Consider the following 72,089-nt stretch of genomic DNA (forward strand, 5'->3'; position numbering starts at 1 on the left):
CCATCAATGTGAAGGTTGAGCACCAAAATTTCATCGTTAAGTTTGTCCTTCTCCTTCAAATGATTTGCCTTCTGGGTCCTAATGACCCCGCCTTGAGCTTCTGCAAGGTTGAGCAGTTGATTCACATCTTCTACTAGTTTGTCATAGTTTGCATCAATATTTCTTTTCTCCTCTGTGAGGTGGTGAATTTTCAGTGAATTCTCCAAATTATCATCTCTCCTAGCACTCTTGTTGTCTTCTAACATTTCCCACAGTTTTAACAATGCATTTTGCATTCTGGGAGGCCACTCTTGGTCTACCCAACCAACAAAACCACAGTTTTGAGGTGGCTGCAATACAAAATAACCAGTACTTCAGCAATACAAAATAACCGGAAAATAACAAGCCAGAATTCTGTAATAAACATGCAATGACAGTGCTGTAATAAACAAGCAATGACAGTGCTTCACAAGCCAGAATCTTTTAGCTAAACTAGCAATGACAGTGCTGTAATAAACAATGACAGTCCGAATATTTGAGCTAAACAAACAATGACAGTGATGTAGTAAACACTGACAGTCTAAATATTTTGAGCCAGATAGAAAAAAGAGAAGCAACTTCATGCATGTCTAACACTAAAGAAGATAGAACTAACCGGCTGAGCACACACTAAAATTTTTCTCCCTGTCTCAAATCCTTCGAATGCTATGCAACGCTCAGGCGGCAGCGCATGCTCCAAGCAAACATCCAGGGCAGAATTCTCGATGCCCATGTAGTCTTTGCCGTCGATGCTAGCAGGGATCTAAAGAAGAACCAAGAAACAGAGATAAATTCCCACTGTGAAGAAACTGAAACCCTAAACCTAACCCTAGCTCTACAAATTATCCGGTACATCATGCCATCCTAGGAAGAGCTGATGTCCAGGCTCGATAGGTCATTGCTACTCTCATCCTTGTAAACCATGGCACGGCGGAGGTGGTGGCGGCCGACGAGCTTCGGCGACGAGGGGGGCAGAGAGCGAGCAGAGTAGACTCGCTCGGTCGACCAGGTTCGAGCGAGACACAAAGACCGACCGAACCGGTTCGTGCCGACCAGGTTCGAGCGGGCCATTTGTTTTTTTGAAGGTGTCTATGCCATTTCTTTTTTTGTAAGATGTCCCGGACGGCACGTGGCGGACGGGACGTTGCAGGAACTGTCACATCGTATGAAGAGGGAACTGCCACTTCGTCTCCCTCGTCTCCCTCGTTGCCTCGTCTCCCTCGTCTTCCACTTCATCGCCTCGTCTCCCACTTCGTCTCCCTCGTCTCCCTTGTCACACCTTCTCCCTCGTTGCCTCGTCTCCCAATGGAGGGCGCTCGTCGCGCCGTCGCTGTTGGGGATCTGCATGAGGTGTCGAAGCAGCAGGAGGACAGGACCGCAACCGTTCTCGCCGCCGCTGCGGAACTTGAGGAGGTGCCTGTGCCGAAGCAGGAGGACACAACTGCAACCGCTGTCGCCGCTGTGGATCTTAAGGAGGTGCCGAAGCAGGAGGACACGACCTCGAGCGGTGCTACCGACGATGAGGTGGGTTTTTTAGATAGGGTTTTCTGGTTTTTTATAGTTGATTGGTGCTTGAATGCTACATAGATTTATATATTGAGACTTGGATTTCTTTAATTTCAATCTTGATTTGTGCATGTGGATGTGGTAATGCTTCCCGTTCCCCTGCTTTCATAGTTATCGTTGATAAGCAGGAGATTTAGCATATATTCAGAGAGCAGAACACACTCTGCTTTTGCATGTGTTGGCGAACTTTTGCATTTTGTTGGCTTGAATCAACGGAATCTTTCTCTTATTAGTAAAGATTTCACCTAAGTCATGTGCTTGATATATACGAACACCCATTCCTAAATTTTGCCTAGGTCTGCCCCCTCTCTTGCATTTTATTGGGATTATTAGTAAGGATTTAATAAGAGTTAGGTTTTGAATTGGATTCTTGATTGCTGCATGTGCTTAGATTTTATTACGCGTCGGATATGTTGATAGATTTGTTGTGGTTATCCCCTCATCGGGGCACGACAGGGGCTGAGCAGCCCAATAGTGCAATGTTCTTCAATATAAAATGCAGAACAGAGAGAATCGTCTTATGCAAACAGATAAGAAAAGATAATGAAGTGATACTTACAAATTGCTTGCAGACATCACATTTTGGATGGAAGCGCTCCTTGTAACAAGTTTTATGGTATGGATGGTTTCCTCACATGGAGAACTCCATGTTTTTGTTGGTAAAGTCAATACCAATGCAACTACTTAATTAGTACAGAAAACAACAAAGAGCTACCTCATAGTCATATATTGGCTGATTACAAGCATGGCAGCAAAATCACTCTGGATGCCAAACATCTCCCATGCAACTAAGAAAACGTCCATGGCCAATTTCATTGTGACATCCAGCACATGTCCTCACAAAAGAAGTGTATACATAACATATAGTTACAGAGTACAGTTTGATTTTTTGAAAGGACATTTAAATCTTTGTATGAAGGATCGAAAGATTGGATAAGTGAAATGCACAAAGGATAGACCTAGTGCAGAGAGAATAGGGTGGCTGATGCAGCAGCACTATGAATGTAATTAGAAGCACATAGTTGAATGCTTGACCTTTTGAATACTGTGTTACATAGTTTGTACTGATCGAATTACTTATATTGTAGGAAATGGAAGCTACAGGCATGAAGAGGAAGCTCGCCAAGACTGGGTTTAAGAGCCCGTATGACTCTGACTACGACGACGGTGAACCGTATGAGGTAATCCCAACTATTTTAGTTCAGCGTAAGCACTATATGAATGCATGTTGGTGCGCTTTTTAATGAAATTGATGTAGAGAATGTTTGTTTAATTAGATTACTGTACATGACTTTTTTCTTTGTTTGTTCATTAAAATTTGGTAAATGGGAATTATCTGAAGTTTGTTCATTGCATCATTCTGAATCAGAAGTGTGTGTTCTGGCTCCATAATGCCTATATGAATGCATAATGTGTGCGCAATTAATTTTTGTGTGCAGTATAACTCTGGAGATGACGTGGAGGATGGCAACAAAGAGTCATTCAGTGAGAAGGAATCCCAGAAGATCTGGGAGAAGGGGAAGGCGGCCTAATTCAGGAGGGGAATGTTCAAATGCCCATACTGCACCACAAAGCCAAAGCCGAGGGATGGGATTTATGAACACCTGATGTCGCATGCACATGGTTTATCGCGGAGTGCTGATCAAGACATCAAGACCAGGGCAGAGCATGCAGCCCTCCTGAAGGCTCTAGGTACCGTTTAGTCACCCTCCATGATCCTCGGTTTATCGATGTTGTTCTGAACTATTGTACTTTTGCCCACTGATGTTATCGGTAGGTTGTTGTGAACTGTGTTGGAATGTGTTATACTTTTGATGTTATGGCAGAATGTTATGGTTACTTCTATTTTGCTGCTTCTATTTTGCTTCACTGATGTTATGGCAGGATGTTATGGTCCACTAGTTAGCAATAGGCAACATCTCAATTCAGCTCTCTGATGTAGATAGCAACAACAACAGCAACAACTGCCAATGGGTGAGGTGGCCGTGGCGTCAGCACCACCACCGCTGGTCACCAGCCTAGTAACGACCATTCATATTGGTCATTATCACCTAGAAATAAGGCGGTGCCAGGTGTTGTCCGCTTTAGGACCTTTTCCAGTAAGCAAGTGATGACCTTTCTGTTGAAAATGGTCGTTGGTTTTTGGGGCTAGGACCCCTCCACAGAGCTTATGACCAAATGATGTCAAATTGTCATAGATTTATGACCATTGCTTCCAGCGTCATTGACAAAAGGTCGTTAGTTGACATATTTCTTGTAGCGGCGTCTCTGTGTAGGGCAATGTGGCGAGCGCCGACGTCAGCGAGGATAGCGTGCAAGTCCCCGCCATTGTTGGAGAGGAAGGAAGCATTGTCACTCGAGGGAGTTCGTCCGTGAAGGTGGCTGCATGGTGATACGTCTCCAATGTATGTATAATTTATAAAGTATTCATGCCATGTTACAATAATTTTATATGATTTTGGTATGATTTTATTAGAATTAACCCGGACTGGCGCTGTTTTCAGCAGAACTATCGTGGTGTTGTTTTTGTGCAGAAATAAAAGTTCTCGGAATGGGCTGAAAATTTATGGTGATTTTTTATGGACCAAAAGAGACCCCCGAAGCACCGGATCTAGGCCAGGAAGTGACCGAGGAGGCCACAAGCCTACAGGGCACGCTCCCCCTAGGTTGCACCCCCGTGGCTTGTGGGTCCCTCCGGCACCGTCTTGACGTGATTCTGACGCCAAAAATTCCTATAAATATAGAAACCCCCGAAAAGAAACCTAGGTCGGGAGTTCCCCCGCCACAAGCCTCAAAAGCAATGAAGAACCAATTAGGAGCCCGTTCCGGCACCCTGCCGAGGGGGAAACCATCACCGGAGGCCATCTTCATCATCACGACGGTCTCCATGATGATAAGGGAGTAGGTCACTCTCGGGGCTGAGGGTATGTAATAGTAGCTATGTGTTTGATCTCTCTCTCTCTCTCTCTCTCTCTCGTGTTCTTGAGATGCCACGATCTTGATGTATTGCAAGCTTTATTAATATAGATGAATCATATGGAGTTTTCCACTCTCTATCTTCTTGTCATGAATTGAGTTTTCCCTTTGAAGTTTATTTATCGGAATTAAGTGTTTAAGGATTTGAGAACACTTGATGTATGTCTTCCAATGGAATATATGTGGTGACAATGGGATGTTCTATTGATCTACTTGATGTATGTTTTGGTGATCAACTTGTTGGTTCCATGACCTTGGGAATCTATGCTTAGGGGTTGGCATATGTTTTTGTCTTGACTTTCTAGTAGAAACTTTGGGGCACTTTTTGAAGTTCTTTGTGTTGGATTGAACATGATGAATCTTAAATTATGTGATGCATATCGTATAATCAGGCCCGCAGGTACTCGAGGTGACATTGGGGTATCTAGGCGACATTAGGGTTTTGGTTTATGTGTATCTTAAGGTGTTACTTTAGTATGAACTCTAGGGCTGTTCGTGACACTTATAGGGATATCTCATAAGATTGATTAGAAAAGATAACTTTGAGGTGGTTTCGTACCCTACAATAATTTCTTCATTTGTTCTCCGCTATTTGTGACTTTGGAGTGAACTCTTTGTCACACGTGAGGGATTTATATAAGATTCAACTTTGTTAGTATTGTTGAGAGAATTTGCACGAGTAAAAGTATGAACCCTGGGCCTTGTTCCTAAGCATTGCAGTACCGTTTGTGCTCACTTTTACCATTTGTTACCTTGCTGTTTTTATATTTTCAGATTATAAAAACCTATATCTACCATCCATATTACACTTGTATCACCATCTTGTGCCGAACTAGTGCACCTATACAATCTACCATTGTATTGGGTGTGTTGGGGACATAAGAGACTCTTTGTTATTCGATTGCAGGTTTGCTGAGAGAATCCATCTTCATTCTATGCCTCCCACAGATTGATAAACCTTAGGTCATCCACTTGAGGGAAATTTGCTACTGTCCTACAAAACTATGTGCTTGGAGGCCCAACACGAGTCTACAAGAAGATGGTTGTATAGTAGACATCAAGCTAATTTCTTGCGTTGTTGCCGAGGAGGTTAGGTAGGCGACACTCACATCCCGTCAACAAACCTCTTTTCTGGCGCCATTGCCGGGGAGGTGAGTGCTTGAAGTTATAACTTTAGAAGTTGCAATTAAATCTTTCAGTTTCTTGTTCTTCACTAGTTTGGTTTTATAATAGAAAACTACAAAAAAAATGGAATTGAGGTTGCCTCATATGCTTCATCTTTTCAATGTCTTTCGTGAAAATGATGGAAAGGAAAATTGTGATCAAGTATTAGAAGAAGAAGTTATTAGAATGTTTAGCACTAAATGATTGTATGATGAGCATGATTGAAATGTTGTTAGTATGAATTCCTTGAATATTCATGATGCTAATGATATGCAAAGCCACAAGCTTGGGGATGCTATGTTTGATGAAGATGATACATTTAGTCCCCAAAGTTTTGATGAGCAAATTTATTATGATGAAAGCATGCCTCTTATTTATGATGATTATTGTGATGACATGTATGCTATAAAGAATAATGATTACCATGAAACTTTTCTTCATGATTTTAATTTTCAATTGGATTATGCTTCACATGATATTTATTTTGTTGCGTTTGCTCCCACTACTATTGACGAGAACAAATTTGCTTGTGTGGAGAGTAGTAAAATTTCTATGCTTGTAGATTATGAAAAGAATGCTTTATGTGCTAGTTATATTGTGAAATTCCTTCATGATGCTATAGAAAATTATTATGAGGGAGGAACATAAGCTTGTAGGAGTTGCAATAATATCAAGTCTCCTCTCTATGTGTTCAAAGTTTTGAAGTTGTGCTTATTTTGCCTCATATGCTAGTTGATTCTTGCTCCACCTGTTCTTATTCCTTCCTGTGCTTATTTTGACTTGGTGCAGGGAATTTTATTCCCCGCATACCACCCTCTTAATCGCTGTTATCGAAGATCTAACCGATCTGTTAGACTTCTCCTTAGAGGACGCCGAAGATATGGACACGACTATCAGATCACCTAGTCCTCCCTTAACTGTATGATGGTATGCCACCTACATGTACATTATATACGTGGTGGACACCCCTAGGGACGAGGGCGCCATGGGGAAAAGAGATGATGACACTCCAATAAAAAGTAGTGGCGATGAACCCGTAAAGCACCGTTTCCAGCACACAAAAAACTAAAGCTCGTAAGGGCAAGGAAAGCAATGAGGGAACCGGAGATAACCTCGGTCGTGAAGATACAGAAAATCCCATAGAATATCCAAAACCTGCAGACCCCGAATACAACCCCGACCTACCAGGTTACATGGACACAGACAAGCGTGGGGATCTTGGCGATTTCGAAGACAGCAAGTACATCCCTCCGATTGACGAGGAGGACAACTTGGTAGATGAGGATTTCATCGTACCTGAAGACCCACTAGATCAAGAAGAATTCAGGCAGTAGCTCATAGCCACTGCTCGGAGCCTTAAGCTAAAGAACAAACAACTCAAAGCCGAAAAAGACTCCATCACTAAGCGGTGGACAAAACTCTTGGCCGCCGAAGAGGGGCATGGACAGGAATGACGTGGACAAAGCCCGCACCACCTAGATTCGCACAAGACGATCATCCACACCACCCTCCTCAAGGACAGGACATGATAAAGGAACCGACTCAACCCAGAGACCCATTCGACCTATGACAGAACATTAATTCTAAAGCACGACACACAAGATCCATTTATGGATCTAGGTGTCACACTCTCGTGAGACGGGACATGTACCAAGCTTGGCCATTCAGAACGATGGAGATCGGGATCAGAAGTGCAGTAGGATCTTGTCCAATTTCCAGCATGATACAACTCGGATAAGGGGCGCCGCCCACCCATTATGCTTCACATATGAGGTGATGCAACACCAGTTCCCCGAAGGGTTTAAACCCATAAACATCGAGCAGTATGACGGGACAACAAACCCAGTCGTATGGATGGAAGATTTCCTTCTCCACATTCACATGGCTCCTGGAGATGCGACCTCCATGCCATCAAATACTTACCACTAAAGCTCAAAGGGCCAGCTAGGCACGGGTTGAACAGCCTCTTAGAAAACTCCATTGGGAGTTGGGAGGATCTCAAAGATGCCTTTCGAGACAACTTTCAGGGCACTTATGTCAGGACACCTGGGTTCGATGACTTCAGCCACGTCATCGAGCAACCCGATGAGTCATCTCAGCAATTCTCGAACAGATTCCTCACCAAGAAAAATTAGATTGTTGATTGTTCACACGTCGAGGCCCTAGCTTACTTCCGCAACAACATATGAGATGAATGGCTAGCCCAAACACTTGGATCGGAAAGGCCGAGGACAACGGCCACCCTTACCTCTCTCATGACCTGCCATTGCACGACTCAAGATACTTGGCTAGCCCGTTGGAACAACCCTCCTTCAAACCCCGTCACTTGCACAGTACAGGATAGCAATAGAAATTCATGACGCAACAAGAAAAAGCGTTGAAACCGCAGCGGTGAAGCCGTTGACATGGAAGTCAATGATGGATTCAGGAACTCCAGGCCTAGATACAAAAAGAAGCCTTTTAAAGGAAATCGGGACGACTCAACCATGCTGGACAAAATATTCGAGAGGCCATGTAGGATACACTCACTTAAAACAAACTTGCCACTCATACCAACCTTAACTGTTGGGTGATCAAGGCTGCAAGCAAGAGCGTGCCCGAAGATCAGGCCAAGAGTCCTTCGTAGCAAGGACGACGAAGAACCTCGTTGCCCGAACAACGGGGGCCAAAAGCTGTTGCCCCCTAATGTAAAAATCGTGAACATGATCTACGTCACTCACTTACCGAAAAAGAAGAGGAAGCGAGAACTTTGGGATGTATACGCATAGAGCAAGTAGCCCCTAAGTACAACCCATGGTCGGCATGTCCGATCACTTATGATCACAAGGATCACCCCACCAGTATTCGGCATGGAGATCAACGGCCTTGGTACTCGACCCTGTCCTTGATGGATATCACCTCACGCGAGTCCTCATGGATGGAGGAAGCAGCCTTAATGTAATTTATGAGGATACCGTGTGAAAAAGGGAATTGATCCATCAAGAATCAAACCCAGCAAAACCACCTTCAAAGGAGTAATTACTCGTGTCAAGGCTCGCTGTTCAGGAATGATAACCCTAGAAGTAGAGTTCTGTTCACCCGACAACTTTTTCAATGAAGATATGATCTTCGACATTGTCCCCTTCCGCAGTTGGTACCATGCACTTCTCGGCCATACAACGTTAGCTCCCTTTAATGTCGTCCCCTATTATGCATACCTCAAGTTGAAGATGCCTGGACCTAAGGGTGTCATTACAGCCAGTGGTAACATCGAGCGATCCCTTCAAAATGAGGAACACGCTACAGCTTTGGCAGCCAAACTATAGGGTGGAGATGTGGCTCTCAAGTCAAAGTTAACCATTAAGGAGCATAAACGAGCTCGCGCCCCGTCGTAGTTACCTATAACTCCAGCTAAATAGGGATACGCTCCCCATAGGAGCACCTCGCCTCCAGCAAAGTACGTGCCTCGAAGGCACAATTTTGCGCTTATAATACCTTGGGCAGCTATGGGGATTAATAATATACAACCTAGTGTTGGATAAACCAAACTATGGCCAATATAGTCTTGGGACACATATATGTACCATTAAGGACCAATTTCTGCGTCAAGCAAACCCATACATTGGCGGCTTCTTGCTACTGCAACAAAATACCTTCCAACGGCGCTTGAAACAAGCGTGTTGATGGAAGACTATTCTTGTCTTGATACTCCTCAGCAAAGGCACCAGGAATCTTTCTGCTACGGCTACGCCTTTAGGGACTTCCTAGGCAAATATGCAAAGGATTTCCCCCGTGGCCTAGGAGCCTTGCGTTGGTGTTCCCTCGAAGTGGAAAGGGTGATGTAGCACAGCGGCGGTAAGTATTTCCTTTAGTTTTGAGAACCAAGGTATCGATCCAGTGAAGGAATATCTCAAGTACCTGCACAAACACAAAGAGCTTGCTCCCAATGCTATGAAGGGGTTGTCAATCCCTTATAGATTGTTTGCCAAAGTGAGAACTGAAAGCAACAAAGAAACAAAGCAAAGTAAAAGCAAAAGTGGAAACGATAGGTGTGAATAGACCCGGGGGCCGTAGTGTTCGCTAGTGGCTTCTCTCATGAAAGCAAGTAGACGGTGGGTGAACGAATAACTGTCGAGCAATTGATAGAACCGCGCAAAGTCGTGACGTTATCTATGGCAATTATTATATCTATAGGCATCACATCCAAAACAAGTAGACCAATACTTTCTGCAAATCTAATACTATTACTCCACACATTGACCGCTATCCAGCATGCATCTAGTGTATTAAGTTCATGAGAACAGAGTAACGCCTTAAGCAAGATGACATGATGTACATGGACAATCTCATATCTACGATAAAAGCCCATCTTGTTACCCTTGATGGCAACAACATGATGCGTGCCTTGATGCCCCTTCTGTCACTTGGAAAGGTCACCACACGGTATGAACCCAAAACCAAGAACTTCTCCCATTGCAAGAATCATAGATCTAGTTGGCCAAACAAAACCTAAGACTCGGAGAGACTTACAAGGATATCAAATCATGCATAAAAGAAATCAGCAAAGATTCAAATATATATCATAGATAATCTGATCACAAATCCACAATTCATCGGATCTCGACAAAAACACCGCCAAAGAGGATTACATCGGATAGATCTCCATGAATATCATGGAGAACTTTGTATTGAAGATCCAAGAGAGAGAGAAGAAGCCATCTAGCTACTAACTATGGACCCGTAGGTCTAAAGTGAACTACTCACGAGTCATTGGAGGGGCGATGATGTTGATGAAGAAGGCCTCCAACTCCAAAGTCCCCTCCGGCAGGGCACCGAGAAGGGTCTCTAGATGAGATCTCGTGGAAACGGAAGCTTGCGGCGGCGGAAAAGTGTTTTCGTGGACGCCCTGATTTTTTCTGGATTTTTAGGGAATTTATAGGCCAAAGACCTAGGGCAGGGGAGCGCCAGGGGGGCCACAAGCTTGGTTGCCGCGGCCTCCCCCTGGCTGCGGCAACAGGGCTTGTGGGGCCCCTGTGGGCCCACTTTCTTGGCCCTCAAGCCTCCCGATCTTCTCCCGTTCTGGAAAAATTCATTTCGGGGATTTTATTCCGTTTGGACTCCGTTCCAAAATCAGATCTAAAAAGAGTCAAAAACACAGAAGAAACAAGAACTGGCGCTTGGCATTGAGTTAATAAGTTAGTCCCAAAAAAGATATAAAAGGTAAACAAAACATCCAAAGTTGACAAGATAACAGCGTGAAACCATCAAAAATTACAGATACGTTTGAGACGTATCACTTCTCAAGACCACTATTGTTTACACAACTCTTCATTGAAGTTCTACCCTACCACGGAATATTTCCCAGAGAGTGAAGGCGCACACGTGCAACACGGAGTTTAAGGAACATCAAGCCACCTATACCAAAACCTGTGTAGACCTCTAGTGTGTAAACTTTTCCTCCTTTAATATATATATATATATATATATATATATATATATATATATATATATATATATGAACAACCGCTTGCTGAGTTCGAATTGTATGATTAAAAGTTTATCGGAAATAAGGAACGCTCTTTGTGTTTCACGAGCTTTGAAATGTCTTTTGCCTCCTCTTTTTTCTAAACTCTTTTTGAACATCACCGAAAGCTATTTTCATGCACATCCTAGATATTGGCTAAATTGACACAGGGCGTGCAGTCATATCTGCCCTTTGGACCATTATAATATTATTTAGCATTCACATGTGCAAAGTCTTGGATTTGTGTTATATGCATCGGTTTTGAATTATGTCTTGGGTCAAAAGTTGGGTTACCCCGCTCATGTGCTTACCCTATTATGTTCAGCTAGTTCGGCTAAAAGGGTAAAAGGGAGAACTGCTGCCATCGTACTTTTGGCTAGTCTAGTTAAGTACCTCAGTGGAGAAAGCTAAAAATTGACTAGCATAATAAGCGACAATAGGTGTGTGATCCGAAGACAGGTGTTAAACTATAATAACCATTGGGGGTTCATCGCGTTCTACGAAAGGTTTGAAATCATTCAGACCAAGTGATTATAGGTTCGCACTCCACGGTATAAGCCAAATATCAAACTTTACAAAAGGGGGTCTAATTGGCATTCGCAGCCAAGCTCCTACGATAAATGAAAGGCGTGAACCACAAAGTATGATTGCCTGGTTTTCTCCCGCATTACCGCCTTAGGGTGCCAAGACGTTGGCTAAGGGTAACAATGCAGAGGCCGAAAACACCCCTACTAGTATCTGGCAGGGGGCTCAAGCCGATGAGTGGAAACTTTCAGTATTAAAACAACCACATAGGAGTTGTAATTAAAAAGACATGGTATGCCATGCAAAAATTAAAAGGCATTATATCATACAAAACACTTCTACAATATCAAATTTTTAATCAAAGGTCAAGTCTTTGGAACATTGCGCTTCTACAACCCGAGCACCTTCCATGGCAGTGCAGAAATGCAACTCCGCGCGTCTATGCTCCTTTCCGGGCAACGGAGGTGCGACATCCATCTTGACAGGTTCCACCTTTGACCAGTCCATCATCGTCCTTGCAAAGGCCATACGATCTCCCTCGATGCAAACATAGCACTTCCTGATATCAATCTGGGGCATAGAGGCAATTGACTTTTGCATCATGCCAAAATAGTTGTTGGGCAGCGGCTCCGTCGGCTAAAGCCTGATGCAAATATCTTTCACAGCCGACTTTGTCATCTTGTGCAGCTTCATCAGTTGTTTGAACTGATCGGAAACAATCAGGGGTTCCTCGGGGGCTTGAAATTGTGCCCAAAAAGCCTTTGCTCGCCCTCGCCCTCCTGGGATGCATAGTGCTTAACAACTTGTGCCGCACTCTTCAAGAGATCTGCAAATGCACCTGGAGAACTCCACACTTGAGTAATCCATGCAAATATTTGTCCATTGAACATACACTGTAGTAAATACCTATTACCATATGCAATTTGCTTGATCTGATGGATCTCCTTCCTATGATCATGTGCCTCCTTTCACGCTTCTTGTAGTGTGGCAATTACCAAGGTCAACTCAGTAGATATCCCTTTATTCCTCTTCTCAACGACCTCAGTCTTCATGATGGCTTCCTTGAGCTCTTGCTGGACCTCACTAACCCTGGCTTCCGACTTATCGCTAGCAGACTTGGCATGTTTGCCCACTGCTCTTTGTTCGGCAACCTCTTGCTTGGCCTTGTCCAGTTTGGCTTTAAGCCGCTCGACATTAGCACCAATAGGTATGGCGATCATTCAAACAAATATGTAACGACCAAGATGCGGTCCTTTCCGATCTGGGGGTCGAGACCCCCGAATAGGAAAGAAGCGCATCTAAGCGTTTCGCAAGCAAGTAACATAGCACAAATGATAATACAAGAAGACAATTCGGGATTCAACTATCTTCTTATTAATAACTCAGAGTACAACAAAGATACAAACAAGGTAGTTCCGCTACGGACTACAAAACATGGAAAATGCTATGCTACCCTGGTGCAGGCCCACGATCACGACCACGCCTCTGTCCTCTGGATAGTTCACGTAGAGGCGGTCTATCTCCTCGTCGGACTGCCACGCCAGCTAGGTGCCGTCGGGATCATATGTCTCTAGGGTACCTGTACCTGCTGGGAGTTTCGAAGGAATCCGTGAGCCACGGGGACTCAGCAATCTAAGACCTTGGTGCCAGAACTAGTCATGTTATTGGGTAGCGTAAGGGAGAAGTGTATCAGGCTGCAACAACCTATGTTTGATTAAGTGGCTAACTTACGCAAGGTAGAAGGGAACGTGGTCTACGTTAACGGACGGATTTACTTGATCAGTAAGTGATCCTGAACACCTACCTATGACATTCATAACCCCACCGTGTTCCCGATCAAAGAGAGATCTTTGAAGGGACAGTCACGGTTACACACACAGTTGGCAATTTTATTAGCTTATGTTTAAGTTCTCTAATACCGGATGTTAACAAAATATTCCAAGTTGCCACATAACCACGGGCACGGATTTCCGAAAGATTAAACTCTGCAGGGGTGCTCCAACTAGTCCATCACAAACGAACACAGGCAGCAAACGCATCCTCTATCACGAATCTCGTGATCTCGTCGGATTCCTTAGAGGAAAACCTCAACTCTGGGGGAAACCAAAGCTTCACTGGGATTCCTATACGCAAGATATACCGCTAAGGTAAGACAAGGCTAGCAGGACCTCCCGACGTGTCGACGACCCCGATAAGAGCCGCGTATCTTAGTCTCAGGACACGCCGGATGGAACTAGCAAGAGATACCAAACCTCAAGTTTCCTTGTGGTGGCCCCGCAGGCAGACCAGTTTGGACCAACACTCATGAGGAGCACTGGCCCGGGTTTGTTGACTAAAGATCCTCGGGGTAGCTACTCCCTATGCAGATTATTATTAAGTGATTAGCAAATTAACACCAATGTTGGGTCCTATCGGACAAGCCCTAACGCTACGCGATTTATCAAGGGTGTCCCCATAACAACCCCGAACGTGTTAGGAGCGATCATTATGGAATCAAACACCGGTAACCGGTAACTAAGGCGGCAATAACGGGACAAAGCACCCGGCAAAAGGCTAGGCCTCCCGTCATTTACCAAGTATAAAGGTGCATTAATTAAATAACAGAACTTAATATAATGATATCAATCTCATGTCATCACATGAGCTTAAAACACCTGCAACTAGCAATGCTAACATTAGTAGCTGAGCACGCCTACTTAGCCACACAAGTTTGCTAGGAAGGAGAACGGTGTTTGGGCTCATGGAAATTCAAGAGGCAATTTAATTCAGTGGTAGGCAGCGAGCAATATGACATGGAATCGAAACTAACATAACAAGTCTAGAGATGGAATCAAGGTCATATCATCTTGCCTGTGATATCCTCAGCTTGGAATGGTTCTGGTTCGTCCTGCACGTACTCTCTTGACTCCACGTATTCGTTCTCCGATCCCGGCGCTACCCAACATAAGAATAACAGCCAATGAACAGCAGCACCACAAGATGCAACAATCACATGATGCATGAGAAGAAAATTGAGCATGCACCACTATTTCTATCACTAGTACAAGCAAAATAAACTACTGCAAGTTTCTGGATAGAACTGAACACTAAGCTATTTTGACATGTATGAGAATGACATGAACAGATGAGGCTCGTGAAAGCGGTGCAAAACCATATAAAGAACATTGCAAACGGAGATACGGATCAACGGGAATCAACGTAACAAGATATGAAGCTATACGTGGAAGATTCAACACCACACTCATATTTGGCACAAATCTGGCATTCCCAGGTTGCCAAGACAAGTAACAACCCAACATGAATGGATTGGAGCAAGTGAGAACACCACAACACCAACTAAGCACACACAAAGATCAAAATGACAACACTACATAATTCTGCCATAATCTGCATCCTAGCTCTTTGGGAGCTGCATGCAACATAGCTACAGGTCTTCAAACATGACATATAATATATGTGGCTGTTGCCAACCAAGAACACTACAAGCACCAGCAAGAATCACAGCAAAAGGAATTAAACTCTAGAAGATACAAGGCCACAAACTTTCTCAAAACCATCAGATCTCAGGGACTTAGTGAAAATTCCTGCACCTGAGTTACTGTCTCTATTCTGAAGCTTTTTTTACAGCAATCAAAACACAACCTACTGGACTCCAAATGATTTGAAATTTGACAGGAAGCTTCATAAACATATCAGGTTCAAAATCCTAACACATGAACTAAGGCCAGTTTTCAACAGAATGACCAGCACATCCTCATCTATAAGAGAAGAAAATGTTTCCAGGATCCCAGACTTAGTGAAATATCAGGTTTAACTAATCTGGAATTTTTCAGCCACATGCCCACTTTGTCTAGGCATAGTTTGCACACACATAACACCAAGTGATAAATGACACCACTATGGTGTAGAGCAAAACCCCTACTACTATCACACCAAAACTAATGCCCTTGGGCTCCACCTATTCCATGGAATCAAGGCTCAAACTTGCAACAAAATTGAATATGTCAACTCCATAAGGTATCCTACCAAGACAACAACTACAAAGGTTGGGTTCATGTGCACAATGACAAAGTGACATGGGGGTTTGAACCCCATGTTTGTTTCATGCACATCAACAACACCAATACTTATCACTAGCCAACCCCACACACAACATGCTCTCTCTCATATTAAACATGAGGAGGTGCACAACTTGCAAAGGTGGGAAGGTCCACACACACACACATGTCAAGCATAACATATAGCTAGTCCTACCCATGCTAGTTAGAACATAAACTAACTACACTCACATCATGATTCCAACACCTACACACCCTAGCTTGCTCATGTGCACATCAAGGCACATCATGCCTTGGCATGTGTGAGGCTCACACACACAGAACCATCACACTAGCCCCACATGGTGCAAGAACCCAACTCCAAGCACAAGGGAAACACACTCACATGTCAAGACTACTACCACCAAAGCTTAAACTCAAGGGCTTGTGCAATTGCACAAGCATGTGTGTAGGGTCACACACACACTTGCACACACACTCACCCTCAAGCACTCACTCACACACACATAAATCTACACACCTACCCTAACGTACATGAACACTACCTACATGCTCTCAAGCCTACACCATCATCTATTCACATCACTGACGAAAATAATATGAACTACATGTTGTTTGAGGGAAGGAAAAAAGAAATACCACAAGGTGCAAGCCTACCACATGCAAGTAAGGAAATGATTAAAACAAAACAACACAGGAAAAGACAGAAAAAAAAGGTTTGGGGGGAGGATCGAACTCCAGATCCCCTGGACACCACCTGCAGCTCATACCACTCTGCTACTATCATTACCTCGATAGAACAGAGATGACCAAGCCAGATAGGTTACTACGTGCAACTACTTTGCTACTGGGCAAACAAAATCAACCAAAAAGGGGGCTTCCACTGGGACCGAACACTGCACCTCACGTTAGCAAACAGAACTGCCAACCACTGCGCTACGACACGGTTCCTGACACACTAGAGTAGTATTGGGAAAAATACTACTGCTGCTGCGTGCCTGAACTGCACGAAGGTGCGCCGGCAACAGGGAGGCCGCCGATGCACCACACTGCTGCTGCTGCTGCATCGCGGGGAGAACAAGACGCTACGCTGCTGCCCACGAGGAGGAAGAACTTCCTACTGCTACTGCTACTGCACACAACATGTAAACCTCCAGACTGCACCAACACCTGCTGCTACCGCACGGCAGGGACTTCCTGCAACCGACTCGTCGGATCCAACGAGGGCGAAGGGAGGAGAGGGCCGGCTCACCTGGGGGAAGAAGGAGTAGCCGCTCGGTGGAGGAGGCCGACCGGAGAGGAGGGAGGCGCGCGGGAGAAGGCCCTGCTGCCGGTTGATGACGACGGAGGTAGACAGAGAAGATCACCGGAGCCGGCGTTGTAGACGACCCTCGACCTCACCGAGGACGAAAATGGGGCGCGGGCACCGTCCCCGTGCCCCTGGACATGGCCGCCGGCGCTGCTCAACGGAGTAGACGGGGTAGACGCGGCGGCAGAACTCTCTCTCTCTTTGTTCCTACCCTACAAAGGACTTACCAGGGAGAGGGAGGAGAAAAAGGAGGGAGGTGGCGGCGGTGCTGGGGGAAGGAGAGGGAACCCTAGGGGAGGAGGAAGGTTCCCTCCACCTTATATTACCTCGGGGGAGGCGCTGGAGCCACAGGATCAAGCCATGGCAAATCGGTGGAGGAGGAGGAGTCGTACAGCATGACGTCGACGGGAGGAGGAAGAGGGACGCGGTGGGCTGCGCTGCGCGAGGGGGAGAGGAGACACTGGGCCTCTCTGAGTGGGAGGAAGCCCACCAGAGAAGAAAATAGAGAAACAGCCTTGGAGATTTATTTCTATTTAGATAAATGACATAGAAAGAAAAGAAAAACCCACAGGGCTACTACTGATTATAAAATCAAAACAAAAATGCCCCTGGGCCTAAAAATACCTAAGCCTTTTAAATAAAATGCAAAAGGAATTTTATGGGGCATTTAAATAAATACAAAACAGCAATTAATTATACTGTTTTGTGATTTATATTCACCCTCAAGACCAAAATAAAACTCCACATCATCACATCATCATCTCCACAATAACCTCTTAACACCAGACATTTTAAAACAGCTTTTGTGAAGATGGAATTTTGAACATGAGATAATAGGAGAGGAAAAGGGTTTGAAATTGCAAGGAGCTTTGAAATTACAAAGCACTCACTCCTACACTCCACACACCATCATCACATGTGCATCAACACGAAAGCGCAAGACCACAACATCACACCTAACAAGATCACATGCAATCATAACAGGACATAGAATCATAAGGTATGGCAAGGATGGTATGGCATGGATGCATGCATGCAAAAGAAGAATAGAAGGTGACACATGAATTCATACATGCATAGAAACTCTCATGACAAGGTCAAGGTGGTCCCACATGGAAGGTTACAAAAAGGGAAAGTCCTACACTTGGGGCACTACAAATTCTCCCACACTACAAAGAAGATCTCGACCTCGAGATCTAAGACTGAAAGAAATCGGGGAATTCGGAACGGAGGTGATCCTCGCGTTCCCACGTAGCCTCTTTATCGGAATGCTGTGACCACTGCACTTTGAGAAACTTGACAGTCTTGTTATGGGTCTTGCGCTCAGTCACCTCGAGAACCGCAACTGGATGTTCACGATAAGAAAGGTCAGGCTGAAGGTCGATATCTTGAAGATGCACAGTGCGCTCGGGGGTCTTGAAACACCTCCGAAGCTGAGAAACATGGAACACATCATGGACATTTGCAAAGGTTGACGGAAGCTCAAGTTGGTACGCAAGGTCGCCCCTCTTGCCAACCACTCTGAACGGACCAACGAAACGAGGCGCAAGCTTGCCTTTGATGCCAAAGCGCTGCATACCCTTCATAGGCGACACCTTGAGATAGAAAAAATCATCAAGCTCATACAACATGTCATGGTGCTTGCTATCGTAATAGCTCTTCTGACGGGACTGCGCTGCTCTGTGGTTGTCGCGAATGATCCGACACATCTCCTCAGCTTCTTCTATCATATCGTTGCCAAGGATCTGACGCTCGCCTGTCTGGGACCAGTTGAGCGGAGTACAACACTTCCTGCCATAGAGCATTTCAAACGGAGCCTTGCCAGAACTAGCTTGATAACTGTTGTTATACGAGAACTCCGCGAAAGGCAGACAATCCTCCCACTTCATGCCGAAAGAGATAACACAGGCTCTCAGCATGTCCTCAAGAACTTGACTCACTCTCTCCACTTGACCACTAGTCTGAGGATGGAACGTTGTGCTGAAGCGGATCTTTGTGCCCATAACAGACTGAAAGGAGTCCCGGAACTTGGAAGTGAAGATACTTCCGCGATCTGACGAGATCATCATAGGTACGTCGTGCAAAGAGACAATCCTAGAGGTGTACAACTCCGCCAGCTGAGCAGCTGAAATGGACTCCTTGACTGAAAGGAAATGCGCTACTTTACTCAATTTGTCGATGAAGACGAAGATAACGTCATTGCCCTTCTTGGACTTCGGAAACCCGGTGACGAAGTCCATCTCAATGTGATCGAACTTCCACTCGGGAATCGGCAAAGGCTGCAAGAGGCCTGCTGGTCTTTGATTTTCTGCTTTCACCCTTCGACATACATCACACTCGTTTACGAATTGTGCAATTTCACGTTTCATACGAGTCCTCCAGAAAGTCTTCTTCAAGTCATGGTACATTTTGGAACTTCCAGGATGAATAGAGAGCAGAGAGTTATGAGCTTCTTCCATGATCACCTTCCTGAGATCACCTTCCAGGACGACAAGGCGGTCCTCGAAAAACAATGTGTCCCTGGCATCAACAGTGAAACACTTATACTTGGGAAGACTCTTTCCCACGCCAATCTTGACCCTCTTCACCATAGCGTCAAGTAGCTGAGCTGCTCTGACCTGATCCTCCAAGGTAGGAGAGATCTGAAGGTTCGCAAGAAAACCCTGAGGAACCAGCTGAAGATTGAGCTTCCTGAAAGACTCAGAAAGACCCGACTGGAGAGGTTGCAGAATCAAACTGTTGCAATATGGCTTCCTGCTCAATGCATCTGCCACAACATTTGCCTTGCCTGGCGTGTACTCAACACTCGGATTAAAATCCTGGAGCATTTCCACCCAACGTGTTTGCCGAAGATTCAAGTTAGGCTGAGTGAAGATATACTTGAGGCTCTTGTGATCGGTGAAAACTTCAACCTTACGTTCCAACAAGAGATGTCTCCAAGTCATCAAGGCGTGCACAACAGCTGCTAGCTCGAGATCGTGCACAGGATAGTTCTCCGCAGGCTTCAGCTGCCTAGAGGTATAAACAACCACCTTCCTATCTTGCATCAAGACTGCACCGAGACCCTGGAGAGAAGCAGCGCAAAAGACCTGGTACGGCTTGGAATCATCCGGAGGAGCCAATACCGGAGTGGAGATAAGCTTCTCTTTGAGTGTATCGAAAGCCAGTTGACACTCTGGAGACCAAACATACTTGACACCCTTCTGAAGAAGACTAGAGAACGGCTTGGCGATTTTGGAGAAGTTCTCAACGAATCTTCTGCAATATCCGGCAAGACCGAGAAAGCTTCCAAGCTGCTTCACATTCTGCGGAGGTTCCCATTCAACAATGGCTTGAACCTTGGACGGGTCAACCTTAATTCCCTCGGCAGAGATAATATGCCCAAGATAAACCACTTCTTTTAGCCAGAACTCGCACTTGGAAAACGTGGCATACAACTTGTATTCTCTCAGTTTATCAAGCACCAACCTGAGATGTTTCTCATGTTCTTCCTCATCCTCAGAAAAGACCAAAATGTCGTCGAGATAGAGCAAGACAAATTCATTCTTGTATGGTGAGAAAATATAGTTCATCAATCAACAAAAAGTCGGAGGAGCATTAGCCAGACCAAAAGACATGACCGTATACTCATACGAGCCAAAACTAGTCCTGAATGCTGTCTTCGGAATGTCTTCCTCGCGAATGCGAATCTGATGATAGCCCATTGTGAGATCAAGCTTGGAGAATCCTTTAGCACCTTTCAACTGTTCGAACAACTCATTTATGTTCGGAATTGGATACTTGTTCTTGATTGTCTTCTTGTTCAATGGGCGGTAATCGACACACAGCTGGTCCGAACCATCCTTCTTCTTGAAAAATAGAACCCCACATCCCCACGGAGACGAGCTTGGTGTGATCAAACCCAAACGCTCCTGCTCATCGAGTTGCCTCTTGAGTTCCTTCAAGTCTTCTGGACCCAGCTTGTACGGCCGTTTGCACACTGACTCTGTGCCTGGCTCAAGCTCAATGATGAACTCAACTTCACGGTCCGGAGGCATGCCTGGAAGCTCTTCAGGAAACACATCTCCATATTCGCAGACCACAGGAACTTGCTCAATAGGATTGATCTCACCCTTTTCATTCAAGGAGAACAAGCGGATTGTGTCATCGCGCGCCGCGAATATAATCACATCCTCCGAAGAGTGGGTAAGTTTCACTTCTTTAGCTTCACAATCAATTGATGCCTTGTTCATGGCCAACCAGTCCATACCAAGGATCAAATCAATGTCGGACTTGCCCAAGACAATAGGAGATGCCAGAAAAGCATAATTGCCCATCTTGACAGAAACATCTGGGACGAACAACTGAGAGCTCATTCGCATACCCGGAGACACAACTTGCAATGACTTGGGAAGGAACTCGGTCGCAAAATTATTACCAAATGCAAAGGGGTATGACATGAAGGAATGCGAAGCACCAGAATCAAATAACACTTTAGCAGGAATATCATTGACGGGGAGGTTACCCATGATCACATCTGATGAATTTTCTGCCTCAGCTGCATTCACCATGTTGACTCGAGCTGATCTGGGGTTGAACTTGACAAGAGCGTTGCTTGGAGGTTTTCCTGGAGGAGGAGGCGGCAGACGGAGCTGAGAAGTGCATTTGTTGGCATAGTGAGCCTTCTGCCCACATTTGTGACAAATGACATCTGTTGGCTGTCGGAACTGAATCTGAGGAGGCCCTTGCTTCTGATACTGGTATCTCTGCTAGAAGCCAGGGTTGGGTGGGTGGGAAGAACCACGTCCACCTGAGTGCTTCGGCTGCTGCGAGTGCCGAGGAGGAGGAGGAGAAACCCAAAACCTCTGTTGCTTCTGAACCACCTGAGTCGAGGAAGAGCTGGAATCTCTCAAGCGCTTCTTGGAGTTCTCCACCCTGAGCAAGGCTGCCTCTGCTCTGAGAGCTAAGTTGTAGAACTTGTCAAACTCCTCAGGATCGTGCAAAGCAAGTGCTAACTGCGAATCCTCCTTCAAGCCACCCCTGAACTGATAAATATTGCTCTTCTGATCTGGGACATCCTGCAGCGCGTAGCGGGCCAGCTCGTGGAACTCGACATTGTACTTGTACACAGAATTGCTGCCCTGCTTCAAACGCCTGAACTTCTCACGCATCTCCTCAACAAAACTAGAAGGGATGTAGTGGGACCTGAAGTCACAACAAAACTCGTCCCAAGACATCACCCTGCCACCTCTCGAGTCCTTAAGCTGCTGCCACCAAATAGAAGCCTGCCCCTTCAACTGAAACGTTGCAAACTTGACATAGTCCTCTGGACGCACATTGCTACACTCGAAATGCTTGTTCATATCACGGATCCAATCTTCCGCATCAAACGGCTGGACGCGAGAAGTGAACGTCTTAGGCTGGTTTGACAGGAACTGACTCAGATTGGCGAAGTGATTGCCACCGTGCTGAAAATTGCCCTCCTGATGATTGGCTCTCTCCTGGATCAACTGCAACAGCATCTGAGTGTTTTGCATTAGTAGCTTCCATCATCGCCTGCCAGGCCTCTGCAGGAGGAGGCGGCGGCGGAGGCAGAGGAGGAGGAGGTGGAGGCGGCATATCCTCACGCGCTGGGGCCTGACGAGTCGGTGGAGCCATCCTGAAGACGGACAGCATATTAGTCCACACAACAATTGAAGATATTGCTGAATCAAAAGATGGAATATCTGAACGGAATTTAGCATTGCACTCGAACAACATAGCAAGAGTGCCTCCTCAAAGTAACAGACGACAAAATTCCGATAAGAACCCCTGCAAACAAGTGTGAGCTAGAATTGCTCGGGACAAACATATGACCGAGAATTCCCAATCCTCAATCAAGCGCCTGTAAGAATATAGTCCTATGAGATACTACTAGATATCCCACCAATGAATTCCCGAAATAACTGCTCATGCAATCAGGTACACGGATAAAAGGAGTATTTCACACAACTCCTAAACTAACCTGTCACCTGTATCACATCCTTCAACACACAACCAGCATCTCGGACCTTCATCTACAACAAATCCTCGTGATCACAACGATACAAAGTGTGGCAATACCCCCAAACAATCTACACCAGTACTGGGGACATCGGGGTTATCTCCCCACTACCCGTATTGAAGCAATAACGAACACCCTCTGTTCTTAGATACTCAGAAATCTGAATGATGGCAATGTGCGCGATAATCCCTGGAGCTCAACTCCCCTGATACTTAGAGCAGATAGGAGGCACCAGGACATGACTCCGTCACATCGAAATCATATAGATTTCACAAATACCCGCGTGATCCTAAAAAAATTTTGAGCGAGAAAAGGAGTAGAGTTAAAGATTTCCTAAGACGGGAACCTCACCAGAGCATAGAAGAGGAGAAAAAGAATCCTACTCTCCGATATAACTAAGACTCAAAACATTTTCTAGACTCGACTCGGCCAAATATGATCACACAAAGGCTCCTATGGTCGTATGGCTCTGATTACCAACTTCTAACGACCAAGATGCGGTCCTTTCCGATCTGGGGGTCGAGGCCCCCGAATAGGAAAGAAGCGCATCTAAGAGTTTCGCAAGCAAGTAACATAGCACAAATGTTAATACAAGTAGACAATTCGGGATTCAACTGTCTTCTTATTAATAACTCAGAGTACAATACAGATACAGACATGGTAGTTCCGCTATGGACTACAAAACATGGAAAACGCTATGCTACCCTGCTGCAGGCCCACGATCACGACCACGCGTCAGTCCTCTGGATAGTTCATGTAGAGGCGGTCTATCTCCTCGTCGGACTGCCACGCCAGCTGGGTGCCGTCGGGATCATCTGTCTCTGGGGTACCTGTACCTGCTGGGAGTTTCGGAGGAATCTGTGAGCCACGGGGACTCAGCAATCTAAGACCTTGGTGCCAGAACTAGTCATGTTATTGGGTAGCGTAAGGGAGAAGTGTATCAGGCTGTAGCAACCTATGTTTGATTAAGTGGCTAACTTACGCAAGGTAGAAGGGAAGGTGGTCTACGTTAACGGTCGGATTTACTTGATCAGTAAGTGATCCTGAACACCTACGTACGGCATTCATAACCCCACCGTGTTCCCGATCGAAGAGAGATCTTCGAAGGGACAATCACGGTTACGCACACAGTTGGCAATTTTATTAGCTCATGTTTAAGTTCTCTAATACCGGATGTTAACAAAACATTCCAAGTTGCCACATAACCGCGGCACGGCTTTCCGAAAGATTAAACCCTGCAGGGGTGCTCCAACTAGTCCATCACAAACGAACACAGGCCGCAAAGGCATCCTCTATCACGAATCTCGTGATCTTGTGGGATTCCTTAGAGGAAAACCTCAATTCTGGGGGAAACCAAACCTTCACTGGGATTCCTATACGCAAGATATACCGCTAAGGTAAGACAAGGCTAGCAGGACCTCCCGACGTGTCGACGACCCTGATAAGAGCCGCGTATCTTAGTCTCAGGACACGCCGGATGGAACTAGCTACAGGTACCAAACCTCAAGTTTCCTTGTGGTGGCCCCGCAGGCAGACCAGTTTGGACCAACACTCATGAGGAGCACTGTTCCGGGTTTGTTGATTAAAGATCCTCGGGGTAGCTACTCCCTATAAAGATTATTATTAAGTGATTAGCAAATTAACACCAATGTTGGGTCCTGCCGGACAAGCCTTAACACTATGCGATTTATATATCAAGGGGGTCCCCATAACAACCCCGAACGTGTTAGGAGCGATCATTATGGAATCAAACACCGGTAACCGGTAACTAAGGCGGCAATAATGGGACAAAGCACCCGGCAAAAGGCTAGGCCTCCCGTCATTTACCAAGTATAAAGGTGCATTAATTAAATAACAGAACTTAATATAATGATATCAAGCTCATGGCATCATATGAGCTTAAAACACCTGCAACTAGCAATGCTAACATTAGTAGCTGAGCACGCCTACTTAGCCACACAAGTTTGCTAGGAAGGAGAACGGTGTTTGGGCTCATGGAAATTCAAGAGGCAATTTAATTCAGTGGTAGGCAGCGAGCAATATGACATGGAAACGAAACTAACATAACAAGTCTAGAGATGGAATCAAGGTCATATCATCTTGCCTGTGATATCCTCAGCTTGGAATGGTTCTGGTTCATCCTGCACGTACTCTCCTGACTCCACGTATTCGTTCTCCGATCCCGGTGCTACCCAACATAAGAATAACAGCCAATGAACAGAAGCACCACAAGATGCAACAATCACATGATGCATGAGAAGAAAATTGAGCATGCACCACTATTTCTATCACTAGTACAAGCAAAATAAACTACTGCAAGTTTCTATATAGAACTGAACACTAAGCTATTTTGACATGTATGAGAATGACATGAACAGATGCGGCTCGTGAAAACGGTGCAAAACCATATAAATAACATTGCAAACGGAGCTACGGATCAACGGGAATCAACGTAACAAGATATGAAGCTATACGTGGAAGATTCAACACCACACTCATATTTGGCACAAATCTGGCATTACCAGGTTGCCAAGACAAGTAACAACCCAGCATGAATGGATTGGAGCAAGTGATAACACCACAACACCAACTAAGCACACACAAAGATCAAAATGACAACACTACATAATTCTGCCATAATCTGCATCCTAGCTCTTTGGGAGCTGCATGCAACATAGCTACAGGTCTTCAAACATGACAAATAATATATGTGGCTGTTTCCAACCAAGAACACTACAAGCACCAGAAAGAATCACAGCAAAAGGAATTAAACTCTAGAAGATACAAGGCCACAAACTTTCTCAAAACCATCAGATCTCAGGGACTTGGTGAAAATTCCTGCACCCGAGTTTTTGTCTCTGTTCTGAAGCTTTTTTGACAGCAATCAAAACACAACCTACTGGACTCCAAATGATTTGAAATTTGACAGGAAGCTTCACAAACATATCAGATTCAAAATCCTAACACTGAACTAAGTCCAGTTTTCAACAGAATGACCAGCACATGCACATCTATAAGAGAACAAAATGTTTCCAGGATGCCAGTGAAATTTCAGGTTTAACTAATCTGGAATTTTTCAGCCACATGCCCACTTTGTCTAGGCAAAGTTTGCACACACATAAAACCAAGTGATAAATGACACCACTATGGTGTAGAGAAAAACCCCTACTACTATCACACAAAAACTCATGCCCTTGGGCTCCACCTATTCCATGGAATCAAGGCTCAAACTTGCAACAAAACTGAATATGTCAACTCCATAAGGTATCCTACCAAGACAACAACTACAAAGGTTGGGTTCATGTGCACAATGACAAAGTGACATGGGGGTTTGAACCCCATGTTTGTGTCATGCACATCAACAACACCAATACTTGTCACTAGCCAATCCCACACACAACATGCTCTCTCTCATATTAAACATGAGGAGGTGCACAACTTGCAAAGGTGGGAAGGTCCACACACACACACATGTCAAGCATAACATATAGCTAGTCCTACCCATGCTAGTTAGAACATACACTAACAACACTCACATCATGATTCCAACACCTACACACATGCAAATAAGGAAATGATTAAAACAAAACAGCACAGGAAAAGACAGAAAAAAGGTTTGGGGGGAGGATCGAACCCCAGATCCCCTGCACACCACCTGCTGCTCATACCACTATGCTACTACCATTACCTCGACAAAACAGAGAGGACCAAGCCAGATAGGTTACTATGTGCAACTACTGTGTTACTGGGCAAACAAAATCAACAAAAAAAGGGGGATCCCACTAGGATTGAACACTGCACCTCACGTTAGCAAACAGAACTGCCAACCACTGCGCTACGACACGGTTCCTGACAGACTAGAGTAGTATTGGGAAAAATACTACTGCTGCTGCGTGCCTGCACTGCACGGAGGTGCGCCGGCAACAGGGAGGCCGCCGGTGCACCGCACTGCTGCTGCTGCTGCGTCGTGGGGAGAACAAGACGCTACGCTGCTGCCCACGAGGAGGAAGAACTTCCTACTGCTACTGCTACTGCACACAACATGTAAAGCTCCAGACTGCACCAACACCTGCTGCTACCGCACGGCAGGGACTTCCTGCACCCGACTCGTCGGATCCAACGAGGGCGAAGGGAGGAGAGGGCCGGCTCACCTCGGGGGAAGAAGGAGTAACCGCTCGGTGGAGGAGGCCGGCCGGAGAGGAGGGAGGCGCGCGGGAGAAGGCCCTGTTGCCGTTTGATGACGACGGAGGTAGACGAAGCAAATCACCGGAGCCGGCGCCTTGACGTGCTCCTGGCCGGCGTTGTAGACGACCCTCGACCTCACCGAGGACGAAAATGGGGCGCGGGCACCGTCCTCGTGCCCCTCGACATGGCCGCCAGCGCTGCTCAACGGAGTAGACGGGGTAGACACGGCGGTCGAACTCTCTCTCTCTCTCTGTTCCTACCCTACAGAGGACTTACCAGGGAGAGGGAGGAGAAAAACGAGGGAGGTGGCAGCGGTGCTGGGGGAAGGAGAGGGAACCCTAGGGGAGGAGGAAGGTTCCCTCGACCTTATATTACCTCGGGGGAGGCGCTGGAGCCACAGGATCAAGCCATGGCAAATCAGTGGAGGAGGAGGAGTCGTACAGCGTGACGTCGACGGGAGGAGGAAGAGGGACGCGGTGGGCTGCGATGCGCGAGGGGGAGAGGAGACACTGGGCCTCTCTGAGTGGGAGGAAGCCCACCAGAGAAGAAAATAGAGAAACAGCCCTGGAGATTTATTTCTAATTAGATAAATGACATAGAAAGAAAAGAAAAACCCACAGGGCTACTACTGATTATAAAATCAAAACAAAAATGCCCCTGGGCCTAAAAATACCTAAGCCTTTTAAATAAAATGCAAAAGGAATTTGATGGGGAATTTAAGTAAATACAAAACAGCAATTAATTATACTGTTTTGTGATTTATATTCATCCTCAAGACCAAAATAAAACTCCACATCATCACATCATCATCTCCACAATAACCTCTAAATACCAGACATTTTAAAACAACTTTTGTGAAGATGGAATTTTGAACATGAGATAATAGGAGAGGAAAAGGGTTTGAAATTGCAAGGAGCTTTGAAATTACAAAGCACTCACTCCTACACTCCACACACCATCCTCACATGTGCATCAACACAAGAAATTACAAGACCACAACATCACACCTAGCAAGATCACATGCAATCATAACAGCACATAGAATCATAAGGTATGGCAAGGATGGTATGGCATGGATGCATGCATGCAAAAGAAGAATAGAAGGTGACACATGAATTCATACATGCATAGAAACTCTCATGACAAGGTCAAGGTGGTCCCCCATGGAAGGTTACAAAAAGGGAAAGTCCTGCACTTGGGGCACTACAAAATAGCACTTAGAAACAAAATATCAAAATCCTCATTTTTATGAGGGAGCTAAGGCTGAAACACTTACCTTGTACATCCTCAAACAGCTTGTTGATGTGGTCCCGCTCCTCCTCGAAAACTATCAGTTTCTTGTTCATTTCCGCCAACTCGAGCAGATAAGCAGTTTTAAACTTTTGAAGTTCCAAGATTTTTTCGAAATCCTCTTCTAAGGTGTTTTAATCATCCTACCAGAGTCTTGGGGGCCACATGCAACTTTTTCTGAACTATTCTAACCCCAACATGAGTTTTTCTAACTCACACACGGCTCGGGGGCTACTAAGCATAAGATTGCATACAAATAATACAGATAAGACAGTCACTTTGTAAAGGAAAAAAGTGCACGGATTACCTTGACACCTGCTGGTAGCGCATCAAAATGTTCTTTCAGACCGTTATCACTGGACTGAATGCTTTTCAAAATCACACTCATATGATTGCGTCACTCTTCGGGAACTAAAGAGTAATTGAGACCTTCCTCCCTCATGGCCGACCACCCAGGTCAGAACTGCTCCGTTATGGATGGCTCCTGGTGCGCAGTAGCACTCTCCCTTCACGGAGAACTACTATTGATGTCCCTAGAGATGGAGCAGCCTCCGGAGTTGTCTTCGGAGGAGACTTGGAAGGTCTGGACCCTTCTTACTTTCGTGCCAAGAGGCATTCATCCTATGGGTCCTTTATGGCCGAGGTGTTGGCTTCGTCCATAATATCTTCGCCCCCGGCCTAGGTTTCCGGTGCAGGGGGCTTCTTGAGATACCACGTTGCCGATCTCCTCGGTGACAGGGGGAGGTGTGTTGGGCGAGCCAGTCCCTCTTTCATCCAGATTGACTGGCAAGGAATCTCCCTTCGAAATCTGGTCGGTTGGGAGGTCACGCTGCATGCTACAATACGGCAAATGCGCTTAGTTGTTAGAACCACGACATTTAAAGGAATGGAGTGTTTGGGATTTCATCCTGAGCGTCCTCCGGGGGACCGGTGCTTCATTATTGGACTCCTCCTCTCCGAGTCTGGAATATCTTCAAATAGGGTCATGGGGCCCTATGTTGCTTCTTCGGAGCAACTAGAGCTAGATCTCCCTCGATGTCTTCATACACCATCCTCTACCTCACATGGGAGGTGTCGGTCACCTCCCCCTCATCATCTACTTCCTCTCCCTAAAGGTTGGAGGGAGCCAGTGTCTCTTTGCACCTAGTGTCCAGCGGACCTTTGGACCGAAGACCGTCGCGGATATTCTTATTCCCCTTCTTCTAAAGCCCCTTCTCCCTAGGAGTCGTGTAAGGCTTCTCGACCAACATGGCTGCTAGTAGGGGCGTCATGTTGTCTTCGGAAAGGTGTGCCGGACAGTTCATCTGCTCAGACTTTTTTAGCCACGCATGCGAGAATGGGAGAAGGAATGATTGAGTACATTGTTAGAAGGAAAGGGTAATAACTAAGGATGTGATAAAAATCTTACGGGACCAGAATGGTTAAGAATGGAAAAACCTATGTCCTCCTCCTCTGTGGGCCAAGCCTTCTACGGCTTGAAAAGCGCCTTCCACAACTTCTTGTGGGTAATGCGGAAAAAGTTCCGCACTATACATGTTTCTTGGACCGGATCTTACGAATTATGATCTCACATCGGGATGGACCGATGTTGGCAGGGGAGAAGGCGGCGGTGCAACATTACCTAAATTAAATTGGTAAGCTCGATCTTCTTCTCCAATAAATTGCAGATCCCCTTTGTGACCTCCTTCACCTCCGCGGCCTCCCCCAATCTAGGGCCTTTTCCATCGAGGACACAAGGAGGGTGGGAGGGCCGGATCTAAATGTTGGTGAAGTTGCCTCACCTATGTTGTGCGGCTCCGTGATGTGGAACCACTCTTTCTGCCATGCCTTAACAGTATCTATGAATGTTCCCTTTGGCCATTTGGCCCCAACAAGATTGCTGATAATCGCCCCTCCACAGTCAGCCTGCTCGCCATTGACGACCTTGGGCTTGACATTGAGAATCTTCAGCCATAGGGTGAAGTGGGATTCGATCCGGAAAAATGTCTCGCTGACTATAATGAAGGTAGAGAGGTGGATAATGGAGTTCGGAGGGAGATTATGGAAGTCAAGACCATAGTAGAACATGAGGCCCCGAACAAAGGGGTGGATGGGAAAACCTAAACCCCGAAGAAAATGAGGAATAAAGATCTGCCATCTGTCATGATGGTTCAACCTCTTCCAGTTCCCACTCCTCGTACGAACCTACCAACTCCCCCTCGTCCCTCGATCGATTCCCCCATCGATCGTTTCCCCCATGATTTTAATCCGTAGAAGAAAACCGATGAAAACCGCTGCTCGGTCAACCCCTAGCTACAGGCCCGCACGGCCGCACCCCCACTCCCTTTGCCTTCCTCCCGAGAGCAACCTCCTTCTGCCCCGCCGCCGCCTACCTCCGTTGATCCATGCGGCCATGGCGGGCCAAAGTTGTTGGAGACGCGGACCATATGCATCACAAAATCACCCGAAGTCTACAGCAGCGATGACGCGCACAGCCACCAAACGACCACCCCCCGTGCCGCCGTCGGCCAGCGAACCCTACAACATCCTGCTAAGCCACGACCTCCATGCCGAGCACCCGGCCCTCCTCCGCCTCCCCGAGGTGCGGGCCGCCGCCGCCGCCCTCTGTTTCCTCGAGGTGCGGGCCGCTGCCGCCGCGCTCCGGGCGGTGGATGGCCTCCGCCCGCCGCCCGACTCTCCGTTGCGCACTAGCGAGGACCTGATGGACTCGCTCGGTGCCTTCTTCGGGTTCCAGAGGGACAACGTGTGGAACCACCGTGAGCACTTGCTGCTCCTGCTGGCCAACGTGCAAATGCGGGTCTCCTCCTCCTCCGCGGGCTCGCCAGGCGCGCACGACCCTCGAGTCGCGCGCTCCCTCCGCGAGAAGCTCCTCGGAAACTACACCTCGTGGTGCAGCTTCGTCGGCCGCCCGCCCAACATCTCCGCTAACGATGCCGACACTACCCGCGCCGACCTGCTTTTAACGGGGCTCAGCCTCCTCGTGTGGGGCGAGGCTGCCAATCTACGCTTCCTGCCGGAGTGCCTCTGCTACATCTACCACCACATGGCGCTGGAGCTGCATCGAATCCTCAAGGGCAGCGCCACCAGCCCCGCCTTGCCGGCGCGCTGGCGCGGCGGCAACGCTTTCCTCACCCGCGTCATCATGCCCGTTTACAACGTCATCCGCGCGGAGGCCGATTCCAGCCACAACGAGTACTTCTGGCGAGGCGACGTGTTCGACCGCCTGGGATGGCCCATGGACCAGGCGCGCTCGCAGCACTTCTTCCGCACGCCGCCGGACACAGGCCGCAGCCGCGTCTGCAAGACGGGATTCGTCGAGGTCCGGACATTCTGGAACATTTACCAGAGCTTCGACATGCTATGGGTGATGCTGGTGCTCTACCTGCACGCCGCGGTGATCGTGGCATGGGATGAGCATGCTGCGACATGGCCGTGGCAAAGTCTCAGGGCGCACCGTGGGGTGCAGGTGCACATGTTTTCCGTTTTCATCACCTGGGCCGGGCTCAACTTCCTGCAGACGCTGCTGGAGATTGGCACTCAGTTTCGCCGTGCCACCGGCTCCGGGGATAGGGACAGCCGAGTGCTTGCCGTGCGCATGGTGCTGAAGGCCATTGTGACAGCAGGGTGGGTCCTCGTATTTTCCCTGCTGTACAAGGGAATCTAGAATCAGAGGGACAGTGAACAGAGCTAATCGCCGGCGACCCATGCACGAATCATGAGGTTTCTGTATGCGGTCATGGCTGTGTTTGTGCTCCCAGCGCTCCTTTCCATGTTTCTCTTCATTTTCCCCTACGTGTGGTGTGCATTGGAGAAGATAAGCTGGAAAACCTCTTACGCTCTCAGCTGGTGGTTCCACAGCCGCGTCTATGTTGGCCGTGGGCTATGGCAGACCAACTCCTTCGACAGTGTGAAATACTCGGCCTTCTGGATACTTGTGCTTGCTGTCAAGTTCCCCTTCACTTATTTCCTCTAGATCAGGCCACTTGTGACACCCACCAAAGAGATATACAGCCTGAGCACGGCCGCATATGTTTGGCACGAGCTGTTTACCCACAAGAATCCATTTGTTGTGCTCTTATTGTGGTTACCCATGGTTCTGATCTACCTCATGGACATACAGATCTGGTATGTCATCTTCTCTTCTCTGACGGGCGCATGGATGGGGCTTTTCATGCACATGGGGGAGATCAGGGACATGAACCAACTGCGGCTTCGGTTTCAGTTCTTTGCAAGTGCCATGTCATTTAACATTATGCCGGAGGAGCAACATGAGAATGAACCCAACAACTTTCTCGGTAGGCTTCGGAGTTTCGTGCGTCGGTTGCGGCTATGATATGGGCTGTTCTTATACCGATCCATCTCCCTTGAGTCAAATAAGGTGGAGGAGAGACGGTTTGGGCTTATTTGGAACGAGATAATCGCCAAGTCCCGGGAAGTGGACATCGTAAGCGATCTTGAGGTGGAGCTTCTTCAGCTGCTACCTGCGCAACTAAATGTGCGTGTAATCCGGTGGTTGTGCTTCTTGCTATCCAACGAGTTGTCCCTTGCACTTGCACAGGCAAAGGAATTCAAAGGAGGATCTGATCGCAGGCTGTGGAGGAAGATCCGCAAGAACGATTATCGCTGTTGTGCGGTTATTGAGGTATATGACACCACAAAGCACTTGCTGCCAGAGATCATCGAGGACGGAACCGAGGATCATGGCATCGTGACATAGTTGTTCCATGTATTCGATGGATCCATGGGAAGGGAGAGGTTCACGGCCAAGTATAACATGTCGGTGCTCCAAGATGTCCATGCCGAGCTCGTAGCTTTATTCAGCCTGCTGCTCAAGCCCAACAATGATATGTACGAGATTGTCAATGTGCTTCAGACTCTCTACGATGTTGCGGTTCGTGACTTCCAGGTCGAGAAAAGGAGCAGTGAGCGGCCTACCAAAGTTCTTTTTCTGGAAAATATCCTGCTGCCCGCTGCTGCTGAGGAGGGGAATGACACCTTCTATAGGAAGGTGCGCCGGATGCACACCATCCTTACCTCAAGGGACCATATGATCCATGTTCCAAAGAACCTTGGAGCTCGCCAAAGGATTGCCTTCTTCAGCAACTCATTGTTCATGGACATGCCACGAGCAACCAAGGTAGACAGGATGATGGCCTTTAGTGTCCTGACACCATACTATGATGAAGAGGTCCTGTACACCAGAGACCAGCTCTATAAGGAGAATGAAGATGGCATCTCGTTATTATACTATCTGCAGCAGATTTACCCCGATGAGTGGAACTTCTTTGTAGAGTGCATGAAGCGTGAGGGGATGTACAGCGAGGAGCAGAGGTTAAGACATCTCCGGCAGTGGGTCTCGTACAGGGGACAAACGCTATCCCGCACCGTGTGGGGGATGATGTATTACTATGAAGCTCTCAAGATGCTCACTTTTCTTGAATCCGCATCTGAACAGCAACAGAGGCCAACGATCTCCGAATCCGCGTGTGAATATCCTACATTGATTACTCGATCGAAGAAGAATTGTTCAACACCAGATCTGACTTCTACTTCCTCTAGCAGCGCATCTTCTTCACGTGCACCAGCAGCACTGAGCAGAGCAAGCAGTGGTGCTGGTGTGAGCTCCTTGTTTCAAGGTAGCGATTATCGGACCGACTCCCTTATGAAATACAATTATGTGGTTGCATGCCAGCTTTATGGTCGGCAGAAAGCTAGAAATGACCCCCGTGCTGTTGAGATACTGGAGCTGATGAAGAAGTACGAGGCACTGCGTGTCGCTTATGTTGATGAAAAATGCTCGGACATTGCAGGTGCAAGTGAAACAGAGTACTTCTCCGTCCTTCTGAAGTACGACCAACTGGTCCACAGGGAGGTTGAGATTTATCGGGTTAAGCTTCCTGGACCGATGAAGCTTGGTGAAGGTAAACCGGAGAACCCGAACCATGTGCTCATCTTCACAAGGGCGATGCGGTTTAGACCATCGACATGAACCAAGAAAACTACTTTGAAGAAGCTCTCAAGATGAGAAACCCACTCAAGGAGTTCAATCCTTACCGCCCGTCAACTTGCAAGCCAAATATCCTTGGAGTTCGGGAGCATGTGTTCACCGGTTCTGTCTCTTCCTTGGCCTGGTTTATGTCTGCCCAAGAAACATGCTTCGTCACTCTGAGTCAGTGTATCCTTGCCAACCTACTCAAGGTTAGGATGCATTATGGCCACCCCTATGTGTTTGATCGTCTTTGGTTCTTGGGCCGAGGTGGTATTAGTAAAGCATCCAAGGTGATCAACATCAGCGAGGATATATTTGCTGGATTCAAATGTGCTCTCTGTCGAGGCAACGTGACACACCGTGAATAAATCCAGGTTGGTAAAGGAAGGGATGTGGGGCTCAAAGTTGTTGGAGATGCGCGTCGTGGAGGATCTTCCGTCATTGCACCGCCCATCACGCCACCCATCGCGTCTTTGTTCCATCATAGCCGGTCGTCTTCATATGACTCCTCCATGAGCTCGACGCTCAACCCCACATGCCCCAACCTCCGCTCCATCCCACACGACACCGGCCGTCGGGTCGACCGTCTGCCCCCGCGCTTCGCCGCCTGAACCCTATCCCCGCCCCGCCGTGCTGTAGGAACCCTATCCCCACCCCATCGTGCCGCACTGTGCCCCACAAGAAGCTGAGGGATGGAGAAGGGGCCGCCGGAGTCATCGTCACTCGACTTTGCTCACTACGGCAAGCCTGCGTCTCTCCAGTATGTTTTCTTGCCCATCTTCCTCCCGTCGTCACCAGTTAGTTGCAAAACAGCTGTAAGACCTCAATTCTTTTCCACGTCTCTGCGTACTAGACCATCAAATTTTTGTTGTCCTGTTGCTGCGGACCTTGTGGACATCTTTGAGGTGCTTTTACCTCAGCTTCTTGTACCCAGACCTCAGACCCCTTCAACAAGGAGGCAGCAAGAATGCATATCTACTCCAAAATGGCGCATATTTGTGCGTGCATCACGGGCTTCGAGCGTGGGGATTGTCCTAGGTAGTAATCCGATCATATCCCTCAATATTTTTTTGGAACTTACAGATGTATTTTGAATATTTTGTGAAACCGGATCCATGTGCACACATCCACGACAGCGGAGGGTACGAAGAACCCACCGGCATTCAGGCAGCTCGTGCATGGCCTCAAGGGGATCCAACGAGACTACTTGCCTCGTCCATGGTTTGTGTGACCTTGATTCCCCTAATATGTTTAAATCTACGCTAGAGCTAGGATGTCCCCAAATCCCCTTGCTCTTGTGGTCCACAACTTCCAATAAAGTTTTCCATGAATTTTGGAAAGCGCGTTGTAGGGATACTAATTTTATTACGGAGTGTTGTAGTGCAGAATGCGCTCACATTATGGGGGTTTTGTTGACTACTTACTTGCACATATCAATTATCTAAAACTTAGTTATTCATTTGCATGAACGCAATGAGTTTTTCTAAGAAATTAGGGAGCATTCATCATTCCAAATTTGTTGGGCTCAATGACTATTTATTGGTATATGGACTAAGTAATGACTTCATTAGTTTTGTTATCTTCAATATTGACAGCTTGCCTGAAGTTTCTTAGCCCAAACTTGAAATTTCGTGAAGGCTTCGGACTTGATGTTCTGGTTATTGGAGCATATATACATGTGATTGCAATGACTTGTGACAAAGTAGGTCTGCTATGTCGCTTTTCAGGATCAGGTCACAAAATCAACACAATAAGTTGGAAGAAAACTAGCAGCAATATAATGGTATGTGTCCATGTAATCTGCAAGCATCTATGGTACGAAAGTAGTGTTAAAGGTTATGACCTTTCTCTATTAATTTCTCTTGCGTACCTGTTTTGACAACACAACAGATGGTGCAAAAGGATATGGGCCATGTGTACAATCACCTATGGTGAGCTATCTGGCCTAGACTATTTTTATTTTCAATTTTCAATTATAGTGATAAATATGTAGCTTTCCTGTGATGTTGTAATTATTGTATTGCATTTTTTTAGTGAGATCGAGTATTTGTTATTAAAAATTTGTACTCTTTCTTGATTCACTTTGGTCAATTTCTCTATTCAACGTTTTTGTGTTCTAGAGAACACAACACTATTGAAAAAATTGAATCGCTAAATTAGTGTTGTTCCCCATGAAATTGGTTATGTTGAATTTGCTAGAAGCATAGGTTTATAGAGGCGTGGGATCTGCGGGTAGGCGCCATGCGACAACGTAGGTGGAGAAGGTCGGTGTCGTGGGCTCGTGGACCTCGTGGGAGACGGGCTCATGTCCAACATGGTGGCATTCTGGCGCACATGGTGGCTGCGCTGGAGGAGAACGGTGGCGGTGGCGCCACCAGGCTTGAGGGTGTCGGCAGGGAGGTGGCTCAGAGGGAGCTTCAGTCTCACTAGACGCTTCATATGAACATGCTGATTAGTTTAGACAATTTATTTTTTGCACACGGCTAAGATTTCCGATAGTTCTTAAAGAATCTAAATCCATGTTCTTATTTGATTTGAGGCAGCAAAATTGGTTTCAATGCTTGTGCTGCTATACAGTGAAAAAAGAAAGGGATGACCACTACTGGAATAAGGCTCACTGCCGACGCCGTGGTCTGGTACGCCGACGTTCGCGATCCCGAAGGTGCTATGCCGACAGTGTCCGTCGATACACCCCTACGCCGACGCCATATGGCCCTACGCCGATGGGCATCAACCGTCGGCATAGCCACTCATTCCGGTAGTCGATATGATTGTAGTTTGGAGTTTGGAATCGTGCACATGCTTGGATCGGACAAAGAGTAAGTAAAGATACACTAACTCATCAACTGGAATGTGATATCAATTGCTTTACTTTGTTGTGAAGATGACCTTTTTGGGGGAGGCATTGTCACACTGCTATGGTGGTTCTCTTGAGTGAGATGGAAGACCTCAATGCGAATAAGCTTCTACGGTTATGGGTTGGTAAGCTTGTGATTCCCCGCAGTTGATTCTTTGCTAGCTTTTAAACCTTAATGGCATGAACTTCATTCCGATGCCTTTTTCTGCTTCTTCTAATTTTGTATGGCCAACTATGATTCCCAAGTATGTGCCTACGTAAATTATTCCAAACATTATTTCCCCATCTTGCATGAGCTTTGGGTGCAGCTTACCATTTTCTGTATCGGGTACACATTTTTTGTTAACTAATATCACATGATTAGAAATTCTTATTATGATGTCTTTGTGAACTTATTTGAAATGATAAATCAATAAAGAATTTTTGTGTTTACCTTGCCAAAGTTACTTGGCTGCATTTACTTTTTGCTTCTCTCATGCCATTTTTCATTTTTATTTTTCATGTTATCAATGAATTTCATACCAGGTGTATTCCTCTTAGATCTATGGTTGAAAGATTAGCTTGGTTTTCGTACAAGTTGGATGAGCAACTATCAAACCATGAACATAAATATTTACATAAGCTATTCTAGAATAGGATAAGAAGACCCTCAAGGATCTAAAAAGTAAAATACTAACCTGCACGCAATCATTAAATGTACGGAACTTTGAATATATTTTTTTCTGAACTTTGAATGGAAGTTCAACGCTAGAAATAGCACACGACAAAAATTTTTTTGCATTGAAGCTTTGTACCTTCTTAACATGTCTATATCTAAAAAAGACGTGGGTGTGTGGGTGCTTCATTTTTCTAGGAAACTACCATGCGACTTGGGTTAGCCTGAACGATATTTCGCGGGCGATTATTATGCTAGACTTTGACACAAAGAAACATGTGATGAGTGTGTGGGTGCATGATTTTCTTTATATATATGAATGGTTTTGTGTTTCTGATATGAATATGTTGGTTTCCCATGTCAACATACTTAAATTATATATTTATTTTCATGCCCAGCCTAAATAGATCATGTTTCCCTGTGGTGTAGTTGTGTAGGGAATCACCATGATTCCGTCACGACCATCTTGTGGGATGGCAATCACGCTTGTTTTTGGACTGTTATTAGATTCAGGAATACTATGAACACTCTGGCTCCCGATCTCTTTGCCACCATCAGAAGTGCACTCACTCCAGGACACCTTGTTGCAAAAATGTTATTATAGGATATAACAAACATCAACTAATGCGAGTTGTTGCTGAGGGGAGATGATACTCTGCTTTGCATGTGTATGAATTAACGAAGCTTCTCCTTTGACAAGATGGAGAGCTTCCCATGTGCAGAACAATTGTGGACGCATATTGGGCACCTTTAAAACAAGAATGTCCGGCAGGTCTTCAGATGCAAGTGTAGATGTGATCTTCAGATGAATCAAGAATGAATACAGTAGTAGAAGATAATATTCGATGAACCAGTGGATCGAATGGGCCTAATGTACATGGTCAAGAATAAATGCAAACATTTGGTTTTTGTTTCTACATTTTACTAGCTTCTGACATATTTATCTTTATCTTTTGGATCCTATAAGTGACGTGTATACCATATTCTTTTACTTTCTATTAGTAGAAAAATATATGTTTCAAACATAATACCTATTCGATTAATGGGTAAATCCTTCATTGATGTCTGATTTTTTCATACCAAAAAGATTCAATACCCGATATAAAAAATTTGCAGGCTCATGACTAAAGCAAATAGTTATAGGAATGCACAAGACAGTCCTATTTACTACTCCCTCCGTCCCAGAATTATTGTCTTAACTTTGTTTAGAAATGGATGTATCTAAATACTAAAACTTGACTAGATACATTCATATCTAAACAAATCTAAGACAAGAATTTTGGGACGGAGGGAGTATTAATTTGGGTACTAGAAGTATGCCTTAAAGGAACATTTCCTTTCAAGAAAACACGATACATGATACTATCCAAAATAACTTTGGTGATCATGATGACACAAGCAACATCACAATGAAATAGCAGGATAAACATTTATAACTTTGGTCATCATGATGACACAAGCAACATCACGATGAAATAGCAGCACAAACATTTATTCCCGTGGAAACGCACGGGCACTTGACTAGTATATATAGATATATATAAATAGAGAGAGAGAGAGATAAAGATAGAGAAAAGGAAAGATATAAAGTTTCGCTGGAGTGACTGCAATCTATGCTGCATGTACGTGTTGGGATACGCGCATGTGTGTGTGAGGAAGAGAGAGAGAACCTTATCTACAAGCAAGTTCAGATCTGATGCAAAACAAAGAGTTCAGATAGCAACCACCCGAGCTAGTGTTCATAGCAAATCCATGTCCTATATATATATATATATATATATTAAACTATTCGTCACCCTGGGTGATGAATAGTCATTTTTCACCCCCTCTATTTTACCATCAATGCACCATATTTTTATGTACTATAATTTTTTTCTTACTTCTTTCCTAAAAATAGAACATAACAAAATTTTAAATCATCCTAAAACAAATTTTATGCTATATAAAGTTACGAACGTAAAACATAATCTAAAATACATATAAAATGCACTTTTTCTAGTCTTCTCACATATATTTTTGTTTTCTTATGTCAAATTTTACATAATGAATCAATATACATGTAGCTATTTGTATACAAAACAAAATTTATTTATGAAACAATCGTAAGATTATCTCGGGTGAAGAATAACTCATTCTAGACCCTGACTGATGAATAGTATTATGATTGTTTCATAATTAAATTATGTCATAGAATAGTTATTCTTCACCCCCTCTATTTTAACATCAAACATTCCATAAATTTTATCTTATTTTATACGTAAAAAGTGACCGTAAAAAAATATAATGAATGTAAAAGTATTTTATGTCCCATAAAGTTACGACCATACGAAAATAGTGCAAAAAATACAATCAACTCAATTTTTCTACTATTGTGACCTATATTTTTTATTTTATTTTGTCAAATTTTATGTAGTAATTCAATATAAATGTAACTATTGACATTTCAAACGTAATTTATTTGTAAATTGATCGTAAAATTATCTTGGGTGAAGAATAAACTATTCTACACCCTGGGTGATGAATAGATTTCTATGTATGTATATATATATGTATGTATGTATGTATATATATATATATTTTGAGGAAACACGGTCATCGGAAGTCGAACTATCATCGTTTAAAGGAAGAGGAGAACTCGCCTCACAAGCTAAAGACTGTAGGAAGCAGCCATAGGTTCAAGGTTTCGACATTGGAGGGCAGTTCGGGGGCTACTGAGGGAGTCCAAGACTAAGGGGGTCCTCGGGACATTTATCTTTCTTGATGGGCCGGATACTGGACCATTCGATCATCATGGGTTGTTTTGAAATCAAGATGGACCCTCCCGAAGACTTGGCGTACAATCTAAGGCGATGTAGTGATGAGCATATTCCTTTCTCATTGTAACCGACTTTGTGTAACCCTAGCCTCCCTGGTATCTACATAAGCCAAGGGGCCATTGTCTGTAAGATAGGTTAAGCTCATTACAATTAGGGTTTTAGACCACAATAGTCGATCTCGAGGTAGAACAACCATTGTACTCCGTACTACTTCATCAATAACAACAAGAGCAGGACGTAAGGTTATACCTCCATCAAGAGGGCCCGAACCTGGGTAAACATCGTCTCCTTCATCCCTTGTGACCCATTGGCCCAAGAGCAATGGTTAGGACCCCCTACTTGACATCAGCCGATGTTGACATCGACAAGAAGCAATTAGTAGATGAAACATAATAGTGGGTACAGTCCTACAAGAACAAGAGCTAGATCCTACAATTTATACTAATTCATTACCTAATCTATCTTAGACATAATGTACCTAATCTAGTGGTGGTGGGAGATAACCCTACCTATTAAGGGGAGGGGTTGACACATAACTAACCGTAGATTGGGCGTCCACCCTGTTGTGTCCTCAACTTTGAGTGCATCTCCGTCATCTCCGCCGGTACACTTGCCGTCGACGAGCTCGACGCACCCGAATCGCCGCCGCTAGTTGCCTATCCCATTATCAACAAAGAGAAACAACGTTCAACCTAGGTAGGGATGTCACCACGTGATTATGAAAGAGAAGAGGGTATTTTGTGCAAAAAAACAACCCCACACACGCCACATGTGCGCCTCACGTGACTCTCAAAAAAAGAAAACCGAGCGGCAGGCCACTCCAAATTGCTAGTGTGACCTAGATGCACATGGAATGCAAGTTCTATGACAGGTTTTCTGGTTTATGTGTAGTGTGACTTAACTGCACGCGCGAGTCAAGTTCTCTGACTACCAGTGTCTTTGGCTCTAAAATAAGAGTTGGCAGCCCGCATTTCATGGTTTATTTTCGTCTCTCCTTTTTTTGCCTCCAGTCCCACCTCCACGTAACGATTTCCTCCCGCACGTACCGGTCACCCCTCGCTGCGAAAAAACCATCACCGCCCCCTCGCACACGAAAAATACAAGCGAACCTATAGCGAGGCATCCCTCGATCGAATCAAAGCCCCCCCCCCCCCACACACACACGAAAATAGAGCGAATATGTAACAAGGCATTCCTAGATCGCATGAAAATGACGACATAACCTTGCCCCAGCTTCCATCGCGGGTCCTTACGCCGCCGCAGATCGATTGACACGACGACGGAAACCACTCGCGTGCCGCCGTCGTGGATCTGCTTGGCGGCGGTAAGGGGCTAGAGGAGTCAGTATGGAGGTAGAAGGTGGAGCCGTCATCGAGTTCAAATATGAGTCATTGTCGACCTCATTGCGGGCCTCGAGGTCATCATCAAGACACTTCCTCTCTCCTCTTCCCTCATCCACCTAGATTGAAAGCTACCACCCCTCTATCACTATTGGTGCTTGACGAAAGATGGGGGCGGATCCTCCGCGTGATTCTGCGTGGTCCTCGGTGGCAGTGGCTAGGTCTATCTCTATCTCCCTCTATCTGTCTCTCTATATATCTCTCTCATCCAATTCGTTGGGGCCGGCGAGGTAGGGTTTGGGTTACCAGATAGGCATCATCGCCCCGTCATGTTGTAGGTGTCACAGTTACCCCACCATCGGGCCCATGTGCTCGTGCATTGATATCGCTATGTCATGCCACCGCCATTGTTTCTTGTCGTGTGCATGCTTCTTCCGCTCGTGGTTAGCGCGTACTAATCTTGTGGTTCCTGGTTGGGCCCCCTGTGCCCTCATGCTGCTACTGCTTACTATGCTCCCCTACAGTGCTCGTGTAGCTGCAGCAAAAATGCAATGGGCGACGGGCGCCCGAGCGGTCCGCAGAAAACGTCGTGGAGGCACTCCCTGCTACTCGGCTCCACTTAGACAACATTGGGTTCATCCTTGGCATGGACCTGGGCATCGCCGCCTTTACAACTGCTCCTCGCCGTTCAGTAGGTGTGCATTGTATCTTTCCCACTGCCAAAACGCACATGTGTGATTGTTACTTTAAATATGACACTTATTTGTTGAAATACTTATGTTAGGATTTGGATTGCTTTTTCACAGTCCATGTTCTAATAATGTTCCTCAATAAGTTAGATACAAATTAAACCACTTATTTATATGAGGATTAAACAATAGTAGTGATACCTCATCCTATACGGTGATTTTTCATTTTAGATGAATGAATCATTAGACTTAATATTGGTTTGTTAGTTTTAGTTGGTTCATGATTACTTCAATGCAGAGTTTGTGATGGAACAAAAGATCCACAGAGGTGTTTCTAAATTACATGTGGAGCAGTGGCTTGTCAAACCGCAAATCGGCTAGGTCGGTTCTTGATGTTTGGTTGGCATTATCAGTGTAGAGGTCGTCTACAAAGAAAACTATAAGTGCATCTAGTGCCCCCTTAGTTGTTTTGCAGTAATTGGAGATAAATGCGTTAAGGACTAAAATGTTCGTGAGTGTACATAGGTGATATAGACCCCGAGGAATTTGGTTTAACCAAGAAAATATGACCTATAACAATGTATGTATTTATTTGAAGAGTTTGGCACACTTCTTGAAGACTTTGAATGTGAGGAATTTGGTGTGACCTTGAAGATATTCATGTGGGGACTATTAAGCTTGAACACTTTGTTTTCCTCTTTTTGAATTGTAGGAACACCGTACTGTTAAAGGGGGTCAAGGTAAAACTAAGGAAAATTTCCAAGTGATGCTCATCTCACAACCTACACATACCCCATACTTTGAGTAAAGCCTTTGGAAATATCTTAGAGTACACTCATATTCTTCAGTGACAGAGACAAAGTTCTTCACGTCTTTGAGGAAATTCGTCCGACTGACGAGTTAGGATTTCGCTAGTGCGAATTTCCTATCATGAGGAAATTTATAGTCATGGGGAATATCAGAGCTCAAATTGTAGATCATTAGAGTGCTTAACGCCAGTTGTCCAAAGAATATTATCCTTACAAAGGTCATATCATTAGGGGCATTTACTTGTTCTCATGTCGGGTTGCACCCTGGCTATAAATACCCCCTACAACCACTAGTTGGTTCGTTTCTTCGAGAGGGATTAACAAGTGTCATTTAGAGCAACCCTTCCTCCAATGACTTTGAGAGAATCATATGTGAGGAAAAACCCAAAACACCAAAAGACACAAAGTGATTGAGCGTCACTTAAGATATTGGCCTGTATGGAACCGATGCTTGTTACCTTTGAAGACTGTGTATCTTGCAGACGGTTAGACATCATGGTCTAGTGCATAAAAGAGTGGTCATGGCTCGTCGGGTGACCAAGTTGGAGAAGGTATAGAACTCTACCTTTAGGACTTACCACAAGTGATTAGGTGGAGTTTGTGTTACTCCAGATCAAGGAGAATATGGTAAGGACTCTTTGTCCTCGGACTGTGTGTCCTTTGGTTTAAATACATAGAAACTCCAAGTCATATGTATGATTGTCATAATAGTTGGAACTGGTAGACCAAATCATTGTGTTTATCGAGGAACAGGTTCTATTTCCTCAACCCTTCAATTTCCTCACTTACTTCTTGATGAAATTGATCCTTACTGTTGAAAACTTAGACTGAAGACTTCCTCAATTTTCTCAATCCAAATTCTTCATTCACCTCAACTTCTATGTGATTTTCCTGTTTACTCGCTACTTGTACTTTGTGTATGCTTCATTTCATCATGACGACTTTGCTACTGCCATGTTATGCATGGACTTGAGTACTTTATTTGATGCTTGTATTTTTTTCATTGTGATAATTCCTCAACTAGTAATTTCTTAGTGGCAAATTTGTAAAAAATCTCCCAATCACCCCCTTTGGTTGATTAACAAACCTTCAATTGGTATCAGAGCAAGGGACTCCCTTGTTATGTGTTATTTTTGTTTAACCACCTGGAGTTTTAGTTATGTCGACTGCAGGTATGATCGAGGTATGTGCTGGGTGTCCTACCTTTGATGGGATGGACTACCCCTACTGGAAGAACAATATGTGCATGCATCTTTGGGCAATTGACAACGATCTCTCGTATGTTGTGTAAAGGGGTGTTCCATTCGTTACTCTTACTAGCACTATTGCTGATGTGAAGATATTTAAGCAACTCGTATATCAAGTGAAGAATATTATATGTGACCATCTTAGCAAAGGACAACATGGCAGAGTGAGTGCTTTGGAAACTATGAAGCTCATTTGGGACTAGTTGTCCAAAGTAAACGAATGGGTCTCAATTCAATGTGTCTCCCGAGTTGATGTTCTTCACAATATCTTCAGCCGCTTCAAAAGACTCAACAACAAAAATGTTCAGCAAACTTTCGATCGCCTCATTGATATGTCCAATGAGCTTCAAGATATTGGTGCCACAAACATCATCGACCATGAGGTGGTGAATAAACTGTTGAGATCTCTTAATTCCTCATTTGCCACACTGAATTTGATTATTTAGGAGCATGGAGACTACAAGTTATTGAGTACTCCTCATATTCTTGAGAGGCTCAATACTCACGAATTCCAAACAAGGTGAGAAGAGAGATCACTATGGGCCAAGCTATGGAAGATCTCTTGCATTGAAGGCAAAGGAAATTTACTCGTGTGAAGAAGACTCTCGCAGCGGCCTTGGTGATCCTGAAGAACTTAGTTAGGATCTATCAATGCACCTGAGGAATTTTTAGAAGTTATCCACAAGAGGTCGTTTTGGAAAATCTTCAGGAAGTGATGTGAAGATATCAGAATCTCATCACATGACTACAGGAAAAGAACCTGCAACAAATGCAAAAAGTATGGCCACTACATTGATGATTGTCCTCTCTAGGAAAAGGAATAAAAAAATAACAATTAAAAGGATGACAATTCTGATGACAACAAGAATAAGAAGTCTTCAAAGTGGTCATCCCACAAGAAATGGCAAGGAAATGGACTATGAAGAAGAATTTGGGGAATATAAGGAAGAGGAGGAATCTGAGGAGGAGTCAGACTCTAGTGTGTCAAGCTTCGCTCTCGCCACCACATTCATCAACAAGGCCATCTTGAATATAGAAGAAATGGCATCGTCAACGATACTTATGACGACTTTTCTCCCAACTATTTCTTCATGGCAAAAGGTGCCAAAGTACTCAAATATTTTCCTCTTCCGAATCAACTGAAGGTGAATCTAATGACAATCTGAAATCTAGCTACTCCAAAGTTCATAATATTGTCATGACCTTCAATGCGTCATGCAACTCTCTTAGTATGATGATGAGCATCTTTCCTATGAATTTCTGCAAAGGAAGCCAGATCTTGAGAATCTAAGGGTGTCTCATGATGATTTTTGAAGGGAAAACAGCTCTTTACTACTTTAATAGATCAGTTCCGCCGAAGAAGAATTTGTCCGACCTTGCTTGAAATGCATAGAACGTGGAACTAAAAATTCTTCACCTGAATGTTCAAATGCTACTATTGCTTCAACTTCTTAAATTATCTTCGTGGTAAAAAATTCCTCATCTGAGGATACCACTAGCGTCACTAAGGAAAAAAGCTAGGTCAAACGAATGTATGTGACAGGCATGTACAAAAGCCTCAAAGGGCATCAACCCCTTTGTGATGTGCGCAAAAAGGAGATTTCTAACGGGAAGCCCAGGAAAGAGGGTATTTCATTTGAAAGGAAATTGAATGCCGATGGATACTACTAGAAAACTTAGCAGTATTCCAATACCACACGGGTTTCTATGAAAGGACCTTCTGTAGATCCAAGCACTTTATCTTGCTTTAATTGTGAAACTTCATATCCATTTGATAGGTCATTTGCTTCCAACTATTAACTGTTCAAAAACCACAATGGCGAAGCATTTGCTAGATATCTACAGGAATGGTCCTTCAAGAAGACATTCTGGGTTCCAAGAGCTATTTAAAAAGTTTTCAGGTGAATGTCATCATGACACCACCCATGAAGAAAAGGAACTCGAGATCAAATTCTTCATATGGACCAAATCATTCACATGGATCAATGATACGTCTACAACGTATCGATAATTTATGAAGTATTTATACCATGTTTCCCCATGTTTACAACATTTTTTTCTGGTTTTGCTTCACTTTATATGATTTATTTAGAACTAACCCGGATTGATGCTATTTTCACCAGAACTATCGTGGTGTTGTTTTTTGTGGAGAAATAAAAGTTCTCAGAATTGGATGAAACTTTTTGACGATTTTTTTGAAAGAAAAGAGAAATACTAGAGCAAAGAACCACAAAAGGGGGGCCGTGGTGCCCATGAGATACCAGGTTGTGCCAGCCCCCCTTGTGTGTGTTGATGTATAGTGGGAACCTCGTGGCCCATCTTGGCGTGATTCCAACGGCCAAAAATCCTATAAATATATAAACCTCCATAAATAACCTTAGACGAGAAGTTCCGCCATATCAAGCCTCTATAGACACAAAAAAGCAATCGGGGGCCCGTTCTGACACCCTGTCGGAGGTGGGGATCATCTCTAGTGGCCATCTTCATCATCCCGGCTAAGGCCATGAATAGGAGGGAGTAGTCCACCCTCGGGGTTGAGGGTCTGTACCAGTAGCAATGTATTCAATCTCTCTCACTCATGTTCTTGAGATGTCATGATCTTGCAATATCACGAGCCTTGTTAATATAGTTGGATCATACGTTATTTGTCCCATGCTACTATTGTGATGAATTGAATCTTTCACTTTAAGATCTCGTTATGTTGGATTGAATATTCAGGTTTGAGAGTACATAATGTTTGTCTTGCATGCGGATACCCATAGTGACATTGGGGGTATTCAAGTGATTCACTTGATATATGTTGTGGCATCAACTCGCGGATTCGCGAGGTTACAATGGGGTAATCTAGGCATAGGGGTTGATTGCACGTTTTCATACTATGTTCTCCGATAGAAATCTTGGTGGGATCCTTGAAGTTCTTTGAGGTGGATTGAGTATTCTGAATCTTAATGTGTTATGGTGTTATTTTAGTATGAACTCTTGATAGATCAATCGGAAAGGATAACTTTAATCTTAGTACGAACACTTGGAAAGATTGATCGGAAAGAATAACTTTCATTTGGTTTCGTACCCTAAAAACAATTTCTTCTTATGTTCTTCACTAGATAGGAAGTTTGGAGTGATTCTTTATCGCATGTTAATGGATTGTTATGTGATCCAATTATATTAGCATTGTTGAGAGATTGCACTAGCGAAAGTGCGTACCCTAGGCGTTATTTTCAAGCATTGCAATACCGTTTAAGTTCACTTTTTTTACTAGCTATATTTCTGTTTTTATTTATTTAGATTAAAAAAAATCAATATCTACTATCATTACTACACTTGTATCAACATCTCTTCGCCAAACTAGTCCACCTATACAATTTACCATCGTATTTGGTGTGTTGGGCACACAAGAGACTTTTTATTATTTGGTTGCAGGGATGTTTGAGAGAGACCATCTTCATCTTGCGCCCCCATGGATTGATAAACCTTAAGACATCCACTTGAGGTAAATTTGCTACTGTCCTACAAAACTCTGCGCTTCGAGGCCCAAATCGAGTCTACAAGAACAAGTTGTGTAGTAGACATCAAGTACTTATCAGGCGCGGTTGACGGGGAGGTGTGTGCTTGAAGGTATATCATTAGATATTGCAATTAAATCTTTTAGTTTCTTGTTTTTCACTAGTTTGGTTTATAAAAATAAATTACAAAAAATGGACTTGAGGTGGTGTCATATTGTTCATCTCTATCATGTCTTTCTTGAAAATGATGGAAAGGAAAATTGTGCTCAATTTCTAGAGCAAGAATGTACGAAAATGCTTAATGTTAATTCCTTCAGTGATGAGCATGATAGTAATATTGTAAGTATGAACTATCTGAATATCTATGATGCTAATGATATGTAAAGTCACAAGAGTGATGTTTCTATGTTTGATGAAGATGATATTTTTAGTCCCCCAAGTTTTGATGAGAAAATTTAATATGATCAAAGAATGCCTCCTATTTATGATGATTATATTTATGAAAGTGGGTTTAGAAGAGCTCAACTCTAGGTACTAATGATGCCACTAGTTTGGAGCGTGTTGAATCTTTTCATAATGATAAAATTGGAATTGGAGAGGTCATGACTTTATTTAGTGATGATTCCACTACTTCGTAAGAGGTTCTAATTATTTATGACAACAAAGTTGCTATATATGATGATTATTTTGATGACATGTAAGATATAAAAATAATGATAACCATGAAACTTATCATCATGATTTTATTTTTAAATTGAATTATTCCAATCAAGTGTCTCATGATAGTTATTTTGTTGAATTTGCTCCCACTATTATGAATGACAAGAAATTTTCTTATGTGGAGATTAGTAAAAATTATATGCATATGTATCATGAAAATAATGTTGTATGCAATAGTTATATTGTTGAATCATTTCATGATGCTACTGAAAATTATTATGAGGGAGGAATATATGTTTCTACATATTTCAATAATATCAAGTTTCCTCTCTTTGTGTTCAAAGTATTGAAGTCGTGCTTGCTTTGCCTTCCTATGCAAGATGTTTATTGCCACAATAAATTGTTTATTTGCAAAATCCCTATGCACAAGAAGTGGGTTAGACTTAAATGTGCTTTCCATGTGATTCATGATGCATTCTCTCTTGCATGTTTCAACTATTATTCCTATACGAGCATCATTGAAATCATCATGCCTAGCTAAAAGGCATTAAAGAAACCGCTTGTTGGGATACAACCCAATATTTACCATTCTGTTTTTGAGTGTTCATATTATTAAGATACTGTATTAATCATGTTTTACATATTTTATTTCAATAAAGTGCCAAGTAAACCCTTTGGGATAGTGTGGATTCTTGCTTGTTTGATTCTGTGAAAGAACAAAAACTTTTTGGTCTACTGCATAATTCCTGTGATTTTGCTAGAAAGTCAAAAAATCCTGAAACTTTACAAAGTTTTGGTATGCAAATTCTCTACGTTGTCCTAATTTTTCAGAATTTTTAGAGTGAGTGAAGTATGGTATTAATGCAGATCTTCAGAGAGTGTTCTATTTTTGACACATTTTGTTTTGCATGCAAAGTTTGCTTGTTTTCGTGTTTCCATAACTTATATTGGGTGATATAAATTATGGGAATGATAGAATACATTAGGTATTATGTGAGAAAACTATGAATCTTGTCTCGGTTGTACCTATGTGAATCATCTATATTTATCATACTAACCCATCTCACGAAGTTCCGTTAAGTTTTGTGTGATTGAAATTTTCAAGTTTTGGGTGAGATGCCAAGATGAGGAGCAAAAGGAGCAGAAAGAACCTAAGGTTGGGATTCCCAAGACACCCCAAGGTAATATCCAAGGAAGACTCAAGTGTATAAGATTGGGGATGCCCGAGAAGGCATCCCCTCTTTCATCTCCAACATTACCGGTATATCTTACTTGGAGCTATATTTCTATTCATGACATGATATGTGTTTTGCTTGGAGCATCATTTTATTTTGTTGTTCTTTGTTAGATATTATTTATAATATTGTTTTTCAATAAAAATTTCCAAGAATGGACTTTAGAATGCTTGAATTGCATGTGTGATGTGTGTTGTACAAAAATATAAACTTTTGCTACAGTATTTAAATTATCATATTTTACTGGAACTCTTAAAGTATCCAAAAATTTTACAAGGTACTGTCACAAAAATTATTTATAACATCCTAAATTTTCACAATTTTTGGAGATAAATTAGGACACTTTTTATAAAAATTTCTACAGACTGATCTCTTTGGACAAATTACTGTCATAGTTCTGTTATCTACTCATCATATAGTTTCCTTAGCCTATATTGGTAGATATAAATTTTAGAAATGATAGTAAAAAATAGATAATGTTAGAAAAATATTGTGCAACTTGTCTTGGAACTACATGAAGTGTTGATTTACTTTTATGTGTACTAACCTATCTCACGATTCTTTTCAAGTTTTATGTGGATGAAGTTTTGTCACGGCACCGATCCTCAGCCATAGGAATCCATCGTGTAACACATCGCATCTCTTTGCAGTCTCACGCACGGTTAATCCCACAACTGCCACCTTCCTTAGCCGGGACCGTTTGCGATTTTTGACTCACGTATGCATTTGTGTCGCTAGCATTCCAATGTCAAAGAACCCGGGTCGACATAACTAGTCATAAACTCAAGTGGCTCAACTATACAGAGACATGCATACATAACCCAGCAATGTAGGCGTCGGTCATCAGCGAGTGCAGACGAGTCGTAGCAAGCTACAAGGACTCTTACACCACGTGACATTTCCCCGTAGGGACAGACACAACAACTAAGAAGGATACATGCCGGTCAACCAATGTGTCCGGAGCTGTAGCGAACTACCAAGGCTCAGTGGAAACACAAAGGGGTATTTCTCTGTATAGATAGCTACTAAGGGCATACGACTAGGTGTCGAACCCCATACATATCATAGTACATCACACGTACGCATGACATACTCGATATGCAAAGATACAACAATGGCATCACAACATAACCATACAACATCACAACATTTATTTAGAAGACTCATAAGAGTCTTGCATAATAAGTTCATGCATGTAGGGGTCACATGACCCGACACTCAATTCATACAAGCAAAGTCATACAAGCCATGCGGAAGCATTAAAGCTGTCTGAGTACAGACAGTTGAAATGAAAAGGCATAAAGCCTGACTATCTACAGATCCCTTCTAAAAGGGGTCAGGTTGTAGCTGGGACACCAGCTACTCATCATCATCGACGTCTAGATAGAACCCACCTGTTGGCTCATGGGTATCTTCTGCAACATTTATTAAACAAACATGAGTACAAATGTACTCAGCAAGACTTTAGAACAGATCTATCTACTCATGCACATGTATCAATAAAGGGGGTTGTGGGGTTTCATGCAGCAAGCCAGCTTTGACTCTTGGCTAGACTATACTACAATTTTAAATAGTTTTAAACAACTTTGATAAGTCGTACACGAGTCCACTCCCACCACAACAATACACTATCATGGATTCCTTTCCGTCTCCCTACGGAAATGCCATACATGATACTCACACTTATCTTGATACTTTTATGAGTTAGCCATTAAAGCTATCTATGAACAACATATGTCTCCAAGTAGTCCATATCCGCCGACGCAACTATTCGAATAGATCATAACCCTGCAGGGGTGTACTTCTTCACACACGCTCTCGCCACTTATCGCCATGTGCACGTCATGCACCTCGGCAACCTTCAAGCGGAAGCCCAGCGAGGGAGTTGGCCACGATCGTTAGCCACACTAATACCTAGTCCACGTTTATCACCCATTTTGAGAGTGAACCCGCACGGAAGTCCGGCCGAATTTTCCGCTACGACCCCAAACGATGTGCGCAGGGTTCCCAAGCCCACCATCCGGGTGCCACTTCGTACACCGTGCCACTCCTACCGCATCATAGCCCACCTCTAAGGTCAGCACTATGCACGGGCTCTAGCATGACTATAAACACCAGAAACTACTTGCAACTCCTGGACCGAGTACTAGGCGATTAATAAGTCGAGCGGGGTCATATTTCATGACCCAGCATGTGGCATTAACTAGTCTTGGATTACATACACGGAACTCAGTTACTAAGGACGGTTCCAATGAAACAACCCGCCATGTACTCCTACATAGCCTTTCATCGGTACCTTTACCAAATCAGGTTCCATACTTATTCTTTGTCACTAGAACACATTCATCCAATCATGTTCATCACCCAGATGAAACAGACGTGACACAACTCTAGGCATAGCAAGCATAGAAGGATACGACACATCATGGCTCAAGCAACTACCAGGTATGGTAGGTTGCAAGGTTTGGCTATTTACTGTGACAATGACAGGTCATGCAAAGGAATAGGTTCAGCTACCGAGGTAAAGCATTTGAAATAATTTGTCCTAATGCAATAAGTGAGAGCAGGAGCGGGAACATGGGATTATATCGGGATGATCAAAAGGGTGCTTGCCTTGTTGCTCACTGGAAGGATTAAATCCATCAGTCGGATAATCGGACGTATCCGGAATGGCAGAGCCTACCAAAATAATAGCGACAAGCAATATCATACAAATGCAAAATATGATGCATGATCAGGCATGAAATGAAATGTAGTATAGTTTAATGTGAATAACAGCACCATAGAATGATCCTGATTTGAATTCAAAATTCAAATATTATTTGAAATAGGATATTTATCAAATTCATTTAATTGATTTCACGTGGTTCTGTTTCATAACTTTGTTTGTCATGCATGAAAGGAGCACCATTGTGTTCATTGAATTTTTCTGATCATTTTACATATATTATTGTCAAATTTGGATTTATATTTATTTTTCTATGAATTTCCAAAGTTTTCAGCATTTCTGGAATTATTTAAATCAAAGAAATATATTTACTGCGTCATGGTGACGTCATCAGGGTCAACAGCGCGTGGGCTGGTCAAACTGACCAGTGGGGGCCACTGGTCAGCGTCATAGGGGCTAATCCCGCGCTGACCATCCCCTAAGTGGGTTTGACCCACTCCTAGGGCCCACTGTGAGTGGCTCTAATGGCTAATTAATCGGGGATTAGGGCGGCCATGTCATCCCCACCAGAGCTTTGCCGGCGGCGACCACGGGCGTGGCGGAGGCTCGCCGGAGTTGCTCTAAAATGGCCCACAGGGCTTGGTTGGATATGCTGGAGGCACTGGAACAAAGCTCAGACTCGACTGCATCACGTAGGGGGCTCAAGGGGGTGCTAGGTCGCCAGAGTAGTATCGGTGACAGGCCACGGCGGCTGCCGAAGCTCGGCCACAGCGTGCGGCGGCTGCAGGGCACGAGAAGGCAAGGGGAGCGGGGGAAAACCATCAGGGGCTCATGGTGCTTCGCGTGGAGTCGTTTGCGAGCTCGGGGAGGCGCTGTGGTGGCCGAAGTTGTGGGCGACGGCGGCGGCCGTTCTCAAATCCAGAGGAGGGGGAATGAGCTCGAGGAGGCCGGGAGAGAGGTCGGGGAGGATGGAAATGGAAGGAGGACACCTCGGGGCTTCTCATCGCGAAGATAGGGTCGTGGGCGGCCAGCAGGAGGTGGAAGCAAGAGGTGGCCGTGCCTCATGTGCGGGCGCCACGCCCTCGTGCCTACTGGCACGAGGTTGAAGAAGGCGGCAGGGTAGATGGGCTGGGCCATGGTGAGCGACAGGTAAGGTTTTCCTTTTCTTCATTTATGCTTTCTGTTAAACAGTTCTGACATTTATTTGTTTTATTTTTCGCTCACAACTATTTCTATAAATGGGGAAAATAATTTTGGGGTGTTACTTGGAATATTTCCAAGTCAATAAAAATAGTTCAACATTTTATAATAACCATAGATATTTAAAACCACTTATTTGGATATTATCAATGGCTTTTGTGGTTTAAATAAAATGCCAAATGTATTTTGAAAAATAAATCCACCCGTGAAATATTGTTTCCGGTATTTATCAAAAAGGGTGGGCTTTTATGAAGGCCATTTTGGGTTCATTGAACTCACGTTGTATTTAATTTGGTTTAAACAAGGTGGGGTGCTAGGGTTTCTTTAATCCCTATTTCATTTTCAATGCAAGAATAAAAACATGAGCACAATCTTGCAAAACATCAAATGGAAGCTAGGGATGTGACAACTCACCCCCATTCAAAAGAATCTCATCCCGAGATTTGGAAGTCGTCGGGAAGAGCGCGGGATACTCAAGTCGGAGACGGTCCTCTCTTTTCCATGTTGCTTCTTTTTCAGAATGATTTGACCATATAACTTTAAGAAACTTGAGGTTTCGACATCGAGTGGTACGCTCAGCTTGATCAAGAATACGAAAAGGGTATTCTCGGTATGAAAGGTTATCCTGGAGATCAAGCGTTTCGTGGTCCACTCCACGGATAGGGTCCGAGAAGCAACGCCAGAGTTGCGAGAAGTGGAAAACATCATGAACCTTGGAAAGATGCGGAGGAAGTTCCAATTGGTAGGCAACTTCTCCTCGTTTGGCAAGAATGCGAAAAGGACCAATGTAACGAGGAGCCAATTTGCCTTTGACACCAAAGCGATGGGTACCCTTCAAAGGTGCAACCCGAAGGTAAGCCTTCTCGTCAACTTCAAAGGTCACAGCCTTATGATGACGATCATATTGGCTCTTTTGACTTTTCACGAATAATGCGAACTTGCTCTTCTTCTTCCTGTATCATATCCGGACCAAAGAGTTGCCTCTCTCCGGTTTCTGACCAATTAAGAGGTGTTCGACATCTTCGTCCATAGAGAACTTCAAAAGGGGCTTTGCCCAAGCTTGATTGATAACTATTGTTATAAGCAAATTCGGCGAATGGAAGACACTTCTCCCAATTCATACCGAATGATATGACACAAGCTCGGAGCATATCCTCTAGTATTTGATTTACTCTTTCTACTTGACCACTTGATTGAGGTTGGAAAGGAGTGCTAAAAGATAGGTGAGTCCCCATGGCATTCTGAAAACTTTTCCAAAAACGAGAAGTAAAAATACTTCCACAATCTGAATTAATCTTCAAAGAGACACCATGAAGACACACTATTCGAGAGATATATAACTTTGCTAGTTGGCTAGCTGTTATACTCTCACGAACCGGAAGAAAATTAGGTACTTTGGAAAGACGGTCAATGACCACAAAGATAGCAGTATTCCCTTTCTTGGTCTTGGGAAATCTAGTGATGAAATCCATACCGACTTTATCCCATTTCCATTCAGGAATAGCTAAATTTTGAAGGGTTCCAGCATGCCTTTGATGTTCTGCTTTAACTCGACGACAAACGTCGCAGTTAGCAATGAACTGAGCAATTTCTCTCTTCATCCTAGTCCACCAGAACCTCTGGCGTAGGTCCTCATACATCTTAGTACTGCCAGGATGAATCATGAGAGGAGAATCATGAGCCTCCTTAAGGATCAACTGCCTCAGATGTGGATTCTTTGGAACCACTAGACGATTCTGGAAGAACACAACATCTTGATCATTCATAGAGAATTCCTTAGCGTTTCCGCTAGTAATATTCTCCTTGATCCGTGAGATACCCTTATCACGCTTTTGGCCAGCAATGATTTTATCCCTAAGAGTAGGTTTCGCCACCAGGGTAGAAAGGAATCCTTGAAGAACAATGTGGAGGTTTAACTTCCAAAATTCCTCATAGAGACGTGGTTGACCTCGTTGTAACATCAGATTGTTACAATAAGACTTACGATTTAGTGCATCAGCCATGACATTGGCCTTCCCCGGGGTGGAAGTTATCCCTAAATCGTAAGCTGTGATCAACTCGACCCACCATCTTTGCCTGAGATTCAAATCCGTCTGGGTGAAGATATACTACAGACTTTGGTGATCAGTGAAAATTTCGCAACGATTACAAAGAAGGTAATGTCGCCGGGTTTTTAGGGCATGGACTACAGCTGCAAGCTCAAGATCATGTGTGGGATAATTATCCTCATGTGGATGCAACTCTCGAGATGCGTATGCAATCACATGACGATCCTGCATAAGAATGCAACCTAATCCTTGTCGTGAGGCGTCGCGATAGATAACAAAGTCCTTACAAAAATCTGGTGGTAGCAACACAGGTGCGGAAGTCATGCGTCTTTTCAGTTCCTGAAAACTATGCTCACACTGTGGTGTCCACTCATACTTTTTATATTTCTTGAGGAGTTAAGTTAGAGGCTTTGCAACCTTGGAGAAATTCTCGACAAAGCGGCGACAATAGCTTGCTGGACCAAGAAAACTCCTAACTTGCTTAACCGTTTCAGGTTGAGTCCAATCAAGGATGGCTTGAACTCTCTCGGGATTGACAACAATACCCTTACCAGAGATTACATGGCCTAGATAGGTCACTTCTGGTAACCAAAATTCACATTTTGAAAACTTTGCATAAAGGCGACGCTCTCGAAGTTTCAATTATACCAGCCTTAGATGCTCGGCATGTTCTTTTTCGTTCTTCGAGTAAATGAGAATATCATCGAGGTATACCACGACGAATTTATCCAAATACTCTACGAAGATTCAATTCATCAAGCGAGAGAAAGTGGTTGGGGCATTGGTTAATCCGAAGGACATGAGGGTGTACTCGTATAGGCCATAACGAGTGAAAAAGGCCGTTTTCGGAATGTCCCCGTTCTTGATCTCGATTTGATGGTAACCCAACCTCAAATCTATTTTGGAAAAGACTGAGGATCCAGCTAGCTCATCATACAGATCTTTGATCCTCGGGAGTGGATACTTGTTCTTTATGGTGACCAGATTAACTGGTCGATAATCTATAACCATCCGATCCATTCCATCCTTCTTCTTGACAAAGAGAACGGGACAAGCCCAAGGGATAGAGCTAGGTCGAATGAAACCTTTATTCAAGGCCTCATCTAGTTGTTTCTTAAGTTCGGCTAGCTCTAAGGGTGCCATCTTATAGGGTCTTCTGGCTATTGGGACAATTCCCGGAACAAGATCTATCACAAACTCTACATCCTTGTCAGGTGAAATTACTGGCAGTTCTTCTGGAAAAACATCTGGAAAGTCACAGACTACCGGGATGTCTTCAAGTTCTCGAAGAGGACTAGCATTGAGGGAATAGAGTTGGCATTTGGCAACTCGAGTCGAGACATTAACTATCTCACCCGACGGATGGGTAAGCTGAACATTCCTAGAATGGGTATCAATCTTGGCGTAATGAGATGACATCGAGTCCATACCCAAGATGATATTGATATCTGAGGATTTAAGGGCTATCAATGGTGCTAGAAAAACTAGCCTGTCTACTAGAATTTCATTGTCATAACTTATCCTAGAAGTCTGTCATTTACTACCAGGAGTTTATACCACTAATGGAATTGGCATATCACAAAAGGACATGTTATGCAACTGCGCATAACTTTCGAAAATGAAGGAATGAGATGACCCAGTGTCGAAAAGAACAGACGCTGGGAGACGATTGAGAAGGAGCGTACCCAAAATGACATCAGGATGCTCTGCAGCTTCTTATGCTAAACATAATTCGCGAAGCCACGCGCAGGAGTTGGCTTCACATAATATGCTTTGCCCGACTTGCCTTGCCCAACAGACTTCCCAGGTTGCTTGGCAGCTATATTCTCGGGACACTCACGCAAATAGTGTCCTGGTTCTCCACACTTGTAACAGATCACCTGATTGGCACGTGGTGTAGCATTGGAAGCTGGAGCACCATAGGTCTTGGCTGGGGGGTTGGTCTGGTTTGCCTAAGGCGCCACATAGGATGGCCTTGGGGTATATCTTGGCGGCTGAGAGCTATTCAGGACCCACACCCGGTGCTTTGGAAACGCTGAACCGGATGAGGAGCCAGAATCGCGAGAGTGCTTCTTCGTGGCTTCATAATCGGTATAACCAATCTCGGCACCGATAGCCTTGTTGACAAGAGCTTGGAAACTTGTACATTCATGAAGGCGCAGGTCATGACGAAGTTTGGGGCTCAGTCCCTTGCGGAATCTTGCTTGCTTCTTGGCGTCAATTGACACCTCTTCAGTTGCATAGCGAGCGAGATTACTGAACTCGCGGCTATAAGCATCCATGGACAACTTTCCCTGAATGAAGGCACATAATTCCTCTTACAGTCCATCAGACCCTCTGGAATGTGATACAGGCGGAAATCTGTGCTGAAATCAACCCAAGTGGCTGCTGGTCCAGCAGGACGCATAGCTTCATAATTCTCCGACCACAGATTGGTGGGGCCATCCAAAAAGTAAGCAGCGAAGATCACCTTGTCAGCCTCAGCATCGTTGGCAGAGCGTATCTTGCGCGATATACTGCACAACCAATCATCAGCGTTGAGAGGATCGACGGAGTGATGGAACTTCGAGGGATTTAACTTGACAAAGTCATTGAGGGACACTACGTCATTTCGCGGCTAACGAGCCGTATTTTGCTCAATACGCTCTAGCAGAGGATTGGTCTCTCTGTTGTTTGTTTCTGCCTCCAGCATAACCTTCGCCAGAGAAGGCGGGTGAGGCAGGTCCTGCTGTGCTGGCTGACTACCCTCTCCCTGCTCATGGCTAGGTGCATGGTTGAGACTGGTAAACACCATCCTGGCAAACAAACTCACAGCTTAGACTAGATCAACATCAATACTAACTATGGATTAAGAATGCATTGAACACATGGAATGCGGAAATGAACATCCAAACAACATGGTAAGAAGCAAACTGCTATATATACACCATGGTTCATACACACCATAACATAGTTCAGTACAACCTCAAACTGAAGAGCAAACTACTGAAAAGATGATACTACTCATGAAAGGCTTTCCAAGCTTCCTATACATTATTTATCTATGCCACCGCAACTCATCTAACAACATAGTCATATTCCGCAAGACGCGCAGGATTGTGGAAACATAACTACTACAATAATACTATTCCACTCACGGGCTCAAGCATCCGCATAAAACATCTCATACAGATTGCCTCCATGACCTGGGAGCTCAACCTGCGGATCAGGAAATACTCTAGCGTGAGACCCCTGGGAACCGTAAGGACACGGATGTGGCCTCAGTCCCCTAACTGGTGGTAATAGAGGTCCCCGAAGAGGGGTGACACCTCCGATAGCAGGCCAGTCAACATGAGGTGGAAGATGAGTCCTAACTGGGTTCAACATCTCCATATCTCCATAGCCTGTCTGAACTACACGTGCCAGCTGTGTCAAACCTCTCCACACACGGGCACGAGTAGCATAAAGCTCCATACGAAGGGCACGCGCATCTCGGTCTCTATTCTCTAACATCTGAGTGGTAATCCGTAGCAGCGGATTCTCCAAAGAAGAATCAAAGTAGACCCCACTAAGATATCCTTCTTCTCCTGGCTGAGAAGCGGGAACATAACAGAACTCTGAATTCTGAATTCTGCAATGCATGTCTGGCTCTCATGATGGTCAACATTGAATAGGCGGCATCTTGTACCGCCATGTCAATGGTAACCCCCAATCCATAAGACCAATGGATCGGCTCCTCGGCTCCAGGGTAATCTCGGAATACCCTGACAGTGCACAGGTACTGACTCTGGTTGAAATCCCGCTACTGCTCCTCCACTGTATACTCTGGGTACCAGCGGTAACCGGCTACTGACATCATCCTGACCAGCATGGCCGTGTGACCCGGAACATCAATGCACCTAGTCAGACGGACCACCTGACGGAAAGGACGGGCAGGCATCTGAAATAGAGACTAATGCAAAAGGCATTAGAGCTCTGGAGATAAAATTGGGCAGCATAACGGCTGTAAATGCTGAAAAACAATTTTGAGACAACCCACTAAAAATAGGATAGCATAACCACTCAACTATCAAGTTCAAATTCCATGGTCATCAAATACTTATTTTGTTTTCCTTAGAACAAAAGAAAACTCGGATTAACTATCGAACCGTTTTTTCCTACAATCTATCGATTAGTAACACACGATCCTGAGAGATAGATAAGAAACCTAATTCTTAATCCCCAGAGAAAAGATAAGGATGACCATAATAGGATGACTTGAGAAGAGAAGCAAGAAACTTACATTCCCTTCCACAAACAATTCCCTTACATATAACTATAGCATTTCTAGACTCGACTTCAACCAGTTTGGCTTGGTAATCCTGCAGTCAGTTAGTCCCTGATGCCAACGCTGTCGGGACCTCGATCCTAAGCCATACGAATCTAGCCTGTAACACGTCGCATCTCTTTGCGGTCTCATTCACGGTTAACCCCACGGCTGCCACCTTACCTTAGCCGGGATCGTTTGCGCCTTTTGACTCACGTATGAATTTGTGTCGCTAGCATTCCAATGTCAAAGAACCCGGGTCAACATAACTAGTCATAAACTCAAGTGGCTCAACTATACAGAGATAGGCATACATAACCCAGCAAAGCAGGTGTCGGTCATCACCGAGTGTAGACGAGTCGTAGCAAGCTACAAGGACTCCATTACACCGCGTGACATTTCCCCGTAGGAACAGACACAACAACTAAGAAGGATACATGCCGGTCAACCAATGTGTCCGGAGTAGTAGCAAACTACCAAGGCTCAGTGGAAACACAAAGGGGCATTTCTCTGTATAGAGAGCTACTAAGGGCATAAGACTAGGTGTCGAACCCCATACATATCACAGTACATCAACGTACGCATGACATACTCGATATGCATAGATACAACAATGGCATCACAACATAACCATACAACATCACAACATTTATTTAGAAGACTCGAAAGATTCTTGCATAATAAGTTCATACAGGTAGGGATCACATGACCCGACACTCAAGTCATACAAGCAAAGTCATACAAGCCATGCGGAAGCATTAAAGTTGTCTGAGTACAGAAAGTTGAAAGGAAAAGGCATAAAGCCTGACTATCTACAGATCCCTTCTGAAAGGGGCCACGTCGTAGCTGGGACACTAGCTACTCGTCATCATCGAGGTCTAGATAGAACCCACCTGTTTGCTCGTGGGTATCTTCTGCAACATTTATTAAACAAACATGAGTACAAAGGTAATCAGCAAGACTTTAGAATAGATCTATCTACTCATGCACATGTATCAATAAAGGGGGTTGTGGGGTTTCATGTAGCAAGCCAGCTTTCACTCTTGGCTAGATTATACTACAATTTTAAATAGTTTTAAACAACTTTCATAAGTCGTACACGAGTCCACTACCACCACAACAATACGCTATCATGGATTCATTTCCATCTCCCTGCGGAAATGCCATACATCATACTCACACTTATCTTGATACTTTTATGAGTAGCCATTAAAGTTATCTATGAACAACACTTGTCTCCAAGTAGTCCATATCCGCGGACGCGGCTATTCGAATAGATCGTAACCCTGCAGGGGTGTACTTCTTCACACACGCTCTCGCCACTTATCGCCATGTGCACATCATGCACCTCGGCAACCTTCAAGCGGAAGTTCGCCGAAGTTTCCGCTATGGCCCCAAACGATGTGCGTAGGGTTCCCAAGCCCACCATCTGGGTGCCACTTGGTACAACGTGCCACTACCTACCGCTTCATAGCCCACCTCTAAGGTTAGCACTATGCACGGGCTCCAGCATGGCTATAAACACCAGAAACTACTTGCAACTCCTGGACCGAGTACTAGGCGATTAATAAGTCGAGTGGGGTCATATTTCAGGGCCCATCATGTGGTAGTAACTGCTACTGCAACAAAAGACCTTCCAACAGCGCCAGAAACAAGCGTGCTGACGGGAGACTATTCTTGTCTTGATACTCCTCAGCAACGACACCAGGAATCCTTCTGCTACGGCTAAGCCTTTAGGGACTTCCTTGGCAAATATGCAAAGGATTTCCCCCGTGGCCTTGGAGCCTTGAGTTGGTGTTCCCTCGAAGCGGAAAGGGTGATGTAGCACAGCGGCGGTAAGTATTTCCCTCAGTTTTGAGAACCAAGGTATCGATCCAGTGAAGGAATATCACAAGTACCTGCACAAACACAAAGAGCTTGCTCCCAACGCTATGAAGGGGTTGTCAATCCCTTATAGATTGTTTGCCAAGTGAGAACTGAAAGCAACAAAGAAACAAAGCAAAGTAAAAGCAAAAGTGGAAACGATAGGTGTGAATAGACCCGGGGGCCGTAGTGTTCACTAGTGGCTTCTCTCATGAAAGCAAGTAGACGGTGGGTGAATGAATTACCTACGAGCAATTGATAGAACCGCGCAAAGTCGTGACGTTATCTATGGCAATGATTATATCTATAGGCATCACGTCCAAAACAAGTAGACCGATACTTTCTGCATCTACTACTATTACTCCACACGTCGACCGCTATCCACCATGCATCTAGTGTATTAAGTTCATGAGAACAGAGTAACGCCTTAAGCAAGATGACATGATGTAGATGGATAATCTCATATCTACGATAAAAGCCCATCTTGTTACCCTTGATGGCAACAACACAATGTGTGCCTTGCAAAAGGTCACCACACGGTATGAACCCAAAACCAAGCACTTCTCCCATTGCAAGAATCATAGATCTAGTTGGCCAAACAAAACCCAAGACTCGGAGAGACTTACAAGGATATCAAATCATGCATAAAAGAAATCAGCAAAGATTCAAATATATATCATAGATAATCTGATAACATATCCACAATTCGTCGGATCTCGACAAACACACCGCCAAAGAGGATTACATCGGATAGATCTCCATGAAGATCATGGAGAACATTGTATTGAAGATCCAAGAGAGAGAACAAGCCATCTAGCTACTAACTATGGACCCGTAGGTATGAAGTGAACTACTCACGAGTCAATGGAGGTGCGATGATGTTGATGAAGAAGCCCTCCAACTCCAAAGTCCCCTCCGGCAGGGCACCGGAAATCGTGGGAACGGAAGCTTGCGACAGCGGAAAAGTGTTTTCCTGGAGGCCCTGATTTTTTCTGGATTTTTAGGGAATTTATAGGCCAAAGACCAAGGGACGGGAGCGCCACGGGGGCTACAAGCTTGGTTGTCGCGGCCTCCCCCCTGGCCGTGGCAACAGTGCTTGTGGGCCCCTTGTGGGACCACTTGCTTGGCCCTCAAGCCTCCCGATCTTCTTCCTTTCTGGAAAAATTCATTTCGGGATTTTATTCCGTTTGGACTCCGTTCCAAAATCAGATATGAAAAGAGTCAAAAACACAGAAAAAACAGGAATTGGCGCTTGGCACTGAGTTAATAAGTTAGTCCCAAAAAAGATATAAAAAGTAAACAAAACATCCAAAGTTGACAAGATAACAGCGTGAAACCATAAAAAATTATAGATACGTTTGAGACGTATCAAGCATCCCCAAGCTTAACTCCTGCTCGTCCTCGAGTAGGGAAGTGATAAAGAATGATTTTTTGATGCTTTCATGCTACCTAGCATAGATGTCCTTTGTAACTCCTCTTATGTGACGTGAATGTTCAGATCCATTAGATTCAAAACAATAGTTTGCTATTGACGTGGAAAAAATAATACTTCAAGCAAACTAGCAAGGTAATCAAGAACTTTAAAATAACAAGGCCAAAATAAAGTTATTCCTACAAAATCATATAGTCTGGCTATGCTCTATCGTCATTGCACAACGAATTTAAATCATGCACAACCCCGGTATTGGCCAAGTAATTGTTTTCACACCTTTACTTTCTCAAACCTTTTCAACTCTCACGCAATACATGAGCGTGAGCCATGGTTTTAGTACTATAAGTTGTGTGGAGTGTGGTGGAGGTTGCAAGACAAACAAGGAGAAGATGGTCAAATTAACTAGGCATATCAATGAGCTGTGGAGATGCTCATCAGTAGATATCAATGTGAATGAGTAGGGATTGTCATACAAATGATGCACTAGAGCTAAGAGCGTGTGAAAGCTCTTAAAGAAAACTAGTGGGTGTGCATCCAACTTTCTTGCTCACGAAGACCTAAGGAAAATTTGAGAAAGCCTATCATGGGAATACACAAGCCAAGTTATATAATGAAAATTTCCCACTAGCTATATGGTGGTGACAAAACGAGAGACTCTCAATCATGCATATCATGGTGATTAATATGCACAAGTGTGGAAAGGTGGTAGCATTGTCCCTTCTCTCTTTTTCTCTCATTTTTTCGATGGGCTCTTTGGCCTCTTTTTTTTGGTGGGCATCTTTGGCCTCTTTTATTTCCTCACATGGGACAATGCTCCATCAATTGTGATCATCACACTTACAACTCAAAACTTAGAGCAACGATGACTCTATATGGAATGCCTTTGGTAGTGTACCATGACAATGATCTAGCATGGCATAGGTATCAATGGAAACATCATGCTAGCTATCTTACGATCATGCGATGGCAATGTAGACAAGGTGGCACATGTCATGGTGGTAGTTGCATGGCAATATATCTCGGAATGACTTTGAAAAGCCATAGTAGGTAGGTATGGTGGCTGTTTTGAGGGAGGCTAATGGTGGGTTTTGTGCACCGGTGAAAGTTGCACGGCACTAAAGAAGATAGTCATGGTGGAAGGTGAAAGTGCATCTAAACCATGGACTCAACATTAGTCATGAAGAACTCATATACTTTTTGCAAAAGTTTTAGTAGTAATAGAAACAAAGCATTCAACGCATACTCTTAGGGGAAGGGTTGGTAGGTATAAACCATCGCGCGATCCCGACCGCCACACAAAGGATGACAATTAAAAGACTAATCATGCTCAGACTTCATCACATAGCGGTTCACCATACGTGCATGCTACGGGAATCACTAACTTCAACACAAGTATTTCTAGATCCACAACACCTTACTAATACAACTTCAATATTACCATAACCACAACTCAAAACTAGTTGAGATGAATCAAACTTCTCTAACTATTCAATGCACATGAAGGTGGAAGTTTTCGTATCCCTTTAGATAACTACCCCTTTTGAGACTACTTTCATAGAATAGATCAACTACCAAGCCATGCACCGCCGTTCTCTAAAAGATATAAGTGAAGCACACAGAGCAAAAGCGACTAGCTCAAAAGATATAAGTGAAGCACATGTGAGCTGAATTGTCTACCAAAGGATATAAGTGAAGCTCGACAAAATCACGGTGAGTGCATGTCTCTCTCTCTAGGTGTGCAGAAAGGATTATTGTGACGCAACAAAAATAAAAGACTCCTACGATACAAGACGCTCCAAGCAAAACACATAACATGTGGTGAATAAAAATATAGCCCCAAGTAACGTTACCAATGGATTGAAGACGACAGAGGGGATGCCTTCCCGGGGCATCCCCAAGCTTAGGCTTTTACGACATACTTGAATCATCTTGGGCTGCCTTGGGCATCCCCAAGCTTGAGCTCTTTCCACTCTTTGTCTTTTTGTCCATAAGAACTTCACCCAAAACTTGAAAACTTCACAACACGAAACTTAAACAGAAACTCGTGATAACATTAGTATAAAAAAGAAAACCACCACTTCCTTAGGTATTGTAGCAAACTTAAATTCTACTTATGTTGATGTTGGGTTACTGTATTTTCAATCTTCCATGGCTAATACCCCCCGATACTATCCATAGTTTGATCAAAATAAGCAACCAACACAACAAAAACAGAATCTCTTAACAGCTGACCACTCTGTAGCAATCTGTATACTTCGTATACTTCTGGTACTTCAAAAATTCTGAACAATTACGACAGTCTGAAGAATTTGCATCGGCATCAACAGCAAAAAGAATCATCTCAAAATCTCTTACAGAAAAAAATGAAAAAAAAATTCGTGAACAGAAAGTTTCTGTCTTTTCCAGCATGACCAAACGATCATCCCCAAGACTAATCATAACGGTTTTGCTTGGCACAAACGCAAAAATAAACACAAAAAACACAGTCATAAGAGAATTATGAAAGTGTGGAAAACACAAAATAGAAAGAAAAAGGATAGATTCTTTGGGTTGCCTCCCAACAAGCGCTATTGTTTAACACCCTTAGCTAGGCATAAGGTGATGGAATCACGTATAGTCATCCTTGGTGCTCAAACCATAAGTAGCCTGTTGGAATTATGCCCTGGAGGCAATAATAAATATAGTTATTATTATAATTCCTGTATCAAGATAATCGTTTATTATCCATGCTATAATTGTATTGAATGAAGACTCATTTACATGTGTGGATACAGAGACAAAACACCGTCCCTAGCAAGCCTCTAGTTGGCTAGCCAGTTGATCAAAGATAGTCAGTGTCTTCTGATTATGAACAAAGTGTTGTTGCTTGATAACTGGATCACGTCATTAGAGAATCACGTGATGGACTAGACCCAAACTAATAGACGTAGCATGTTGATCGTGTCATTTTGTTGCTACTGTTTTCTGCGTGTCAAGTATTTATTCCTATGACCATGAGATCATATAACTCACTGACACCGGAGGAATGCTTTGTGTGTATCAAACGTCGCAACGTAACTGGGTGACTATAAAGATGCTCTACAGGTATCTCCGAAGGTGTTAGTTGAGTTAGTATGGATCAAGACTGGGATTTGTCACTCCGTGTGACGGAGAGGTATCTCGGGGCCCACTCGGTAATACAACATCACACACAAGCCTTGCAAGCAATGTAACTTAGTGTAAGTTGCGGGGTCTTGTATTACGGAACGAGTAAAGAGACTTGCCAGTAAACGAGATTGAAATAGGTATGCGGATACTGACGATCGAATCTCGGGCAAGTAACATACCAAAGGACAAAGGGAATGACATACGGGATTATATGAATCCTTGGCACTGAGGTTCAAACAATAAGATCTTCGTAGAATATGTAGGATCCAATATGGGCATCCAGGTCCCGCTATTGGATATCGACCGAGGAGTCTCTCGGGTCATGTCTACATAGTTCTCGAACCCGCAGGGTCTGCACACTTAAGGTTCGACGTTGTTTTATGCGTATTTGAGTTATATGGTTGGTTACCGAATGTTGTTCGGAGTCCCGGATGAGATCACGGACGTCACGAGAGTTTCCGGAATGGTCCGGAAACGAAGATTGATATATAGGATGACCTCATTTGATTACCGGAAGGTTTTCGGAGTTACCGGGAATGTGCTGGGAATGACGAATGGGTTCCGGGAGTTCACCGGGGGGCAACCCACCCCGGGGAAGCCCATAGGCCTTGAGGGTGGCACACCAGCCCTTAGTGGGCTAGTGGGACAGCCCAAAAGGGCCCTATGCGCCTAGGAAAGAAAATCAAAGAGAAAAAAAAGAGGAGGTGGGAAGGGAAGGAAGGACTCCCACCCACCAAACCAAGTCCAACTCGGTTTGGGGGGGGGAGCCTTCCCCCCTTGGCTCGGCCGACCCCCTTGGGGCTCCTTGAGCCCCAAGGCAAGGTCCCCTCCCTCCCACCTATATATACGGAGGTTTTATGGCTGATTTGAGACGACTTTTCCATGGCAGCCCGACCACATACCTCCACGGTTTTTCCTCTAGATCGCGTTTCTACGGAGCTCGGGCGGAGCCCTGCTGAGACAAGGTCATCACCAACCTCCGGAGCGCCGTCACGCTGCCGGAGAACTCTTCTACCTCTCCGTCTCTCTTGCTGGATCAAGAAGGCCGAGATCATCGTCGAGCTGTACGTGTGCTGAACGCGGAGGTGCCGTCCGTTCGGTACTAGATCGTGGGACTGATCGCGGGATTGTTCGCGGGGTGGATCGAGGGATGTGAGGACGTTCCACTACATCAACCGCGTTCACTAACGCTTCTGCTGTATGATCTACAAGGGTACGTAGATCACTCATCCCCTCTCGTAGATGGACATCACCATGATAGGTCTTCGTGCGCGTAGGAAATTTTTTGTTTCCCATGCGACGTTCCCCAACATAGCCATCATCATAGATTCATAAGTCAATCTTATTTGCTTTCTAGGAAAGTGCTCCATGCCCTTCTTTAGAGGAAATTGAAATCTTATATTCCCTTCCTTCATATCGATGATAGCGCCAATAGTCCTTAGGAAAGGTCTACCAAGTATAATGGGGCATGAAGGATTGCAATCTATGTCAAGTACAATGAAATCCATGGGTACATAGTTCTTATTTGCAACAATAAGAACATCATCGATCCTTCCCATGGGTTTCTTGATAGTAGAATCCGCAAGATGCAAATTAAGAGAACACTCTTCAATCTCATGAAAACCAAGAATATCACATAAAGACTTCGGAATCGCAGAAACACTAGCATCCAAATCACACAAAGCATTGCACTCATAGTTTTTGATCTTTAGTTTGATAGTAGGTTCCCACTCATCATGAAGTTTTCTAGGTATAGAAACTTCTAATTCGAGCTTCTCTTCAAGAGATTTCATCATAGAATCTACGATATGCGCGGTAAAGGATTTGCTTTGGCTATAAGCATGTGGAGAGTTTGCAATCGATTGCATCAAAGAAATGCATTCAAACAAGGAGCAACTATCATAATTGAATTCCTTGAAATCCAAAGTGGGAATCTCATTACTACCCAAAATTATGATTTCTTCTACTCCACTCTCCACACCTTTATCATCAAGATAGGTGGACTCCGAATCATTGGGGCGTTTTTCAACCAAAGTGGATTCATATCTAGCCCCTTCATCAATAGGTTTGACACGCGAAAACAAAGATTCAAGATGAGTCACACCAAGCACTTTAAGATCTTCGTGATTTGCATCACTAGAACGCACCCTTTTAAACCATTCATGCCTAGCGCAAATTTGGGCGGTTCTTTCTTTGCTCTCATTCATGGAGACACGCATAGCTTTCAAAGTTTCATCCAAGTTGACCTTGGGAGGAGCACATCTAACTTTCAAAGCATCAATATCACAAGACATCCTATCAACGCGCTTAGCCAAATCGTCAATTTGGAGTAGTTTTTCCTCTATGGACGCATTGAAAATCTTTTGAGAGTTGATGAACTCTTTGATATTACTCTCCAAATCAGAGGGTAATTTGTTGTGATTTCCATAAGTGTTTTTGTAGGAATTGCCATAATTGTTAGAGGAGTTACTAGGAAAAGGCCGAGGAACATAATTTCCTCTAAAAGCATTGTTGTTGCCAAAATTGTTCGTACCAACAAAATTAAGGTCCAGACTAGCGTTGCTACTCTCAATCAAGGAAGATAGTGGCATGTCATTAGGATCTAAAGGAGCGTTTCTACTAGGAACCAAATTCATCAACTCGTCCATCTTAGCACTAAGCGAGTTAGTTTCTTCTATAGCGTGTACCTTTTTGCTAGTAGGTGACCTTTCAGTGTGCCACTGAGAGTAGTTGGTCATGATATTGTCTAGGAGTTTTGTAGCGTCTCCTAAAGTGATTTCCATGAACGTTCCACCTGAGGAGGAGTCCAAGATATTGCGAGAAGCGAAATTCAAACCAGTGTAAAAGATTTGAATAATCATCCACAAACTCAAGCCATGAGCGGGACAATTTCTAATCATAAGCTTCATCCTCTCCCAAGATTGTGCAACATGTTCATGATCAAGTTGCTTGAAATTCATGATATCGTTACGTAAGGAGATAATCTTAGCCGGTGGAAAATACTTGGATATGTAAGCATCTTTGCACTTATCCCAAGAATCGATACTATTTTTAGGCAAACAAGAAAACCAAGTTTTTGCGCGATCTCGCAACGAGAAAGGAAAAGGCTTTAACTTAATCACGTCATTATCGACATCTCTTTTCTTTTGCATATCGCAAAGCTCAATGAAGGTATTGAGATGGGATGTGACATCTTCACTAGGAAGGCCTGAGAATTGCTCTTTCATAACAAGATTCAGCAAAGCTGCGTTGATTTCATACGATTCCGCACTAGTGGCGGGAGCAATTGGAGTACTAATAAAATCATTATTATTGGTACTCGAGAAGTCGCAAAGTTTGGTGTTTTCAGCCATGATGACTTCAACGAACAAACAAGCACACAAGCAAGCAAGAAAACTGGCAAAGGAAAACGGCAAAAAGGCAAAAGTCAAAAGAAAACGGCAAAGGAGAAAGGCAAATGAAAACGGCAAATGTGAAGTGGGGGAGAGGAAAACGAGAGGCAACTGGCAAAAAAGTAAATGCAAGAGATGAGTTTGTGAGACCTACTTGGATAGATCTCTCCTTCCCCGGCAACGGCGCCAGAAATATTTCTTCTACTGCAACAAAAGACCTTCCAATGGCGCCAGAAACAAGCGTGTTGATGGGAGACCATTCCTGTCTTGATATTCCTCAGCAACGGCACCAGGAATCCTTCTCCTACGGCTACGCCTTTAGGGACTTCCTTGGCAAATATGCAAAGGAGTTCCCCCGTGGTCTTGGAGCCTTGCGTTTGTGTTCCCTCGAAGCGGAAAGGGTGATGTAGCACAGTGGCGGTAAGTATTTTTCTCAGTTTTGAGAACCAAGGTATCGATCTAGTGAAGGAATATCACAAGTACCTGCACAAACACAAAGAGCTTGCTCCCAACGCTATGAAGGGGTTATCAATCCCTTATAGATTGTTTGCCAAGTGAGAACTGAAAGCAACAAAGAAACAAAGCAAAGTAAAAGCAAAAGTGGAAACGATAGGTGTGAATAGGCCCGGGGGCCGTAGTGTTCTCTAGTGGCTTCTCTCATGAAAGCAAGTAGACGATGGGTGAACGAATTGCTGTCGAGCAATTGATAGAACCGCGCAAAGTCGTGACGTTATCTATGGTAATGATTATATATATATTCATCACGTCCAAAACAAGTAGACCGATACTTTCTGCATTTACTACTATTACTCCACACGTCGACCGCTATCCAGCATGCACCTAGTGTATTAAGTCCATGAGAACAGAGTAACGCCTTAAGCAAGATGACTTGATGTAGATGGACAATCTCATATCTACCATAAAATCCCATCTTGTTACCCTTGATGGCAACAACACGATGCGTGCCTTGCTGCCCCTTCTGTCACTTGGAAAGGTCACCACACGGTATGAACCCAAAACCAAGCACTTCTCCCATTGCAAGAATCGTAGATCTAGTTGGCCAAACAAAACCCAAGACTCATAGAGACTTACAAGGATATCAAATCATGCACAAAAGAAATCAGCAAAGATTCAAATATATATCATAGATAATCTGATCACAAATCCACAATTCATCGGATCTCGACAAACACACCGCCAAAGAGGATTACATCGGATAGATCTCCATGAAGATCATGGAGAACTTTGTATTGAAGATCCAAGAGAGAGAAGACGCCATCTAGCTACTAACTACGGACCCGTAGGTCTGAAGTGAACTACTCACGAGTCATTGGAGGGGCGATGATGTTGGTGAAGAAGCCCTCCAACTCCAAAGTCCCCTACGGCAGGGCACCGGAAGGGTCTGTAGATGAGATCTCACGGAAACGGAAGCTTGCGGTGGCGGAAAAGTGTTTTCGTGGACGCCCTCATTTTTTCTGGATTTTTGGGGAATTTATAGGCCAAAGACCTAGGGCAGGGGAGCGCCAGGGGGGCCACAAGCTTGGTTGCCGTGGCCTCCCCTCTGGCCGCGGCAATAGGGCTTGTGGGCCCCCTGTGGGCCCACTTGCTTGGCCCTCAAGCCTCCCGATCTTCTTCCGT

The 72,089-nt window shown here is 44.3% G+C and overlaps 1 non-coding gene and 1 pseudogene across 1 annotated transcript; both read left to right on the plus strand.

The window, feature by feature from the left end:
* The first annotated feature begins 31,134 nt into the window (after positions 1–31,134).
* LOC123450669 lies at positions 31,135–35,216 on the plus strand (annotated as a pseudogene).
* Positions 34,001–34,080, plus strand: LOC123451570. Its single transcript, XR_006632410.1, has one exon. It is a non-coding gene; the product is annotated as a small nucleolar RNA J33 (small nucleolar RNA).
* Positions 35,217–72,089: the final 36,873 nt, after the last annotated feature.

Source organism: Hordeum vulgare, chromosome 4H (genome assembly GCF_904849725.1).
Source record: "Hordeum vulgare subsp. vulgare chromosome 4H, MorexV3_pseudomolecules_assembly, whole genome shotgun sequence".
NCBI lineage: Eukaryota > Viridiplantae > Streptophyta > Magnoliopsida > Poales > Poaceae > Hordeum > Hordeum vulgare.